The following is a 72,089-nucleotide window of genomic DNA, read 5'->3' as shown; positions in this document are numbered from 1 at the left end:
GAGAATATCAAGTTAGACTCTTTCTCGTAGGTTATCTTTGCTCTGAAAATAAAGATTACAATCAGAATGAGGGTTCAGTATCAGAATCCTGAAAATAAGAGAGGGAGTCTTCTATTTGTAGTAGAGGAATTGAAGGTAATGATTACTATAGAATATTTATTGTTGTCCAACTTATGAATTGTGTGTGCGCACACATAACGCTGCCAATCCTTTTATTTGGCTTGTCTTATCTGTTGTGTGTGTGCACATCAATTCTTAGTACACACAGTTTGCCAGAAATGTGTCTTGGCTTGTTTTGTCTCGAGTGTATGCACAACGGTCTATACTTACAGTCTCGCTTCAGATTTTTTGCAGCCCGACACGAGTTGCATGTCTGATAAAGAAAAAAGATTATGTTTATCTTTGTCTCTTGATATTTGGAACCTTTTTACATGTGTATATTTTCCTTAAGTGGTCCTAGGGAATAAAATTATCTTTCCCAACTTGTTTTGTGGTCCAAACCAAAAGAAGGAATACTTTCCTTATTTGGACAAACATGGGTCAGCTCCTTGTTGGCTGACGTGGCACTGTATTATTGTACAAGAAATCATTCATTATATAATGCTCTTTCTTGTGTAAATGAATCTAACCTTTTGATATCTTGTTTCATTTTACTATGATTTTCTTAGAGTATTCCTTCTCTTAAGGTTCAAGGTTCATTTTCCATTTTATGCCAAAACCTCACCATATCAAACATAGATTTGATGACTGCTGGAACGTGATTCCTTTGCTTATGCTAGTGCGTGGCGTCGGTGCTTGAAGCTTGGTGGTTTACAAGTTGTTTTTTGGTGTGTTCCCAATGAGAAGACTCTCTAAAAAGTTACTACACGTTAAGGATTCATAGTGTGGTGCTCAGTGTAAAGTTGAATAGGAAGTTCTTTTTACTGTAACTTAGATCAGCTTTGAACTATATCTTATAATGTGTTTTTAACTTAGTGGATTGCTTCGATCTGGACAATGTCCCATGGATGTAGGCTAAAAGTGGATTTAGCCGAACCATGTATATGGTTGTGTTCTTTACTTTCTGCACTTATGTTTGTTGTGGTTAAAAACTGGAAATCTCTTAATCAACTTGGTAATATTCCGCTGCACATTAAAATAGGTATCCAAAACCAAACTGGTCTTTACCCATCCCCAACAATTACAAATCTGCAAGTGGGTAGGTGTCGTGCAAGTCCTTCCTTGCCTCCCATTGGCTGATAACTTAGGAAATATCATCAAATTAACTAGGGCTTGGATAGGTGTAAAGTCTTTAGTCAGTCATAGACAAAACCTGAATATGCTAAGTTGATGACAACCGTATTCTTTCTATCTTAGGGCAACATGGCAGCATCTAGACGACACAAAACCTTCTTGAACTCTGATTGGTGCTCTCTGACGTAAGCTTACATCAGCCCTGGTTTTTTTGGCATAGCACAACCAAAGAGTTGAAAGAAAATATAATAAAGAATAGTTTTCGTGTAACACCTAGATTACAATTTGAAAAAGCAAAAGAAACGAAAACAAAGAAAGTAATTGTAGTTCATAATTTGACCAAAAAAAAAACTTACAAATTCTAATAGCACTTTCTAAATCATTCAAGTTGCCTATTGAAACTTGAATATACAACCATGGAATGCTGAGTCACAACTGTTGTGTCTAACTTGCCTTACCTGTTATATTTTCATGGTTAATCCTGTCACTCATCACTTAGTAATTCTAGTTTAAGTGTGGATTAATTAAATCTCAATTCAGTCCATCATCTATGACACCTAAACTAATCAAATTTGATTGCACAAACATTTTATCTATTCTAATTTAATTACAATACAAATCCTTATATTCTATTTTACTTCCACTATGTTTGATACGGTTTATACGAGTAGAGTTTATAGAGAAAAGCTTATTTCTTGGTTTATTATTATTTTTTGTTCTTGATGTATAATTGTGTATTTGTTAGTAGTTGGGTTGTAGTTAATTTACTTGGGTATAGTTAAGAGTTGAGTTTAGTTAGTTGAGTTAGTTACTATGGTTACTATCAACTATGGTTAATTAACCATGGTTACTGGAAATGTAATAAGTGTGTGATACAGTTTGTAACTTTATTTTTTAGCTGAGCTGAATAAACGAAAATGATGTTCTCTTACTCTTCTCTGAAATAAGATCGAATATGGTATTAGAGCAGTGATTAAAGCTACGAAATCAACAACTTCCACTGAAGAATCAAGCTCAAGTTCAAAGCTGTGTCTAGAATTTTCAAGATCGAATAGTAATCTGTCAAGATTGATTTTTCCTACTTCACTATTCTTTATCTAAATCAAGCTAATTTCATTCCAGATCAGTTAGATTTAATTAAAGGCAGATGTCAAATGTCAAATGTCACAGATTCAAGTTCCCCTCTTTACATTCACCCATCGAACACCCCTGGTTCAGTTATGATTTTGGAATAGCTTAACGGAACTGAGAACTATGGGATATGGAGCCGTGCCATGACAGTTTCGCTAACGGCAAAAAATATGTTAGGATTTGTCGACGGATCTTGCAAGAAATCGAAGTTCAATCAAGGATTGCATGCACAATGAGAACGTTGCAATTCTTTTGTTTTGGCATGGATTTTCAATACTATTCAAAAGATATTTTCAGCAGTATTGTGTATTCAAATAGTGTGTATCAAGTTTGGCAAGATCTCCAAGAACAGTACAATAAAGTGAATGGTACAAGAGTTTTGGGATTCATAGGAAAATAGCTAAGCTAGTATAAGGTACAAGTTCAGTTGTGGTTTATTATAACAGATTAAAAACTTTGTGGGATGAAATAAGCTCGTTCGTGAATCTACCACCTCTAGATAATGATTTGGCCAAGGCATATTTGGCTCATCTCAATCAGTAGAAGCTTTTATAGTTTCTAATGTGACTTAATGAATCTTACGCCTTAGTAAGGCGTCAAATCTTGTTGATTGTCCCTCTGCCTTCAGTTAAGCAAGTGTATTCCACAGTAAGTCAAGATGAAAGCCAGAAGGTCTTGATTGGTTCGAATCAAAACATTGAGGTTACTGCAGTGCTATATTCACAAGGGAATCAGAGGAATCAGAATCAAAGCTCAAAATACAAGGGTAAGAAACCCTACGTAGAGTATGACTACTATCATGCTCCAGGGCATAAAAGGGAAACTTGTTATAAACTACAAGGTTATCCAGCTAATTTTGGGTTCACCAAGGACAAGTCACTAATCAATTCTACTCGAGTCAGGATCAGTTAGTGAACTCTGAATCAGTAGGTAACAATACCAGAGGAGGAGCTAAGTTAGGATTTGTCGATGGATCTTGAGAGAAATCGAAGTTCAATAAAGGATTGCATGCACAATGAGAACGTTGCAATTCTTTTGTTTTGGCGTGGATTTTCAATACTATTCAAAAGATATTTTCAGCAGTATTGTGTATTCAAACAATGTGTATCAAGTTTGGCAAGATCTCCAAGAACAGTACAATAAAGTGAATGGTACAAGAGTTCTAGGATTCACAGGGAAATAGCTAATCTAGTATAAGGTACAAGTTCGTTTGTGGTTTATTATAATAGATTAAAAACTTTGTGGGATGAACTAAGTTCGTTAGTGAGTCTACCACCTCTAGACAGTGATTTGGCCAAGGCATATTTGGCTCATCTCAATCAGCAGAAGCTTTTGCAGTTTCTAATGGGACTTAATGAATCGTACGCCTTAGTAAGGCATCAAATCTTGTTGATGGTCCCTCTGCCTTCAGTTAAGCAAGTGTATTCCACAGTAAGTCAAGATGAAAGCCAGAAGGTCTTGATTGGTGCTAATTAAAACATTGAGGTTACTGCAGTGCTATATTCATAGGCAATCAGAGGAATTAGAATCAAAGCTCAAAATACAAGGGTAAGAAACCCTACGTAGAGTGTGACTACTGTCATGTTCCAGGGCATAAAAGGGAAACTTGTTATAAACTACAAAGTTATCCAGCTAATTTTGGGTTCACCAAGGACAAGTCACTAATCAATTCCATTCGAGTCAGGATCAGTTGGTGAACTCAAAATCAGTAGGTGACAATACCAGAGGAGGAGCTAATCTCGACAATGTGTTAACTCTAGAGCAGTATGCACAAGTGCTTCAGTTGCTGGGGAAAGAGAACATGGGTGCACCATCTACTAATCTAGCAGGTACAATCATGTCTCTATACTCAAATTTTAGTAATTCTAATTGGATTCTAGATTCTAGAGCCACTGACCATATGACACATAATTTCCAAAACCTTGAATCTTTTATAGCTAGTAGTCCACCCGTAACAAGTTATATAGGACTTCCTAATAGAACTAAAACACCAATTACTCATGTTGGTTCTGTAAAATTGCAAGAAAATTTTTCTCTTGAAAAGGTTTTACATTTACCAAATTTTAAGTATAATTTGATGTTGGTATCCTAATTAACTTCATCAAGTCATTGTTCCACACATTTTATCTGAATTTTTGTGTCACCCAGGATCTTTGGAGTGGCAAACTCAAGGGGATCGGTAAGCAATATCAAGGGCTATACCATTTTATACCTTTTTCACAAATAAAACACTGTAATCCAGTTTTAGGAATAAAGAATTCTGTTTGTAATTCTTGTGATGTAACCTCTTACTCATCAATAAAAGAGCCTTTAGTAATGTCCATAGAACTATGTAGTAAGGACATTGTACTTTGGCATAGGATTTTAGGACATGTACCCTTACCAGTTCTACAAAAATTACATCATGAATTCCCTGCACATTCTAATTTTCACTACGACATTTGCCCTTTAGCAAAGCAAACCAAACCAAGTTACCATTTGCCTTAAGTGAATCTCATACATCACATATTTTTGAGTTGTTATAGTGGGGACCTTATAAGATCCCAACCCAAGGAAATGCTGGGTTTTTTCTTGCCATAGTGGTTAACTTCTCTAGGACTATATGGCTTTTCCTTATGCAATACAAATATGATGTGTATCAAAACTTAAAAGATTTCCTTCACATGGTCAAAAGTCAGTATCATCAGACCCTCAAATGCATTAGAACTGACAGCGGTTTAGAATTTTTCAATCACCAATGTCACGACTTATTGGTTGGTTTGGGTGTCATTGATCAAAGCACATGTGTGTACACTCCTCAACAAAATGGAGTTATAGAGCATAAGCACAGGCATATACTTAACATAGCTAGAGCCCTTAAGTTTCAATCAAATATTCCAAACTATTTGTGGGGTTATGCAGTCAAAATTGCAATTTACATCATCAATCGATTGCCCACTAAAGTCCTAGACGGTCGCTCACCTTATGAGAAGTTCTTTCGTCATAAGCCTAAGTTGAATCACCTGAAATTTTTTGGATGCTTGGCATATGCTACCAATTTGGTTCCCCATGACAAGTTCACTCCTAGATCTACTTCTTGTGTGTTTCTTGGTTACTCTACTACAAAAAAGGGCTATATTTTGTATGATTTACATTCCAAATCTGTTCATATTAATCGTGATGTGGTTTTCCATGAATATATTTTTCCTTTTACTTGGCATAAATCTAGTCAACCACCTTTTCTCCTAGAAACATTTCTAGAACAGGACCTTAAGACTGCACCCTCCACTGTTTTTTATTTGCATGAAAACACAAATGATCTTCATGAAACATAACCAGCAGACCCTTTTTCTCCAGCTCCACATACTTCACCCAATCTGCCTAGTACCTATTTACAACAACCTGGCCCTCTTAGAAAATCTGGTATAGTAAGTGTTGGAAATGCAAATTTATTTGGTGATTTAGGGGTGAAACTGTAAGGAATTTAAGGTTTAATTATGATTTATGATGTGATTTCTTGCATGTTTCGTTATCTTCTAGAATCATGGGTGCTATGTGTGTTTTTAGGTATTCAGTTGCAAAAGAATTGATTATTTGTGCTTGTGCTGGTATTCGGAAGTCTTAGACCTATTCGAGTGTGGATAAATCAAGGCGAGAAGAAAAAGGTGAAATTTCGACTTTGTGCCGCAACACGATTTTCTGAGCTGCAGCACAATGTCAACGAACTGAGCCGCGGCTCAATTAAACTAAGCCATGACGAAATGTGCTAGGGCGCAGTTAAAGTGAGCTATGGCGCAAATCGTGCAATATGTAAAAATGTAGCATTTCCGACCCTAATTTCAGAGACCAGTATTTATAAGTTTTCCATTTTGTCTAAAAACTATATAAAGGCAGCTTTTAGTCCCTTTTTAGGGAGTTTTAAGGTTTAGGATACACATTTTAGAGAGAATACATTTGGGGCTTCTTGGAAAGGTGGAGCTTGGAGAGGAGAGGAGGTTCTCTTCTCTCCTCTTCCTTTGTTCTTCACGATTATGGTTCCAGGTGTTGTTGTTTCTTTTCCTTTATATTGTATTTTGTTTTCTAGGGACTTGATGTAATCTAATTGAAGGCTTGTGTTTTATTGTTAATCTATTTGTTTGATCTATTGTATTATGTTCTCGATTTATTCATTGCATTTAATTCAATCTTTAGTTGATATTAGGGTCCGATCAACCTTGATGTTAGTTAATTGATTGTATGAGACAAGATTGTGTGTGGAATGATTGATTTGTAGCCTTGCCTGGGTATAGATTGGTTATTGTCTTTAAGATTGTCTTGCACTTAATGAGTTTTCGTTACTAGACTAGCCTATATGCTACTAGCTATTTTAGTTGATGGAAACACTAGGTTATTTCGAATGGCCGCGGTAATACCTTAGAAACGAGAGACGTCATGCTTATCTTGATTAGCTCTGTGAATGGATGATTTGTGTCTATGCAAATTGGTTCCTTCGTTGTTTAGACTAGGCTATACGCCACTAGCTAGTTTGAATGATGAAAGCACTAGGTTGAACTCGATGATGTACAAACCCTAGAGTGGAATGGGGAGAACAATAGTTTGATGATGAACACGTAGCTTGATAATTATGATGGAGTTAGAGCCCTAGGATTCTTTGTATATAGTTAGATTTAGATTTTCTTTAATGTCGCTTATATGTTTTCTTTATTTCAATTCTTGTTATTTTCATCAATGCATAGTTACTAAGATCGCAAGAGTATCTCCAGTCTCTGTGGGATCAACCCTTACTCGTAAACTATGTTGCGATTGCGACTCGTGCACTTGTGATGGATTAAACTTTGTATGTCTGTCAAATAGATCGAATATTATTGAATACCATTCTTTGATAAAAATAAGTTTCTTTCAACGTCTCAATTCTCTTTATAACGGTGATCTAAAATCATTCTTTCGTAAATTCAACAGAAACCATCTCTATCCTCCTAAAGTTTTTATTTATTTTACAAAACCCCAGTAAAGAATCCAGTTTTTTACTGATGCTAGTCATCTCTCCAAGTTTTATGTGATATGTGTATGGTCTGCTCACACCTGTTAGGTTTTAATGGATTTTAGCTAACATCTGAGATTTGGATTGTCAATGGCCCATTTATTCCATTATGGACTTTGTCTTGGCTTACCCAACCCCTTTTTTATGGATTTTAATTGGGACTTTATTTAAATTGGGCTAAGTTTGATTTATTATTTAAATCAATGAGCCCAAATTAAATTAAATAATTTTATTTTTTGAGATGTTGTCAGAAACTCATGGATTCTATGCATGTGGGAAACTATGATAGCCGACCTAAGAGGAACCAATCATCACAACGATCGGTCAAAATCATGGTCAAGGCCCTCCCCTTATCCCACACACATGTACACCCACACGGTTTAACATCATCTAAAAGGGCTAGTGAATATTAAACAACAACATAAATAGAGAACATGAATATAAACGAAGAACATGTACAGAAATGAAGAATAATAACATAAAGAAAACATAAATATTAAACATATTAAAGAACATAAATTAAAAGCATATTGGGATCTTTTGCTATCTATAACATTATCAGAGTATTACAACACCCTTGAGGTTGAGGGAAAGTTAGAAATATGAAAGAAACATGGAAGAGTTATGGTAAAGATGTGTAGAGAAAGTATCAGAGCCAAATCGCTTATTGGTTCTAATCTCTGCGTGTGCGGAGGATTACCTCCCCTCGGATATTGGCTTCTTTAAGCTACTTATTGGTTCCAATCTCTGCGTGTGCAGAGGATTACCTCCCCTCGGATATTGGCTCCTTTAAGTTTTGGTTATGTTTCATTTCTCTGTTTAATGCGTTATGTTTTAATTTATGTTTAATATTTGGGTCTTGCGCTATCTTTATCATTTGAGGTGATATTACATATCCAAGAGGTTGAACTTACGCACATGGAATCCTCTTCAGCTTTATCTACTTGTACTGCTCCCATAAATACTAGCTTATCTAGATCTTCTTCTAAGGTAGACAGTTTGTATTAAATAACTTATATCCTAGAAAACCAAAAAATCCAAGACACTATCCCTCCCATTGTAAATCCTTATACAGCCTCTTCCAAGTCCTCGTCTTCTTTGTCTAAAACCTTTAAAACTTTTGTCAGACCTTCCAGAAAGCCAGTCAAAGAGTATGTCTAGACAAGTACTTTTGACAAGTGTCAAATTCCAGCCACAACCCAAGAACAATATGTTACTTTGGAAATCCCTCAAGACTCCATTACTCAATGGATCCGTGAAGGATACTCTCATGTGCACTTTGGCGCTATCCGGCTCGGTCTATCTTATCATGGCAGAAAATGACTCCCAGTCTCTGTTCGCATTGCTTTATTGGAAACCAGATTTGTCCAATATCAGCATGCTTGTATAGGGACAGCATAGACAACTTTGAATGCTGGGACAGTCATCCGGACATTGTTTCCTAATTTCAACATGTCTCTCTCTGATGTTCATTGCTCCAAGGCTCTTAAAGTTAAATTAAAGATCGTGGGTGCAGATTTAAATCCATGAAGTATTGTAGCTACTTTGCATTATCAGATGGTTTGGCGAATCCAAGTCCATGCTCTTGATCTTGCTATCCCCACAACTACTGATGCACTGCTCCTTACTGTTGACTCTCAGAATACTCCTCACTGCATCAATATTCCCAGGCAAATTTCCAGAGATGATTTGATTAAATTGTTACCCGACTCTCGGGTGACGAGTTACGAGTCTCTTAATAAAAAAGAAACTCTGGTGGTTTCTACAGAATCTACCATGCATGATAATAGTGACGGAACAACAACTATCAAATTTAAGTCTCCAGCAACTCCCAGTGCTCCACCTTTGAGTTTTCGACAAACTCAATTCATGATTACTCCGGTCATACCCCCTACAGTAGTACAGGAACCTGGACTTTCCATTCATTCATTTCAACAATCTGGTGCTCCTGTCTATCATCAATATGATCTAGTCACTGGTCATAATCCGTTTGCTCTTGACTGCCAATGCTTGGAATGCCGTGATGATCCTATTTGGGAAATAGATGAGCATTATCTTTCTAAACGAAATTATTTCAGACAAAAAAAACAGAAAGCTTGCTGCAGTCAAACAGATCTAGATTCCCGATTTGAAGACCATGATCCTGAAGTTGGTCTTCTTGGTCAACTGTCTAGTAAATTTGACTATTATGTCAAATATTCTCTACCAGCCAGGAAAGATTCACCATCCAGTAATCCCTCATGGGACATCCCTCCGAAACCTCAACCTAAATCACCTATAAAACTATCCAAACCTGTTACATCACCTTATTTCAAACAGCCTTTACCTTGTTATCAACAGTCTCTCAGATGGATTGCCAAAGAAAATAAACCAACCCATTCACCCCTTGCTCATACTCCACCTGTTCAGTCTGTTATGATGATCCAATCCCCTGAGCACATAAAGACAGGACAACATTTCAATTATGACACTTATTTTCCTTCCTTTCAAGAAACTGCCACTCAACAACCAAAAGTGGTTCCTTCCAAAGTTATACAGCCTGATGGATCCATATCCAAACTCTCCCAAGCTGAAGCAAACTGAAAATGCTTTAGCCCAAAACAAAACCATTACCAGAATTGAACAAAAACTGGATTTGGTAGCTCATTAGGTGGACTCTCAATCTCAGAACCAAACTATGCTGATTTCTCGACTACAAAAACAAATTGATCATCTCCAAAACTGGATTGATTAGCTCCATCAAAAATTAATGCACATTGTCAGCACCTCTCATGGCTACTCAACTCAGTTTCTCCAAAAGGAAGCAGAAATGAAGTCATTAAAAACCCAAATGGCATCGCTTCAACATGCATATCTTAAGCAAAAACTCAGACAACCACAAACTTTCCCTGAAATATCATTGGTACCAAACCCTTTTGACTCTACAACAGCATGGCCACAACCCTCTTTTTCCCTTTTTCCAAAAATTAGCCAACCTTTGGTCTCACCTCATATACCTTCTAGTGTTGTTCAAGCTTTTGGCAACACTGAACAATTATATACCAAGCTCTATAAAGAACGTGATGAAAAGATCAAGCCGGAAGGAGAACAAAAGAAGCGAGAAAAGCTTTCTGCTAGGCCGCAGACCCCATCCGCTAATATTCCAAACTCTTTCTCTTCCAGTCACTCAGATCCTCCATCTCCTAAGCCTCATCGTCCTTTATCTAAGGATAAGGCTCCAATGCACATAATGATGATGGAAGACCGCCAACCTTCTGCTAATCTTGACTCTTCAGAAAATCCCGTCTCTTCCAATTTTATGAGCTCTTTTTTTAGCCGCTTCAGGTATTTCTCAGGATTCTCTATCTACCTTCCACACAAAATCAGAATTCGATATACCTTCGACTGATGAATCATTTGAAAATGGCTTTGACTTTGACAGTAATACTTCTGATCAACATCCCAATGTTTATCCCCAGTTGATGACCCATCAACCTGAATCGTCAAGACCACCTGTTGTTTCTGAGGTCGATGATGAGATGCCTGAAGGTGATGATTCCATTCCAGACTCGCTGCCTATGTATAGACAATCTCGTCATACTACGGCTGAACGTGACTCTTATACGGCTTCAGCAAGGCTCCATACTTTTACCGTCGATGATCTTCCTCTACACAAATGGAGAGCTCGGATGTATGAATTTTAGGCCTGGTTACAAGCTGAGATGCTGAAACCAAATGCCCAAGTCTCTACTGTACTTACGCAGTTTACAGCTAGATTTGGTGGCATTCTCCATGATTGGTGGATAAGTCTTCAGGAGTATAGACAAAATTTGTTCATCCAAAAGCTAGACATTAACCAAGCTCTATATCTTCTGTATGATGAATTCTGTGGATTACCTCACCTTTATGAGAACGATGTCAGAGAAGAATATTTTAAGATGCGATGCTGTTCTCTAAAAAGGAAAGATCTTGACAAGCATTACAAAGAAATGGTAAAACGATATCATATACTTAGGGGTATGGATGATCCTAACATGAAGCAAGCCTTTTTGGCGTCAATTCCTGAATCCCTAAGTCATGAAGCAACCAAGCTTATGCAGTCCCAGAACAAACAACTTGGATCCACTTCTCTTGGTGAAATTTATTTTTTTTTATTCTTGCTCTGGAAAAGCTCTGTTCTGAAAAACAATTTTTTGAAGATTATCTGAAGCGTTCTAAACAACTGACAAAGTTTTGTCAATGCCCAGACTTGCAGATTAAATGCAAATCAGATCGCTTATGTTCTTGTCCTACCAAGAAGAAGTTTCATTCTAGATGCATCAAGTTTTTTCCACCTAATGCTCCGGCTAAACGTAAATTTCGACGTTTCAAGCACCGCAAGTTTCTTCGGAAAAGGAAACGCAAAGGCAAACGGTCTAATCGGTGTTATTCGTGCAATCGCCCGGGTCATTTTGCCAAAAATTGTCCAAACAAGCCCAAGCAGTCAATCAAAATGATGCAACAACTTTCTCAACTCACCGATATAGACTTTTCTGATGATGATGTTGAAAGTTGGTTTTCCATAGATGAAGAACCCACTTCAGACACTATTTTCTAGTTTGCAGCCACTGATACTAAGTCATCTGATTCATATGATTGCCACTATTTCTACCATATCTAACAAGCATCACAATCACTTCCATCATTAGCCTTCTCATGTCACATACCTACAGCAAAAGTTTAGATCTTCCCCACTAAATACTCCAATCCCGTTTCTGTCATAGCATTTTTTGATACTAGTGCTACTCGTACTATTATCAACCCTAAGATCCTTCTAGCCTCTCAGTGGAAACCTCACCAGGAGATTTTCTACACTGCTAATAGTGAGACTTTCACAATTCATTTGATCAACAAACCCATTAAAATCCAAATTTTCCTAGGATGTTTTACTTTTCATAAAGTTCTTGGTTCTGATCTACCTGGCAAAGATATGGTTCTAGGTTTTGATGTTTACTCTAAACTCAATAAACTTAGAATCCTCCCTGATGGTGTACGGTATAAGATGTATTTCCAATCCTGGACCACCCAGCCTAATTTATTCTAGATTGAAGGCAATCTTATTGAACAAATTAAGTCTCAGCTTATTGCCCTCTCTTGTGCAGATTCTCATGCTGATTTTCTCACTAAATGTGCTCATCCATTATGGAAGAATTCAGATTTCTTTATCCGTCTTCCATTCATCAAGAGCGAAGATATCAATCCCACTAAAGCTAGTCATTCCGTCATGTCACCAGAACATCTCAATCTAGCTTAACAAGAATGTACTCAGCTTTTATCTCAATGATTGATTGAACCCACAGACTCTCAATGGGCATGTGAAGCTTTTTATGTCAATAAACGGGCATAACAGGCCAGAGGATAACTCAGACTTGTTATCAATTATCAGCCCTTGAATTTCTTTCTCCGTGATGATAAATTTCCTCTGCCTTCTAGACAAGTTCTTTTTGCAAATCTCCATAATGCAAAGATGTTTTCTAAATTTGATCTCAAAGCTGGATTTTGGCAACTTGGAATTCATCCTGATGATCGTCATAAGACTGCTTTCTGCATTCCCAATCAATACTACCAGTGGACAGTCATGCCTTTTGGACTTAAAGTCACTCCTTCCCTGTTTCAAAAAGCAATGACGAAGATTTTTGCTCCCCTTCTGTATACATGTCTCATTTCTATCGATGATATCCTTCTCTTTTCAAAAGATGAAGAATCTCATATACGTCTTCTTCGTGACTTTGCCAATATCATCCACACTTATGGTATCATGCTCTCTGAGAAGAAAATGCAGTTAGGACAAACAAAGATTGATTTTCTTGGTATGGTGATTGCAGATGGCAAGTATGATCTTCACCCTCATATTGCTAATGAATTGCAAAAATTCCCAGATGTTCTCACAACCAAGAAAGAAATTCAACAATTCTTGGGAATTGCCAATTACATGCGCAGTTTCATTCCCAACATTTCTCGTTTCACTACTCCACTTTCTCAAATGCTTAAGAAAAATCCTCCAGAGTGGTCTGAAAAGCAGACCCATGCAGTCAAGAGTCTCAAACGCGCATTCTTCCATACACAACCGTTGAAGATTCCTTCTTCGGGGAAACACATTCTTCAGATAGATGCTAGTGACACTCATTGGGGTGCAGTGTTTTTTGAACAAGACGAGGCCAAGGTATGACATCTGTGCAGATACTAGAGTGGACAATTCAAACCACACCAGCAACATTATCATTCTACTTTCAAGGAAGTATTAGCAGTAAAAAATGCCATTGAAAGGTTTGAATTCCACATTGTTGGACATCATTTCTTTATTGAAACAGATATGAAGTCTTTTGATCAAATGCTTCATTTCCACAAGAAAAAGGTTCCGCATCAACAGTTACTTCGCTGGGCAGAAGGGTTCAGTAAATATTCCTTCACCGTTCAGCATATCAAAAGTCAGATCAACACCATTGCAGATTATTTATCCAGGCCTAAAACTAAACAAGTTAGTTTCATGAACCCTAGATCCAAACCTTTTCCATGTTTCATGTTCCAACCATTAATCCAGTCTAGTTCCTGTTCATCATCCACTTCACCAAACCATACTCCAGACATACCTCCTGAATTCGATGACCTTGTTCGAACGCGTACCATTGATGAAAATGCTCCCACCCTCATGTTTTCTTACCAACTTCAATGCATTGAAAAATGTGGTCAATCCATGTATGATATGTTAGGGGTCCATCTAGATTACCCCTTTTCAAAAATCTTTTGTTTACCTCCAAGTCTTGATATCATATTTCCAGAAGAATTATTATGGTTCTTTTGGTATATGTTACACCAATACCACATTGTCAATCAATTCCTGATCCATCATATGTTGTTGAAAATTTCCCAATACCAATCAACCTCAACCCCTGAATTACGCTCTTTGATGACTTTTCTGCGATGGTTCAAAACCCTAGACAAATGGAAATCTGTGTTTGCTCACCAACTTGCCCGGTACAAAGGTCCTATGTCTACCAAAATGGCATGGTCTATAATGTTTTTTTCACAGACATCACTCCATCAAATCTGATGGCCTATATTTTTCACATCATCAAGTCACATTTCATCGGTCCTATCTATATGATCTCGTCCATAATATGTTTGATCATCCTGTTGAGACTAGATCAATTCAAAAAATCCTTTTTGAAAAAAATCAGATCATTCTAGATGCACTATGGCCATCCTTTCATGATGATGCTCCATGGGAACTCTTTCCTCGATACTACATTGAGAAATTACTCCAAGCCAAACAGACATGCATACTTTCCATCAATGCTCAATTCGATACAGCTTCAGCCTATCTAGAATGGTGGTACCCAGACTCACAGCCAGATACTGTGCAGGAAGAAGAGCTTCAGTAGTCTCATGATTACTATCTCCATAAATCAGACGACAACAATACGTGCATGCACCAAGAACCTCTACAACGCCAACATATCAGATTCCAGACATTTCTTCGGATACTCATCCAGATACATCTCCTCGACAAATCCCTGCTGACTGGATTCAATCAATGGGTTGTCTCGACTTTTAGGATGAAGACTCGTGGCACGTTACCAATTTGTCAGACTATTAACGACCTGCGTGTGCTAAAATAAATAATGGTGTCCTTTATGTAAAATAGGGATGGACTAAATGGTAATTTGCCATCTCAATGTAATATCTCCCGTATCCTTTGTAAAAAGTCAAGAATTGTAGGCTACTTAATGTAAAAAAAAAAAAAAACCAAAGTAAAAAAGGTTAGTCTTGTATTTAATGACTCATTTATGAGTCCTTGTATCCCTTGTATCTATAAATAAGACATTTTACCTTCTCGGGGAGGAGGAGGAACTTTGTAAAACTTTGGTTTATTTCTCTCACTTTTCTCTCCTATTTTTTCTCTACACTTTCATACTTTCTCTACACATCTTTACCATAATTCTTCTATATTTCTTTCATATTTCTAACTTTCCCTCAACCTCAAGGGTGTTGTAATACTCTGATAATGTTATAGATAGCAAAAGATCCCAATATGCTTTTAATTTATGTTCTTTAATATGTTTAATATTTATGTTTTCTTTATGTTATTGTTCTTCATTTCTGTATATGTTCTTCGTTTATATTCATGTTTTCTATTTATGTTGTTGTTTAATATTCACTAGTCCTTTTAGATTATGTTAGAAACCGTGTGGGTGTACATGTGTGTAGGATAAAAGGAGGGTCTTGACCATGATTTCGACCGATCGTTGTGATGATTGGTTTTGCTTAGGTCGGCTATCATAGTTTCCCATATTCATAGACTCCATGAGTTTCTGATAACATCTCTAAGGTCTAGTAACCCGTGTGATATCTATTTAGGTGTTTCTGAATCCGAAGACTAGCTGCCTATAAAGGTCCGTCACTGTACTTTCCATATGACTGTCTCCTTCCAATCAAAGATGTTCAGACCATAGAGCGGCAGGCTGACAAATTCCTAGTCTTGACGGAGTTAAGCTGCCTGCGGGGAATTTAATACCACTTTCTAAATCATTCAAGTTGTCCCTTGAAACTTGAATATACAACCGTAGAAAATAATTTGAATGTTAATCCAATTAATCCTGTCAGTCATCACTTTTTGTAAAGAATTAAAAGGAGTCGGCTGGTTTGGTTCCAAATTCCAAGAACCGGTCCATTTTGATTTCAAATTCAAGGAATTGGGCGGTTCTGATCCGGTTCCCTCTAATTTTGGTATCACACAAACATGTAATTACGTACCATGAGCTCAATTAAACCCATTCAACTTTAAAAAAAAAAGTCTTTTTATTTTATAGAATTTATAATTTTGACCGTACTTAAATTCATGTTGACTCTACAAAAATGAATTATTAATTAATATTTGTAACTTTTTTCTCTTCTTCATTTCCTCTGATTTTCTCTTATATTATCTTTTTCTTTTGGTTGAATATTTAAAAAAATGCTACTCTTTTGGATTACAAGGTAAGATGATGCTCAATTTTTTTTTTTTTTTTACTTAAAATTCTTTTCTTTTAGCTTTCTTAATTGATGAAACATCATGAGCTATAAGTTGTTGTTGAATTTAATAAATGGGTTTGAAATTGGAAGATTAACTTACTAAATTTTGATGTGAGTTTTGATTTAATCTTGTTTATGTTGAAGTATGGGTTAATTAGTTGTTATTTGAAGTCAGGTTTGATAAATTTTAGTTAATTATTTGATTTAAAGAATTGATGAAACCATAAATTGTAAAGATTTAGGGATTGAGTTTAATTTTGATATATTGATAAATTGTTTGATATTTAGAGTTGAATTTGATAAGTTTTTATATGTTTATAAGTTAAATTTTATTGGGTTAATATAAATTGTTTGAAAAATCTAAATTATAAGATTTGAAGCTTCAGTTTATAGTTGATACTTTGACCCCTTGATTAAAAATTCTGGCTATGTCCCTAATACCCAACCCGCTCACCCCTAGTTGTGGTTAGCAAAGACGTGACTTAGACCATCTCCAACCCATTGCACCAATTTGGTGCAAAATTGCACCAAATTGGTGCAAAATTTGGTGCAAAACACTATTCCATCTCCAACCCACAACACCAAATATTGCACTAAAAAGAATATTCCTTAAAATATTCTTTAAAATATTCTTTTTTTTCTTTTATTGTAATAATCAACCATTAATCTATTTCACTCATTATTTTTGTATATATTAATTAAATATTGGGAATGATATTTTTATTAAATAATTATTATTTTGAAAATTATACTAATTTAATAGAATTAAGCATTTATTTNTATTTAGTTAATTTTGAATGATTTAAAGATTTGATGAAACCATAAATGATAAAGATTTGGAGATTTGGTTTAATTTTAATATATTGATGAATTGCTTGATATTTAGAGTTGAATTTGATAAGTTTTTGTGGGTTTATAAGTTGAATTTTATTGGGTTAGTATAAATTGTTTGAAAAATCTAAATTATAAGATTTGAAGCTTCGGTTTATAGTTGATACTTTGACTCTATTGATTAAAAATTCTAGCTACGTCTCTAATACCCGACCCGTTCACCCCTAGTCGTTGTTAGCAAAGACGTGACTTATGCGTGCACAAAGCAAAACTGTATGCAAACTAAAAGCTATGTTCCAACCAGAGAGTCGAAAGCAACTATAATAGAGAATAATTTACATGTTGTATTTGCCTTAAATGATATGTTACTACTAATTAAACTTGTTGATTAAGAAAAAAAAGGTGATATAAATGCAATTTTACGGATATTTTCCTAAATTGAAATTGAAATTAATTTTGTTTTTCTTTTTGATAATACTGTAATAAACTAACTCATTTTTCATTTCTATATATATATATTAAATACCGAACTCATTGCACAAGTTTCTGACATTAGCAAAATCTATATATATATTTCTTATAAATATTTCATATCATTTCTTTGTTTATTTTGTTTAACGTTTTTAATATAATTTCTATATATATTTCTTATAAATATATATTCTGGGCTGTGTTCTGGGCAGGAGACTTTACTATTTTAGGCTGCTACAATCATTGTTTTGGGATTTGGGTTCCATTGTTTCTGGGCTATAGTTTCATTGTTTTGGGCAGGTGTTTGAGGCAAAAATCTTCACTTCTTCGGAGTTTTTGGGCTACTGTTTCTCTATTTTTAAGGCTGCTTTAACCAGTCTTTGGGGGTTGATGTTTTACTGTTTCTTGGTCGCTTGGCCATTATTTCATGTTTTTGGGGCTGTTTAGCAAAAAATTTGGGCTTCTTTCTATTTTGGGCTGTGATCACTAGTGTTTTTAGGCTGCTGTTTTACTGTTTCTGGGCTACTGTTTCATTGTTTTGGGCGAAAATCTTCACTACTTCACTAATTTTCGGCTGCTTTCACTACTCATTTATGGCTTCTTCGGCTCTTTGGGGATATGCTGTTTTACTGTTTTTGGGCTCTTGGAGCATTGATTCTTAAACATGTCAAAAAAAAATTCGATCACTGGTTTTCAACAACCGACCACCCATTCTGGCCACAATACTAGTTAAAACATCTAAGAGTGCGTTTGTTTTAGTATTTTTGAAAAAGTAAGAGTTGAAGGGTAGTAACGAGGTAGGATTTAAAAATGAACAAAATCGCTCCCCTAGTTTTGTTAATTTACTAAATACCCCTGTAATAAAAACATTAAAAATTATAAAAACACCCCCATCCACCTATTAAAAGCCGGCAGCTGGCCACCATCTTCAGAGGATGGCCGGAGTCACCGTATCAGAACATGACCAATTGGATCTAGCCGGTTATGCACCGAGATAGCCTTTTCTAGCCAGATCCAGTCGTGCACCGAGATGGCCTTTTCTAGCCAGATTCATCATGGATCTAGCCAAAAAAGGCCAGATCTAACCATTAACGACCTGATCTGGCCGCACTTGGTCGTCAACGATGACCAAAGATATGGTCGTCGTTGACGACTAGCTACGAACAAAGATCTGGCCATCAACGGCTAGATCTGTGGTCATAGATTTGACATTTTCCAACCAGATCCATGATGGATTTGGTCGAAAAAAGCTATATCGACGCACTACCGGCCATATCTAACCAGTAGTGCGCCATTATATCAAATTCTGGCCCCCTTTCGATGGTGGTGATCAGAATCTGGAAAATGTGGGTGGGTGGACGTGTTTTTGTTAATTTCTAAACTTTTTTGGGGGGTATTTAGTTAAATTAACAAACTTATGGAGTTTAAAATAATTGAATATAATATAATAGTATTTTCAGAATAGGGATACAAATGTGTATTTTGGAAATGATAGAAATATAATAGGGCAAAAATAGGGAAAAAAAATGCACCCTAATTTTTTTTTTAATTTATTAAACGATAATATTTAATAAAAGGCCTTAAAAATGAAGGATCACCAATATATGGTTTGATTTTAGTTAATAGAAGAGAGAATTTCTCAAACAAATCTTCTTTGTGGGTTTATCCTTTAGTTATCTTATTAACGATAAAATTATATTAAAAACATTAAACAAAATAAAAGAACTGCATCTTTCGATTTACTAATAGCCACCTCCATCGCCCTTCTCATGACCACAAGTTCCCCATTCAAACAAGATGAGTCATCGATATTAATATTTGATATTTAATTGGACTTATATTGATTTTTTATTCCCAACATGTTATATAGTCATATTGTACTATAATGTATGAAAAATTGATAACGAACCTGTCAATTACAATTTAACCTCCACTACCTGCAACAATAATTACTTAAAAGGAAAAAAATTATTGAACCGAAAAACTTAATAAATATAAACAGGTTTCGATGATACAATACAATAGACTTTCAAGGTCAAACAAATCTGAACATGGGTTTACTTGGTTTAAACAAAAACCTAGAATGATATGTTGAACAAAATATATCTCCTAGAAGAGGATACTGCAATAGAACATATAGAGTGGCTGGTACAGACGTAACTACGGTGGTAAGCATCGTGACACAATTTAATCTATCATGATAAGCTAATAAAAGAGTTGTGCTAAAAGCTACCATCATGGTGATTATGGATACAAATAGTGTAGAGAGTCCAACCATCAATTTAAATGGTAAAGACTCCAAAAAATCATCTTCTGTATATCGCGATGTAAGGATCGACAAAAACATCAGGATAGAGATAGAAGACGAGGATAATGCGATTGCATCTGATATGACAAAAACCTGAAACCATGTCTCTTTCAGATGAATAGGTAATCCTTTACTACTATCGTTACCGCCTGGTACACTAAAAACTGCTGCAAAAATTATAGTGGTAATGATTGTTGCAACAAGCATACATGAGTTAGCGGTATGCTTCATCCATTGTTCTCCGCTTTTCAACAAAACCAAAACAGTTCCCTTACATTTTTCATTGACCCATTTACTTTATTATGGACTATTCTTACCTTCCCCCAGGCCCGTTTATTATGTATTTTACTTGTGTTTCATTTAAATGGGCAAACGATGTTTTTCCTTAATGTTGCTATACAAAAAGTACAATTGATGTGGCTAAATACTAGGGGTGTTCAAAAGAACCGGTTGGAACCAGAACCAGCGGGTACCCTGGGTTTGGTTCCGGTTCCTACCTAGAACCAGTCGTCAATGGGTAGGTTCCGGTTCCAAATTTTTGGAACCGTTACTGTGCGGTTCTGGTTCCGGTTCCTATAATTAGGAACCGGAACCGGAACCTGAACCAGGAACCAGGAACCGAGACTAATATAAAATAAAATTAAAGATTAGGGGGGTTAATAAAAACTTTTGTACAAAAAGTAATGTGAATACATTTATATTTATATTTCATAACATTTAAAGTAAGCTAGTTTGACTTTTGAGAATCTACCTTTACAAAGTAATGGAGTTTATAATTTTGAATTTATAATTTATAATTTAATTTTTGTTAATAAATGCCAGGTGGGGGGGTATTTGTAAGTTTTTAAGGGTTTTTTTGCCAAACTTTTGGGGGGTCATGTAATTTTACAGGGTACCCAGAACCGGAACTAGAACCGTTGTTACAGGTTCTGGTTCTGGGTATCTCGGAACTGGAACCGTCGGTTCCGGTTCTGGTTCCAAATTTCAAGGAACCGTCGGTTCCGGTTCCGGTTTCGGTTCCTTCAAAAAGTGTAGGGTACCCGGAACCGAACACTCCTACTAAATACCCAATATCTCTCTGCCATGCGTATGTCACTGATTCTTTTTAGGCAAGTGTAGTCCTCATCAAGAATATCTCTGCGGCGCACACGTGCATACATGTACATGTTGATAGATATTTTTTTGTGTGTGTTAGTTGATGTGCATGACTTTTTCTTTACTACTCTCCAACCGGGAAGCGTTGAATGTGGGTTTTAATGAGATACATGAGAGATATAATTGACAATGGGTCGGCAGTGCTGAAAAACAATGTTTTACTATCCATTTGGATTTCAATAAGTGTTAATGTTGGTTTATTATATAATGATTAAGGGGTTTTGAGAATATCATACATGAATGTTGAAACACATATTTATAGCATGTCCTTAGCATGGCTAGGAAGTATGCTTAGACTTGTAGTCGAGAAAATAATTATTGTCATGTGTTTGTAAGGATAATGAATCAAATTCAATCTAAATGTTATGCTCATAGTACAATGTAATTTATGCATTGCAAATGGGTGGCATGTTGTTTTTTGATGAAGCTGATGCGTCATGTTGATCTTCTATTATGTGTTTTAATCATATACGTTCTATAGCTGTATATATACTGAATTTATCTACTTTTAATCTTTTATAGTTCATGGGGAAAAAAATATACAAAGATGCAGGTCGATGAAGTTAGAGGAGAATGGGCGATGTATGTATTAAACTTTTTCAATTATTGATGTTTTAGTGATGTTAAAGTGTCAATGAGGCAAAAAATATAAATCAAACTTTTAATAACTGTGCACTAATGCCATGGGTCTTTTATTCCTCCTGTATATATACTATTGTTCAATTTCGTTTACTAAATTAATTGAAAGATTGTTGGATGTCTAAATTTATTGTTGAATTGTGATAATTGTTGATTGAAGAATATTATGAATAATTTCATTGCACTATTCCATAATTTAATTAGTAATAATCAGGAAAATAAACTAATTACAAAATAAAAATATTCAAAAAAAGTTCTTGACAATTTTAAGACCGTCAAGGATGAAAAATTATTACTAATAAAATTTGATTATTATTATTATTTTTTGTTAAAAACTCTTGACAGTAGATTTGGTTAAAATTAAGTCAAATCTTTGACGGGTTTATAACTGTCGAGATTCTTGACAGTTCGAAAACTGTTAAGACTCTTTCTTGATAGGGCTTCAATGATAGTTCAAAAATTGTTGAGGAATCCCTTTGTAATAGTGAATTTTGGATAAAATGAAATATAAATAGAAATCAAACAGTTTTTAAGGGTTTAATGATTAATAATTGTTTGCGCCAATATGTGATTGCTCAAAATTAAGATGATTTTATTCCCTTTGATCACAAAAAGGTACTATGAATAAGACTTTGATAAGTTTTTTACAAAATGGGAGCATAAAAATGAGATAACGATGATAGTTTGTAGTCTGGGTGCAGCAGGTTTAGGCTTCTCCCCTTCAATTTGGTATCCCTTTTATAATGGTTTGTGGTTATTGGTTTCTAGTGGACCAGTACAATGTTAATTCCTCACGTGATAGCTTAAGTTTTTTTTTGGTGGGATGGCAAACGGTAGATTCAAACATTCAATTAGATAAATGAAAAATGAAAAATGAAAATAAAATCTAACTTTCATGTCGGGGCCCATTGGACTAATACCCATTTGGACCATCTTATATTCTCTTATGGGCTACTGTTTTATGAAAAATTATATTTTTGAAATTACAAATATAAAACTTTGAAGTAAAAGTATGGAAGAAAAAAATAATAATTTTTTTACTACAATTATATCCCTACTTAAAATTGAAGATGGGGCAACAAATCAGTTCCCTTACATTTTTCATTGACCCATTTACTTTATTATGGACTATTTCTTACCTTCCCCCAGGCCCGTTTATTATGTATTCTTACTTGTGTTTCATTTAAATGGGCAAATCGATTTTTATTCCTAACATGTTATATAATCATATTGTACTATTATGTATCGAAAAAACCTCTCAGTTACAATTTCACCACCACTGCCTGCAATACTTTAAGGAAAAAAATACTGCATAAAAAAACTTAATTAATATAAATAGGTTCTAATGATACAATACAATAAACTTTCAAGTTCAAGCAAATCAGAGCATGGGATCACTTGGTTTAAACAAAAACCTAGAATGGTATGTTGAACAAAATATATCTCCAAAAATAGGATATTGCAACAGAACATATAGAGTGGTTGGTACAAATGCAACTACACTAGTAAGCATGGTGACACAATTTATGCTATCATGATAAGCTAATAAAAGGGTTGCGCTAAAAGCTACCATCATGCTGATTATGGATACAAAGAGTGTAGAGAATCCAACCATCAATTTAAATGGTAATGACTTGAGAAAATCGTCTTCCGTATACCGCGATGTAAGGATTGACAAAAATATCAAGATTGAGATAGAAGAAAAGGACAAAGCGATTGCATCTGATATGACAAAAACCTGAAACCATGTCTCTTTCAGATGAATAGGTAATCCTTTACTATTATCGTTTCCACCTGGTACACTAAAAACCGCTTCGAAAATTACAGTGGTAATGATTGTTGCAACAAGCATACATGATTTAGCAGTATCCTTCATCCATTTTTCTCCTTTTTTCAATAACTCTTTGTGCTCCTCAGTAAATAACTCTTTAGGTGTTTGACCATTCGAGTTTTTCTTTCCTCGGAAGGAAGGTTTCACTATTTTTTCTATCTCCTATAGATATCAAACATGTTATATTTCGAAATATGGCAATTGAAATTAGGACGATAACTGAATTCAGAAAATTTAATTACCTTAAACCATAATAATTCTCGCTGCATTTGTAGAGCTGCTCCTGATACGACACCAATTCGACTTGGATGTGGTAATTTTGCAGCCAAATGCAACATATTGTTCTGTTGATCCTTATCTTCACAAGTCATGAACAAATCCTTAGTTAAACCTATCTCATATATTAGATTGAACACATCGGCATGACGGTGTAAAACTGCTATGTGAAATATACTGTAATCATTTTCATCAAAATGATATATCACATCAGGATAACGGTAAATGAGCTCAGCCAAAAATTGGGAATTTCCAAATTTAGCTGCCTCAAACACAATTCTTGAAGGCGTTTGGGTTAGGTTCGCTAGCTCCAAGTCATCTTGTTTTAATGTTTCTTCCCACAGGCATTTGACTAATTCAAGAGCTTGAGTTGATTGGAAATCCTTGTTGTGATTCAACTTCATTAATCCTAGGACTAAGAATCAGAGCAGTAAATTTAGTACTATCTAATTAAATGGTTGAGTAAAATCACATATACGATAAAATTAAGTTAAGTGTTGGAGAAACTAACATGAGTTGATAAGCCTCCTGAATGAACCTTGATTTTTGTTGGGAAATATTGAAGGTTTTCGAGCCAAATCATGTAAGGCAGTCTCACAATTTCGATCACGAGCCAAAGCTAAATCTGGACCATCCTTTAGCATTTTTAATGCCAGATCTGAGCAATTCAATAAGTTAATTGTAAGCAAAAATTTTGAAAGTATGTTAATATTTAGCCAGCTTCCTTAAATTTTTCTAAAATTTCTTTACTATTTTAATTTTTTTTTATAACTTTTCTATGATTTTGAGAGTTTTTTTGAAGTTTCATACAGCTTTTATATTTGTTTAAATGTTTTTGAAATTTCTTTAAACTTTCCTATACTCTATGTACTATTTTAATTTTTTTGAATTTTTTATTAATTGATTTTCAATTATGTATTTTTTTTTTAGTTTGAAATTCTATGTTTGCAGAAAATTTGTTTTTGAAAATTATATAGATAAAGGTCTAATTTACTGTAATGGGTATTAAAGTTATAAGTAAAACTACCAAGGGGGCATAAATGTAATGTTTGAAAAAAGTGGTATCAGTTGGTAAATTTCAAGTCATAGGGGTGTACATGGTACTAATTCTGCTGAAAAGTTATATATTATTATTTTAAAAAATTCCTAAAGTGGTAGGGGAGTTGGCTTTTTGACTTTTTGAGATAAGAAAACATGTCAAGAAATATGACTACATTAGTATAAGTTATTATTTGGAATCATAAAAGAGTGGATGTGTTTGTTTCTTTATTTCTACCCTAATTTATCCAAAATATATATTTATTTTCCTATTCTAAAAATCCAATTCTATTTTATCCAACTATTTTTAAACCTCTTAGGTTTGTTGATTCAACTAAACAAAAAAAAAAAGTTTAGAAATTGACAAAACACCCCCATCCACCCACATTTGTCAGATTTCGGCCACCATCATTGGAATGTGGCTGGAATCTGGTGTAATAACGCACTACCTGTTGGATCTGGCGGCCGATAGTGCATCAATCTAGCATTTTCTAGCCAGATCCACCTTGGATCTAACCGGAAAATGCTAGATCTATGGCTGAAGATATGGTCATCGGTGGCCAAATCTTTGGCCGTAGCTGGTCGTCAATGACGACCATATCTTTGGCCGTCGTTGACCACCATATCTTTGGCTGTTGTTGACTACCAAACATAGTTAGATCTGGCCGTTAATGGTCAGATCTGGCATTTTCCGGCTAGATCCACTATGGATCTAGCCGAAAAATGCCATATCAACACATGACCAGTCAGATCCAACCGGTTGTGCGCTATTACAGTGACTGTCGGCCAGCCTCCAGTGGTGGTGGTCGGTTGCTGGCATTTAATAAGTGGTTGTGGGTGTTTTTGTTAATTTTCAATGTTTTATTGTAAGGGTGTTTTATAATTTTCAAATCCTACCCCGTAATAACCAACCAACTCAACTTTTTCAAAAATCATATCCAAAATAATAAAACAAACACACCAATATTATCATATGTTGCACTACCATGGAAATAAAGTGATATTACAAGAGATGACACATTATTTAAAATATGAATATAGGATAAGTTTTAGGATGAATACCATAATATGTCTTAAACTTATTATACATTACAATTTAATCCAAAATTTGTTATTTCCATTTCCATATATATATATTAAGAGTTGATATGTATAATATTAATTTTTTAAGGGTTGTTTTTAACATGTGCACTAAAGACACATTAGACAACATTTGTCTTTTTTTAAAAAAAAAAAAAAAAAGTTAATGTAATGAATTGGAAGTAGTCTTACCATATAAGCCATTGGTGAGACAAGTGAAAAATAGAGCAACTTTGTCGTCCCAATTGAAAACATGTTGCGCTTGAGATAATTCATCATATAAAAAAGATGACATCTCCCCTTGTGCTAACAGAGCAGCCAAAAACACAGGCATCATATTTTCACTACCTCGGATTGTCAAAAGACTGGGATTCTTCTTCAACATAATCCTAGCAATTTCAGTAGCTCCAGCTGCAGCGGCACAACAGAAGGCCGTGCTTCCATTTTGGTCTGACAGAGTCAGGTCTTCCGGTTGCATCGACTTTATCAGCTCCTCTACAAAGCGAGTTTGTTTGGCTCCTGCCGCAATATGAAGAACAGTTTCTTGTCCCTTTGTGATACTGGCACGTAACATCGTTGGATCTTTGTCTAACAATTTTTTGGCAGTTGTCCAGTCACCTTTTAATGCAGCCTTATAAAGAGGCACACAGTTGTTGAGATAAAGGTTTGAATTTTCTCCTGCATGTGTAAATTCAATAGAAGAAAACAATTTATACAGTGTTTGACATATAAACATGCATGCAAACTTAAAGAGTGGAGATTTGTGCTTAGGTTTAAATAAAACATTCTTCGTAGAAAGAGGAAGAGAAATATTTATTATTTTAATGGACTCATGTATTCCTTTCAGCAAACCTCGAGGACGAGTATACTATTATCCCTCAAAGAATATGCGAAAGAGCAAGTGAAAGAGAGTGAGCTCACTGGAAAGGAGATGAACGGAAGGCTGCCTCTGTTCATGAGTTGATTCAGTTGAAGTCGCGTTTGGTGTTAGACGACCAATAACTATTTGATGATCTCCCATTTCTCTTTAGAAAGAATATCTTTGAAGAGTTGGTTAATCAAGTCCAGAAGACTAGGGTGGTTAATAAATAGCAAGCTAAGTCTTCGTCAAATAAAAATAGATTATCTTTTTTGGAAATTAATGATTCGTTATTTGACTCATCACCCAACAGAATTTAGTGCCATCTGAAGCAGTGGCCAAGTGTAGTAATTGCCTACAGCTCAACTTTAGAATAAGGCCTCATCACTATTCGTGACCAATGGCCTCATAGATATTACCATCATCACTTAGTGAAAATACTATTATTATTATTGTATTGCCATTATTATATAGCTGCCAACTTTGAAGTGGAGCATACTTAAGGTTTAACCACTCATTATGATGAGAACATAAGGAAACCGAATCTTTAACTGATTTACAAGAGTTTTTATTTATTGCAGAAGATCTCACGCAATTTTTATTTTTATTTTTTTTTTTTTTTTTTTTGGGATTTTAGGAATCATAAATAAAGAAAATAAGTAAATCTGTATTGCTACGAATAAATATAAGGAATCAAAGAAAATATATAAATAATAGAATATCAAAAAGTTTGTAATGATGATTATATATATATAATATATATATATATATATATATATATATAATATATATTATATATAACGCCATCACCTTGGTCACCATAAGAACTCGGGAGTATCAGGTTGAATCATAATATCAGAATAATTATCTAAAAAATAGCCCTTGTAACGCATTGTGCGATGTGGAATATTATATGTGGAATTAGCCTAGTGGTATCAATAAGATATTTTAATTTTGTTTTTTACTTCATATGTTGGATAATGGTCCAAAAGTTATAAATTTTTTTTTTTTTTTTTTAATTTCTTCGGGATGTTGATACCATCTTTATTGTTCTAGGCTACTATTTTGGGCCACTCTGTCTACTTTACTTGCATACATATTGGGAAGTGATTTTAGCCCTTACTATTTTCCTTTTTAACCCTCTTCTTCTACTTTAGGTAGAGTATAACTATAATAAAAAGTTTTATTCTTCTTCTTCCATACTTTAATTCCAAGCTTTATAGTTTCGGTTACTGCAAATTAAATAAAATTAGGTTATAGAATTCATCATTTCACTAGTAATAATGAAGCTCAGGGTAATTATCAAAATTACTTAATATATAATAATATATATATATATATATATATTGGGTTCTTTTCTATGTTTTATATTTGGGAAAGCTATTGAGAATTGTATTGTTTAAATAAAAAAAAATTGATCGTATAACCAAGAAATTGCTAGATTTGGATCAAACAAGACATTTATGTTAATTTTTGGAGTGTTTTTTAATTAATTGCGTGTACTGGGGACCTGTAACTGTTCCTCTTTTAAAGTACGTAAATTTTTTTTGATCAAAGACAACTACTGGGGATAACTTCTTAACTGTTGAGAAACTGCTTGGCAGTTAATATATAGTGGGTTCTTTTGTAGGTTTTATATTTGGGAAAGCTATTGAGAATTATATTGTTTAAATAAAAAAAAAATTGATCGTGTAACCAAGAAATTGCTAGATTTGGATCAAACAAGGTCTTTATGTTAATTTTTGGAGTGTTTTTTAATTAATTGCGTGTACTGGGGACTTGTAACTATTCCTCTTTTAAAGTACGTAAATATTTTTTGATCAAAGACAACTATTGGGGATAACTGCTTAACTATTGAGAAGTTAAATATTATATAAAGCAAAGGACCAAATAGTGATTAATGAATTTTAATTAATTAAAATTCTAATATTCTCCCACTTTGTCCAAACTTTTATTACCAAATCCACAACATACTAGTTTTATATCTTTTATGTTTAATTAGAAAAATAGAATTGCATGAATCATAGCAGTAAGTCCATTTTAAACAAGTTTTATCTTTCATGTATCACTATGCAATTTTTCTCTTTCTAAACAAATTTTTAAATGTGAAATATTACTTTATGAACAAACCTCAAATGTTTGTTTCAAACCTCCAGAATGTTTGTTTTTCTCCAACCAAAATGTATACAACTTAAAAGAAAAAAACAAACTAAATTACAAAGTTTCAGTTAATGAAAGTATTACCTCTCGTGGTAATAAAGCTTCAGAATGTTGTGGAGAGGACCTTTGGTGTTTTGAAAAAAAGGTTCCGCATTCTTGATGGCATGAATAATGACCTGTTGAAGAAGTAAGCTAAAATTGCTATGACATGTTGTGTAATTTATAATTTTATCAAAAAGTTAGATATGAATGACCCTATCTTCCAAGAGTTTAATGCCGATGGAGTTTATGAGGAAGGGAATGGGGCAGGTTCGAATCAAGCGACTCAACATAATACAGACGACATGGGAACTCTAAGGGATAGCATAACTACTGCTATGTGGGCAAAACGTGAATCCATCTCGTAATTGTTAACTGAATATAGGTGTACGAAGGATAATAAGGGATGATTATTAGTAGCTTCGTATTATTAATTTAGATATGTATTAATGTCGTGTTTTTAAATGATATATTAGTAGTTGAAATTATTATAGAGAATTTGTTTTTAAATCAATGATAAAAAAATTACCAAACAACTAATTAATATTATTTAAATGTAAATTGAAAAGTTCAATAAATCAAATAATAAAAAGTTTTAATAAAATGAATCAAAAATATTCTATCTTAAAATCATTTTTGAAAAAATATACCAAATAATTATTTAGCAATTTATTTAACTCTAATATAATATTCAAATAATATACCAAATACATATTCAAATTCAAATCCTATTCTATTAAATACGACTCAACTCAATTTTTTTTTTAAAAATTATTCTCAAAAGTGCCAAAATAGTAAATCAAAAGAACTGAAATTATCCGTGAAAGAATATGCAAAAGAGCAAGTGAAAGAGAGTGAGTCAGTGAGCTCACTATAAAGGAGATCAAGGGAAGGCTGCCTCTGTTCATGAGTTGATTCAGTTGAAGTCACGTTTGGTGTTAAACGATCAATAACTATTTGATGATCTCCCATTTTACTCTTTTGAAAGATTACCTTTGAAGAGTTGGTTAATCAAGTCCAGAAGACTATAAATAGTAAGCTAAGTCTTTCGTCAAATAAAAATAGAATATCTTTTTGGAAATTAATGATACCTTATTTGACTCATCGCTCAACAGAATTTAGTGCCAGCTGGAGCAGTAGCCAAGTGTAATAATTGCCCACAGCTCAACTTTAGAATAAGGCCCACCAGTCATCACTATCTGAGAGACTGTGACCAATGGCCTCGTCCATATTACCATCATCACTCATACCATTTATTATTATACTAATGTTACGATTATCGGATGTGTATTAAATTTATATAATAAATTAACGGTTAAAATTTTATCACGTCATTTAATATATAAAGTCGGTATAAACTTTTCGATAACTCTATCATTTTTTTTATTGTTATTATATTGCTGCTAACTTTGAAGTGGAGCATACTTAGGGTTTAACTACTCATTATGATGAGAACAAAAGGGAACCAAATCTTTAACTTCTGGCTTACACAATTTTTTTTTTTTTTTTAAAAAATGAAACAAATAAAGAAAATAAGTAAATCTGTATTACATACGAATAAATATAAGGAATCAAAGAAAAATATATAAATAAATAGAATATTCAAAAGGTTTGTAATGATGAACATATATATATATATATAAAGTTTTAATACTTACCAGAGTTCTTAAAACTTAAGCGGAATGCATTGTTAAGTTAATTTTAGTGTTCATTCTTTATTATTAAAAAATAACCAACCATGAAACAAAATAAAGAACATCAGGAGTTTTTATATGGTTTGACAAAATGCCCATATTCATGAGACCAAGTTCAGATGAAGCCAATCTATTACAGTAAACATTTATAGTTTAATTACGAAACCAAAGTTAAACATCAATTACAAGAACACTTCCTGTTTTGCAATGCTTCAAACTCTATCATTTGGTCGAACTTCAAACTATTACAGTAAGCTCTATGTTCACGAAACTACTTGGTTAGCCTTGAGCTCCTCTTAAGGTATAGCACTGAAGATGCACTTCAACTCTAAAAACTTGAAATCACATCAAGTATCACCAATGGAAACTCACGTTCTAGCCATGAACAAATAAACAAAGTTTATTCAAGGTATTTATAAACCTATCTAAGACATATGAAACCTGATTCAAAACACAAAAAACATAAAGGAATTTTTAGAGTAATATTAGAGGTCTATTCAGGCTTGAGAAGAATTGCATTGGAGAAGACTAATATATAGAAAACTTGGGCTCCAATGTAAGGGGACAGATAACCAAAAAGATATTTTATGCTTTTAACTTTATGAAAAAATTTATTCTAGTTTTCTTGGGACCACCTATCAAAGAGAATAAACTTTTCAGCTCATTGTGTAACAATTTGACGTGTGTTTTGAACCACAATAATATCTGATAAGAGAATAATGACAACTCATTAGAATTTAGAAATATAATACGTGTTAATTAAAATATCTGCTAGATGTATTGTGATCATTCTGACTCAAAGGTGCTCACACGATATAATAGATAAACAACTCAATTGAAGGTGGTCACACTAGAAATTTAAACAAAATGATTGTGCTAAAGACAAAGTGAAATGTTCCTACCATGACTAGTATTACCACTCTAGATTCATATATATATATATATATATATATATATATATATATATAATATATATATATTATATAATATTATTATATATACGCCACCACCTTGGTCACCATAACAATTTGGGCGTAATCAATGTTAAATCTAAATATCAAAATAATTATCTAAGAAAATAGATTAAAATTTGTTAATAAAATAATTGCTTTAATAGTAATCATGTCCCCAATCTTTTAATTTTAAATAATTGCATACTATCTTGGATTTGTCTTATTTGTGGAATTTAGCTTGTAACTCATTGGACGATATGGAATATTATCTGTGGAATTAGCTAGTGGTATCAATAACAATTTAAGTATCAATAAGATATTTTAATTTGTTTTTTACTTTCATATGTGGATAAAGATGGTCCAAAAGTTATAATTTTTTTTTTTTTAAATTCTTTGGGGATTTGACACCATCTTTTATTGTTCTAGGCTACTATTTTGGGCAATCTGTCTACTTTATTTGCGTACATATTGGGAAGTGATATTTAGCCTTTCTATTTTCCTTTCGACCCCCTTCTTCTACTTTAGGTAAAAACTATAACTATAATAAAAGTTTTATTCTTCTTCTTCCATACTTTAATTCCAAAGCTTTATAGTTTCGGTTACTGCAAAATTAAATAAAATTTAGGTTAATAAGAATTCATCATTTCACTGTAATATGAAGCTCATGGTAATTACAAAATTACAATATATATATTTTGGGTTTTTTCCATGTTTATTTTTGGGAAAGCTATTGAGAATTATATTGTTAAATAAAAAAAATTAACGTGTAAACAAGAAATTGCTAGATTTGGATCAAACAAGGTATTTATGTTAATTTTTGAGTGTTTTTTAAAGTTGACAACTTTAGAAATAGAAGATCTATCTAGAGCAAAATATGAGCATATTTATAAATTTTTCTAAATTTTTTTTTATGTATATAAAAACTTTGTTAATATTTTATTCTAAATACTTTATACCCTAGCAGAAGATGGTGTTAATCAGTAGTTCAAAAAGCTCAGCCTGGATGGTTTCAGGGGAAATGTTTATCAATAGTTCAGAAAGCTCACTCAAAACTCTTACTGAACTACTGATCAACAAGATGGGAGCTGAAGTAAAAAAATATGGGTTCTAAAATCACTTCTGCACATATTTTACTGTTTTGGATTTCTGTTTTCAATGTTTTAAGCCTACTTTTTCACTGTTTTTTGAGCTTAAACATGGGCTATTGTTTCATTTGTTTATTGGGCTGATGTTCTATTGTTTCTGAGCTCATCGTTTTGGGCAAAAATCTCACATTTGAGGCTGCTTTGTTTCACTATGTTTTGGCTGCTTTAACCTCTTTGGTGCTGGTGTTTTACTGTTTCTTGCGCTCTTAGCTATTGATTTACATGCCGAAATTTTCCAGTCACTGGTTTTCGACAGCTGGTTGCATTCGTTTGGATATGTAAAATTATAATTAAAAAAAAATATAGTCAAAATCAGAACTAACTAGTTTGATTATCATCCAAGCCGCTGACTGGTTAATCAGTGGTGGGATACCGGGGTGCACTTGTGTTGGTGGTGTTGATGAAATTGCTTCCAGGCAGAAGAACGTTAAGAATTTGAGACACTCCTCCTTGACCACCACCACCAGATTGATGATTTCCATAATCACGCAACATGGCGCTAATTGCTATTGTGTTGTGTTTAAATATGAGGAAATGGTTGTTCATTGCTAGGGTGTATTCAAACATGAAAGTAGCCATAGGTGTTACCACGGATGTAGCCAGAAACTCATTCTAAGGGGGGGTCAAGAGTTAATTAAACTTACCAATACAATTATGATTAAATTATAATTAATAAATATTAGGTAAAGTTATACAAAAATGTGAGTGTTTATTTATAATGCTGTATTAATTAATATATTTATGATTGCTTTTTATGTATTATAAATTATAATACCTTTCACAAGTGTAAAATAAAACTAAAAAAATTTACTAATGAACAAGTTATTAAGTTAACACAAACAGCAACTCCTCCAAATTAACTACATAAAAATTTCTACTAATAGCATATTAAAGATTTTATGCTTTTATAATAAAAATATGATAACTTTTGTTATAATTTCACTTTTATGTTTCGACCCCTTAAAATAATGAGTCAAATATAGTTTTTTGATATCTTATTTTTTTCCTCACTTCAATATTTGATATGACCACATTGTGGGGAGTTTAGATGGTTAGAATAAATGGGAATAACGTGGATAGACATACGGTCTCAGGTTTGATTCTCTATTTAAGCATCCGTAATTAATAGGGGGCCGTGGCGGTGCTTGTAAGTTAGCCCTTATTATTATATATATTATATAATATTATATATATATATATATATATATATATATATATATATATATATATATATATATATATATAAGATATATATTATATATATTAATTCTACTAATACATATTCAAAGTATCTAGCTTTATAGTAAATATGATAACTTTTGTTGTAATTTTCACTTTTATGTTTGGACCCCTTAAAATAATGTGTCAAAATATAGTTTTTTGATATTTATCTTATTTTTTTTCCTTACTTCAATATTTTGATATGACCCATTTGTGGGTAGTCTAGATGGTTGGAACAAATTGGGAATAACGTGGATATTTCTTCTCATGAATTATCTTTTCTTTGTTTTATATTATTCTGCATTTTAATTACCCAACTTTCACACGTCCTCGACGCACAACTATAGGACTGCTGTATACATATATACACCATGTGAATTCTGCAAGTTAGACAATTTCCATCTTATATATATAAATTTAACTTACTCATTATGTTTAAAAAAATTAATTTTAATTTATAACTCAATTTTGTCAGAAGTTTTTATTCCTTTTAATTTCATTATCTCCTACTGCTTCGAAATTAATTGACATATATGTTGATGTTGGATTTTGACACCAATGACTTCGCACGTGCAAAGTGCTAAAAGAGATCCTACAAATTACATGTGTTGAGAGTTGATTATGGAATACTGTTATCACAGTTGCATGCAAAAACTTAAAAGTAAATGAGACGATGAGAGTTTTATAGTGGTTCGGATTCTTAAAGTGATTCCTACATCCACTGTTTTCTTTTATATGAGTAAGTTCTTGGTTATTAGCCAAGTTTACAAGAGGTCACAAACTGCAATCTGGGTTACAGGGGCTTGATGTTTTGAGAGAATATCAAGCTAGTCTCGTTCTCGTGGGGTGTCTTTGCTATTTGCTTTCTTAAATTCAGATTGTCTAACCCTAATTTTGTGAGAGGGAGCTGCCTATTTATACCCGTTGAGCTCAAGGTAATGATTACAAATCTGCAAATGGGTTGCTGCCATGCAAGTCCTTCTTAGCGTCCCATTGGTTGACAACTTAGAAAATATCCTTAAATTAAATGGGGCCTAGACAGGTGTGCAAACCAAATTCATTCATAGACAAAACTTGAGTTGGTTGGGTTGCTAATAGCTATATTCTTTTTGTTTTAGGCGACGTGACAGACTCTAGATGGTGTAAAGCTTTTTTGAACTCTGATTGGTGCTTGCTGACATAAGCTTATGTCAGTCCTAATTTTTTTAGGCATAACAGAAGCTCCCCAATTCTTGAGATTCAAGGAATTGGATCTTGAGGACTTGCGAATTAGCTGTAGGTCGTGAATGATGACTTGAGAGTAAGGCATGTGACCTAATATGATTGTTTACTAAGATCTACTGACATGAGCTTGATCTTGCCTCGAGACATCGGAGGATGTTTTGAACCCTGACTGTCACTCAACCTGAAAAACTTAGATTTTCCCATGGCTGAAATTTCTGAACCATCTTGTTTGGTGTTTGTGTTTGGAATTGTGAATAACTGTCTTTCTTGAATGACCTCTTCAAATGTTTTCTGTTGCATTTAACAGTTGGCGTAGTCAATAAAGTAATTTTTATCTGATAGACATGTCACTGTGTGCATTAAGTGTCAGCCATGAACATTAAATGCAAGTCATACTAAAACGACATTCTCTTTTTGAGCATTAAATGCGAATGAAGGCACATTAAATGCGGTAGAGATAATTACGCCAGTGATTGATATTCTTGATACATGCTAACATCGGTTGGTTTCTGTGAGGTGTGGAAGTTACTCTTCCTATGGATCAATAACACGTGGTTGCGATCTACGACCAAGAATGAACTCCCACCCAAAATTTGGTTATAAAGGAGCTGTACAGTCACCTTCTTCGTATAAAAACCTAACTTTTCCCTAATTTTTCAGAGAACTCAATTTTTTTCAAAGAGAAAACACCATTTTCTTGCTCTCAAAAAACTGTTTCTCCCTTCACTAGTTCATGTGAATCTAATGCTACTTCAGAACGCTTATTTCCAGTGACTGTGAGGTAAAAAAATTTCTTTCGTTTACTCTTTTTCACATTTCTGTAACTTTTTACAGTCATGGTGGTTATGGATATCTGGTAGGTTAGGAAAGAAGCACTTCTAGGCAGTGTTTAAGAAAAACACTTGAAGGTTTAAGGACCATTTTTAGGGTTAGAAATCAGATGGCCATGGAAGAAACCATAGAGCTTTTCTCTACTTCTTCTAAGTCGTTGTATGAAGTAGATTTTTATAGGTTTGAGTCTCCCTTGAATTTCGTACCTTTATAGACACTAGAGCCAGTGGAGATCCTTGAAATGAGAAGAACTGGCGGTGAAAGCTCACACCCACCAGGTACCTTTGTCGGACCCGGAAAGTTGATAAGGTTAACTACCAAGTTGGAGGAAATACATAAGGTGTTGGACCAATATGCGATTTCGGAAGAGGTATTTCGAAAGAGGCAAAACACGCTCAAGATCCTCTCGAGGGAATGGCTACGATTTTCAAAGCAATTTTTAAATGCAGAGTGAGAATTCCTTTCCACCCCTATATCAGGTCGATTATCGACCACTTCCAGGTCACACCATTCTAGCTGATGCCGAACACATATATGATGGCAGCTATTATGTATATATCGTTTTGCGAGCACGACCTTGGATAGTTGATGACGTTGGAGCTCCGATTTGCCTATGCTTTGAAGAAGAGCAAAGATAAGGATTCATACTACCTCTCCAAGTGATTAATGATTGAGGGAGGAATATTTGGTTATCTCAGTAATAGGGGACCATACAAAACCATATATTATTTCTTTATGTACAACGGAGTCTGTAAATTTCAGGAACCAAATATGTTTTTCCCTTCAATTTTAGGTCCATTGCTCTTTTACTTTTTCTTTTTTCAAAATATAGACTAACGAACTCTTCTCTTATGTAGAAAACAGAACGACAAATTGCAGCTATTGACAGATTGCAGCCACATTCAAGCTTTTGGTCAACTTCCAGATAGAGGTCGTGATGCGAAGCTACTCGTGATGACAAAGAATCTCCAGAAATACGAATTCTCCCTCTTGACACATATTTGGACGGTTCAGCTTGTAAGTTTTTCTTTTATTGAAAAACCCAAGTCTTTTATATGTTAGAATCTGTTCGTTGACCCTTTTTGAATGCCATGCAACGGAAGAGAACAAAACGATCTACGGGGATCACATTCCTAAGATTGTTCCAAGACTCCCAAGCTGGAGTAGCTCTAGCTAATGTCCCTGTAGTGGGGACCCAAACTAGTGCCAAAAGGTGCCCAGCTGTGGAGCGACATCAAGAAGCTCCCCAACTTGTTGCAGCATATCTAATGAAGAAGAAGACCATGGGCACGAAGAAGAGGAAGGTGATAACAGCAGAAGGGTCTAAGTCTAAATTAGACTTTGGCGTGCTGCCCGCTAGATTATGGCCTACCCAACTCACTCCTACTTCGAAGACCCCTCCGAAGGATATGTAAGAGGTAACTCAAGGGAAGGAAGGCGAGGCCACTTGAGGGAAAGAATGAGAAGTCAGCCAAGAACAAACCAAGGAAATTCCTGACATGAGAGGTCAGGGCGAGTCTATCTTAGACCTCATCGGGACGTTTCCCGATCACTTGAGACTGGTGATTTTCACCATGCTTGAGTGCCAACTGGAGTCAACCTTTGATAGGTACATGGCATCCAAGCCTTCCGACCTGCTGGTCACTACACTCCAACTAAAGAACTAGGTAAAGCAAATCTCTCTGAACAATCACTTTGAATTCTGATCGAGTTCCTTAGTTTTTATTAAAAAAAAAAAAAAAAAAAAAACTAACTCTTATTCATTTTCTTTGCAGCTCGTGCTTGCCCTGAATATTGCACATAACAAGATGGAGATCAGCTCTAGAGCAAAACTCCGCGAAATGAAGGAGGAGATCGTCAAATTGAGGCAAGCCCTTACGGATTCCAACGAAGTTGCAAGGGAAGCACAACTTTAGGCGGACATGATTCTAGTAGAAAAAAGATTCTGCTCTGCAAGCAATAGAGTTTTAAAAGCAAGAGCTTCAAAAAAAGGACAACTAGGCTAAATAGATTCAAATGATAGTGGCGAGGCTCACTAAAGATTTGAGCTCACGACAGCAAGAGAGAGAGAGAGAGAGAAAGAGAGAGAGAGAGAGCCACAAGAAAGAGATGGAGGAATCTCGAGCTATACTGTGGATGGACATAGAGAAGAAGATCAGAGAAAAAGACAATAAACTCAAGGTGTCTCGTCGGTAGGTCATTTCACTGACCGAGTAGATACGACAGCTTAATGTCAAGGTGGAAAAGAAGGCTGGGTAGTGGTTGCTGCAAGTTATTCATATCTTGCGAGAGAAAAACCCAAACATGGACCTTTCCAACCTTTCTAAGGAATATTAGGTAGCCCTCGCATCGATGCAATCTGCTAAAGAACAAGAAGACCTAGAGACTGTCCAAGAGGGGATCACCAAGAAACAGAGAATTCCCAAGACCAAGCTATCGAACCTAAGGTCGGAGCAATTGAAGTCAAGGATCCTGAAGTTCAAGAGAAGTGATCGTCCTCCCTTCTGCTCATTCTCAAATGATCTCTTTTTCCTTTTTTCTTTTGATGTAGCTCTCTGGTTGTCCATGTACATACTTTTTTAATATATACAGGACTTTTTGCCATTTGTGATAGCACTTTTAGAATTTAAGCACTTCATTAAATGAATATAATTTTTCTGATTGCACAACTTGTAAAGCATTGTAAAAACAAGATTATAAAAACTTGAGATTACGACACAAGTAATTCTTGGGGAAGAATTAGAATAATCTTATTGATGAAATTTACAAGTAAAAGAGATTGTAAAAACTATACAAGAGCTTGGAATTCACTAATAATAAGCTCGCAAATGTTCAACATTCCAAGCTCACAGTACTTCAGAACCATTAAGTCTTTTGAGATGATACGTCCTAGGTTGTATCACCTTAGCGACTCAATAGGGACCTTCCCAGTTAGGCCCCAATACCTCTGTGCTTGGTTCTCTTATACTGAGAATGACTTCTTTGAGGACCAAGTCACCAACCTAGAAGTCTCTTCTCTTGACTTTGGAGTCGAAGAACCTCTTAGCTCATTGCTGGTAGGAAGCTATCTTTAACCGAGCTTTGTTGCGATGTTTTTCGACCAAGTCCAGACTTGCACGCATAAATGGTTCATTGTCTGTCTCATTTTAAAATTCTCTCCGAAGGGAACTAGTCCCTACTTCAACTGGGACCATTGTCTCACAACCATATGCTAGCGGGAATGGTGTTTCTGAAGTAGAAGTTCTCGGAGTTGTTCTAAATGTCTATAGAACCTCTGGGAGATCGTTGGCCCAATTTCTCTTTGCTGCGCCAAGCTTGGCCTTCAAAGAGTGCTTAATGGTTTTGTTGTTAGCTTCAACTTGTCCATTAGCTTGTGGCCTTGCTATCGAGGCAAATTTCTTATGAATCCCCAGTTCTTTGCAAAACTGTTTGAACTCCCTATTGTCAAACTGTTTCCCGTTATTTGAGATAAGTGTATGAGGAATTCCACCTATATTCTTGAAGATGAAGTCTTTGAGGTTCTTTGTGGTGATCGCGACTAACGGTATGCCTCGGCCCATTTAGTGAAATAATCCATTACGACCACAACATATTTGACATCACCCTTACTGGTTAGCATGAGACCGATGAGATCAATTCCCCACATAATGGCCAAGGACTAGTCATCGTTGTCAATTTGTGGGAAGGAGCTCGTGGGGTGATCACAAATCTCTAGCATTTGTTACACTTCTTCACAAAGTTGTAGGTATCGTCACGAAGCAAGGGCTAATAATATCCCTAGCGGATAATTTTATTGGCGAGAGATCGTGTAGCAGTGTGATTACCACAGATCCCTTTATGTATCTCTCTCATGATGCACTCTGCATCTTCATTTGTCACACATTGGAGAAGAGGGGTGCTAAATCCTTGTTTATACAATTGATCTCCGATTAGGGTGTAACGAGCAGCTCTACTTTGTAGGAGTTTTGCCTCAGTCTTGCTATTAAGAAGAACCCCTTCTTTGAGATACTGAATGATTAGAGTCATCCAAGACACAAATTTAGTTGTAACCACTGTCTGGTCGAGTGAGTTGATGTTGGAAACTTCGATGTACTTGACCGGGATGCTATCTAGCACATTAGCGTCCAGTGATGAAGCTTTCTTTGCTAAAGTATCCGTGATAGAGTTATTATCTTTTAGGATTTGCCTAATCGTATAGTGCTTGAAGGGCTCGAGTGTAGCCTTGGCTTTCTTCAAGTAACTGATTATATTTTTTTCCTTGGCTTGATATTCTCTTAATATCTGGTTGACTATCAACTGGGAGTCGCTATTGATGTCGATAATTTCTGACGCCATCTCTCTTGCTAGTCATAGACCAACAAATAACGTTTCATACTTGACCTCATTATTGGTGGCTTTGAATCCAAACCTAAGGGCTCCATGGATGTAAGTACCCTCAAGGCTGATGAGTAGAAGATTGGCTCCAGCTCTTTTTCTGTTAGAAGATCCATCAACGTAGAGGCTCCATGTTACATATTTTGAACAGTTTCTTAGACGACTTTAGTGGCTAGCTGGTTAGGTTCCTGATTTGGTTGATACGAGAACTCTAAGTTAGCCACAACTTTCCCTTTGATTGCTGCTTTTGGTCTGTAATGTAGATTGAACTAACTTAATTCCATGGCCCATTTAAGCAATTTACCCAAGGCGCCTGGTTTCTGAAGGACCTGTCTGGGCAGATAATTGGTTAAAACATTATAGTATAGGCATGGAAATAAGGTTGCAGCTTCTTGGAGGCGATCAGCAAGGCAAAGGCTAATCGTTTCATCTTTGGATACCTTGACTTGGCGTCCAGTAACCATTTGCTAGTATAATATACAAGCCACTGAATTCTGCCTTCTTCCCGAATAAGAGCTACGCTGACCACATACTGAGAAACGGACAAGTAAAGAAACAAAATTTCCTTAGGAAGTGGCTTGGACAGAAGATGTGGCTTTTCAAGATGCTCTTTTATGCTCTGAAAAGCTTGCTCACACTCTAGAGTCCATTCAAATTTCTTGTTAGCCTTGAGTATATTGAAGAACAGCAAACAACGATCTGTTGCTCTTGATATGAAGTGACTGAAAGCTGCTATTCTCCTATTCAAGCTTTGAACTTGTTTACGATTTGTGGGACTTTTCATATCTAGGAGAGCTTGGATCTTTTCATGGTTGACTTCAATTCCTCGATGGTTAACCATGTACCCTAGGAATTTACTTGAGGCTACTCCAAATGAACACTTAAGATGATTAAGTTTCATTTTGTATTTTTTTGAGTATATTGAACATTTCTACGAGGTGGGCTATGTGATCTGAAGCAGCATGCGACTTGACCAACATGTCATCAACATAAACCTCCATTGTTTTCTCGATCTGCTCAGAGAACATCTGGTTAACCAAGCACTGGTAAGTTGCCCTAATGTTTTTCAAACTGATGGGCATGACTTTGTAGCAATACAACCCTCGATCTGTGATGAATGAGGTATGCTTCTTGTCAGACGTGAGCATCGGGATCTGATTATACCCCGAATAGGCATCCATAAAGCTCAGCAGCTCGTGCCCGGAAGTAGCATTAACGAGCTGATCAATTCTAGACAGAGGGAAACTATCATTTGGGCAGACTTTGTTGAAATCCGTGAAATCAATGCATGTTTGCCATTTACCATTGGGTTTTTTCACCAAAACAGGATTGACGACCCAATTGGGGTAATGAGTTTCCCGAATGAACCCAATTGAGAGGAGCTTGTCCACTTCACTTTTAAGATCCGCATAGCACTCTAGATCCATATCTCTTATTTTCTAGCAAACTAGCTTGGACTCACTGTCAATGTTAAATGCATGACATATGACCTCGGGGCTGATCCCGACCACGTCTGCATGTTTCCATGCAAAAACATCAATATTTGATCTGAGAAAGCTTGCTAAATTGGTTACAAGCTGAGAGTTGAGGTTACTTTCGATTCTCAGCACATGAGTTGGCTCATGCTCATCTATAGGTACGTCAGACAAAGTCTCAACTGGCCCACTGTGGGTATACTCCTCTTGTACACGAGGATCAATATTGTCTTCCATTAGACCAACATGTGGCTCGATCCTACTGATTGCCATTACTTGTTTAGGAACGCCCTTGAGTTTGCCTTTCCCTTTACATGCCATCTAGACTACCTTATTATAGCAGTCACGAGATTAACGATGTGATCCCCTAACTTCCCCACATCTTGCTAGAGTGGGAAACTTCATCTTTTGATGGTAGATAGAGGTGACAACCTTGAAGTTTCATAATAGAGGTCGTCCGAGGATGCCATTGAATGCTGAAGGACAATCCACAACTAGAAATTTTGTCATCTTGGTCACTTCATGGGGATCTCCCAAAGTGACTGGAAGAGAAATCATTCCACGAGGAGTTAGGTGGTCCCTGGTAAAACCATAAAGAGAAGTGGAAATAGGCTTTAAGTCTGTCTCTTCCAGCTTCATCTCCTCAAAGGCTCACTAAAATAGGATATTCACGACACTCCCATTGTCCACTAGCATCCTGTGGACTTCACACCTTCTTATTTTAGCTACGACAACCAGTGCATCCTCATAAGGGTGGTGCACTCGTTTCCCATCTTTCTTAGAGAAGGTAATCTGTTATTCTCTATGCAACTTGCTAGGTCACGATTCCAGATTAAGCACATTGAAGGACTCATGCCGGGCTTCTCGGGCATACTTTTCTTGTGCATTCCGAGAGGTCCCTCCTATATGTGTTGTTGTGTTTCATGCGTTTTGGACATGGAAATGGAGAGAAAATGATGATTGAGATGATGAACATAAGGTAGAAAACAAACCATTAAAACATTAACTTATTAATGTAAGAAAATGACAAAAAATTACTAACTCCTTTGCTATTCAACACTTGAATCTTCTTTCTTGGAATCTTAGTTCTTCAAGTGAACTTGAAGAACCTCAAAATGTGATCCACACAAGTCAAGGAAGAGAGAGCTGAGAGAGTGATTTTTGTTTCAATTGAATGAAAATGGTATAACACTTTGTTTATATACCTTGGGCACAAAGTGTAATTTTAAATTGTCTTGGGAAGTCCTCAAACAATTTAAAATTAATCTTGAAAAAGAGCATTTATGTCAAGTCCTTGGTTTTATGGTTATTTCATAATTAGCCTAATTTTAATCCTATTAATTATTCTAACTCTTTAGAATAAAACCAATGCACTTTTGTCCCCATCATCGAATCCAATTCAATAATAATATTTAATAAATCCTTATTACCCTTGGTTAGTGCTAGCTATCCATGGATAATCATTTCTCACCAATACACTATTTCAGATTCAACTGTTTACGTCCAAACATCATTAATCCGATCAATGATATGTATTATCTCCTTCTTGAGCTTGGATTTATGTGTGACCATTTTGGTTCACTATGATCTAGCTGTGGGCCCAATATCAGATTCTGATATGTTTCATTATAGCTATTCATAATCGAAACTCCCACTGATTATGGTAGACGTCTAGCAATGTTCCATAACCCCTAAACCACAATGAAGTGTAAACTCTAATAAACCTATTCTGATCGTACACGCCGTGTAGTAAAATCCCTTCGTTATCTAATCCCGATTAAGAATGGTTCATGGTATGTCAAATCTCTTAACTTAATCTTTAATCGAATTGTCAATCGATATAATGGAACTCGTTAACATGAAACTATGTTTCATCTGACATTCATTATACTCTGGCCAGAGATTCTTTTTTCCAATGTTTATTGACATTCGTCTGGGAACTCGAGATTGGACTATTTTGAGTTAACGAATCCCATCTTGACATCACTTGTCCTTGCACATAAATTACATATGACCAAATTGGCTTATTACACATGACATGACTAGTCTCGTGCTTATACACCATATGAACCATATACATCCTATGTTGATTCCAACCGTGATGTCTCAAGTCTAAGGATTAGTGGTACACTAGCACGATCCTATGATGCATCATTGACCACGTCTATGTGATTCATCGTAATCAATTATTTTCGAAAACAGTTCACTAACCGTTATCCATGCTAATATCTTAATGACATACCTCTTATTATCACCCACACTAATACCATCACATGATATTCAATGGAGACATTCAACATGCCTACTATGCAATGTTATTGCCCAATTAACATTACTTGCGTATGGAATTCTTCGATGATTTGATCTTCTGAAGATCTGTGTCATCCGAGAACACTTTCTTTTATTCATAATACATTTACAAGATATAATGTCCAGAAACCGACAACACGATTGGTTCCTAGGGCATATACTAACATATGTGGTCCCCCAAAGATGGTCCCTATGAGGTAGAGAACTTTGCGACCTCTGCGCCTTTCCCCATCATCTTCTTGATCCTTCTCCCTCGTGGGAGTTGTTTAAGACACAGGATTTTTATGGGTTCTGGTTCTCTAAGCAAATTAGCTTCTACTGATTTACCCAGAGTAGTTGGAACCGATGCATTTAGTAGAGTGAAGCTATCGCAGTCGCAATGAGGAACTGGAGCATAAGATTGCTTGGTCTCAAACTGTTGTCTCTTTCCTTTTCTCTGATTGTCATTAGACCATTTACGATCAGTTTTTCTATTACTCTCTCCCCGGAACTCATACCTTCAATTAGGAACACTAGTAGAAGGCCCGGGGTTATAGCAATTTAAAATTGCCACAAAGTTTTTTATCTGTAGATTTTTCTCTGTCAAGCTGTAGAAGCAAGTGAGGGAAATATCATCCTCCGATTGTAGTTTCTTCGCCAGGTCGGTTTACGGGTGAACTCCAACAATAATCAGAGTTCGAACTAAATCCTTAGGTTTATTAGCCACTTTATTCAGTTCCCTGTGGAACCTGTCAATGTAGGACTACAGAGACTCATTGTTCTCTTGCCGTATGTCATTGAGATAGCTAAGCGGCATCAAGGCCTGGAAGTATCTTAAGAACAATGAGTTCATTTGCTGCCACGAGTTGATAGACCCTGGTGAAAGCAATTTGAACCAACTCTTAACGTGGGCAATCAGAGTCACTGCTAAACAATGAATCTTCGCCAAGTTTGAAACTTGGTGAAGCTCCAAGAGGTCGTTAAACTCATAAAGGTGATCTAAGGATAAAAATTCCCATCAAATGCTCTCATATCGAGCATCTTAAATCTTTAAGGGAGATGAGCAGTTAGAACTGCTGGAGAAAAAGAAGACGCCTTAGCGACCTGCCCCTGCTCATTCTGCTAAGCTCGAAGCTAATATAGAGCTTACCATAACTCTTTTATTTGAGGAAGTAGAGCCTTTTTGGGATCACTTTTCGCAACGTAGGTACACTCTATACGATTTTGATTGATGAAAGATCGTAGGCCGATATTTTCTCTACCTTGGCCGGAGCCTTCGACATGCCTTGACATTTGCGGTCTTGAGCCTTGTGAAGGCGCTAAGTGGCTGAGGGAGTTTTTCCTACCTCTACAGTTGTCTGAACCGACCCGCTGACAGTAGGTACTTCCTTCACGGTGATAGTCGGAACCATCATACCAGTGATAGTAGGAATCTCCATATCGGGCACTCTTATTGGTGTGCCCCTATGATGTGTCATGGATCTTCTCTTGGTGTGACATACTGCCAAGCCGTTAAGGCACAAGTTTTTTCCCTTGCTTGTGACAAGTATTCGCTTGCCCCTTTGAGCCATTCTACCCATACCCTTATTCTTTTGCACTGTAGTGCACATGGTATGAGCTTTTGCTTGTTTCCACGCTTTAGAGTGACCTATATGAATTTTCGAAGGTGGTACCACCTTGTCAAAATTTGGTGGTACGACCTGATCCAAACGATCCAACCTCTGGTTCATCATTTGAAGGGTGTTGTTAAACTTCTCCAGGTAGCCAATCAAAGCAGGATCTACCTGGGAAGTTGAAAGGATGTCCCCTGTAGTATTCTAGGGAGGTGGAACTACTTCAAGAGGAGTAGTTTCCTGACTGTGGGGAATCTCCTCGTTATTGGTGCCAACGTGCTCGGTTTCAAAGCCACAAGCCATGATTTTTGTGGTTGATGTTGGAAGGTAAAGTTGTGATAAGTTGAGAATACCAGATAGAGAGCTAATGTGAATTTGGCCCCTCTGCTAGCGCCAAACTATTGATGCTGGATTTTGACACTAAAGACTTCGCACGTGCAAAGTGCTAAGAGAGATCCTAGAAATTACACGTGTTGAGAGTTGATTATGGAATACTATTATCACAATTGCATGCGAAAACTTAAAAAGTAAATGAGATGGTGAGAGTTTTATAGTGGTTTGGATGCTTAAAGCGATTCCTACATCCACTGTTTTCCTTTATATGATTAAATTCTTGGTTATTAGCAAAGTTTACAAGAGGTAGCTGTTAGAGTAGATGCCCCAGAGCCAATCAATTATTGTAGAATTAACTCTTTGTATTAATGTTCATTAATCAATAAAAGGCATTTTATTCTATATCGCGTAAATCATTATTATTGCAATATGTATCGATATATGTCCTTAGAATGGTAGAACCGTGACGATGGTATCAAGTGTTTCAAATCTTGATAGTGAGAACCCTATGAACACATATGGTGGCCATTCTAGAAACGTCTATAGCTCTAGTATTATTCTGAAGTAAGGGCACAGATAATACGGTAAGGCTATCATAGTGTTGAACGACCCTATCGAAAGGCAGTGACTGATCTCACTTGTCAAGGTTGTTTGGTGACAACCTGGTGCAACACATGGGTGCTTGCTGTAGGCGATTCACTAGACTGAACCACCAGAGGATTCTGTCCAACCATAGAGAAGATTGAATCCATCAATGCAAGAAGTGGTTAAGAAGGAGGTCTTGAAGCTTTTAGACACAGGAATAATATATCCAATTTTGGATAGTGCGTGGGTAAGTCCAGTCCAAGTGGTGCCAAAGAAGGGAGGAATGACAGTGGTCCGGAATGACAACAACAAGCTGATTCCAACACGAACGGTCACGGGATGGAGAGTATGTATTGACTACCGCAAATTGAATTCCGTGACTCGTAAGGATTATTTTCCATTGCCATTCATCGATCAAATGTTGGAGAGGTTAGCAGCCCATGAGTTCTACTATTTCCTTGATGGATATTCAGGCTACAACCAAATTGCCATAGCGCCAAAAGATCAAGAGAAGACTACTTTCACGTGCCCATAAGGAACATTCGCCTATCGAAGAATGCCTTTTGGCTTATGCAATGCTCCTGCAACTTTTCAACATTGCATGATCTCAATTTTTTTCGATATGGTTAAGAAGTCCATTGAAGTTTTCATGGACGATTTTTCTGTTTTTGGAAATTCTTTTGACGAGTGTTTAACTAACTTGTCTAATGTTTTGCAGAGATGTGTTGACACTAACTTGGTGCTCAATTGGGAAAAATGCCACTTCATGGTACGAGATGGGATCGTGTTAGGTCATTGGATATCAGCAAATGGCATTGAGGTGGATCGAGCGAAGATTGAAGTCATTGAGAAACTACCACCTCCAAATTCAGTGAAGGCTGTCAGAAGTTTCCTTGGGCACGCGGGCTTTTATAGGAGATTCATACAGGATTTTTCTAAAATCTCTAAACCTCTTTGTGATTTATTAGCTAAGGATGTTCCTTTTAATTTTAGTTAAGAGTGTTTAGATGCATTTAAGTGTTTAAGAGAAAAATTAATTTCTGCTGCTATTATTGTTGCACCCGATTAGGAATTGCCTTTTAAACTCATGTGTGATGCCAATGATTATGCTTCAGGGGCTGTTTTAGGACAGTGAAAAGGTAAGGTCTTGCATGTGATTTATTATGCCAGTAAGACTTTAACGGGACCTCAGCTGAATTATGCCACTATTGAGAAAGAATTTTTAGCAGTAGTGTTTTCTATTGATAAGTTTCATTTTTATTTACTAGGTACCAAGGTCATCGTGTACACGGACCATGCTGCACTGAAGTACCTCTTAGCAAAATGGGACTCCAAGCCACGATTATTGCGATGGGTATTGCTCCTACAGGAATTTGACTTGGAGATCAAGGACAAGAAAGGAACAAAAAATCACGTGGTTGACCATTTATCCCGATTGGAATCCAATGAAGAAGTTCGAGAGGAAGAAAAGCCAATCAACGAATACTTCTCTGATGAGCAGTTGTTTTCTATTCAGGAAGGACCATGGTTTGCAGACATTGCTAACTACTTGGAACGAAAGTTTATGCCCCCTAGAATGAACTCCCAAAGACAAAAGAAATTTTTTGCAGATTTAAAGTACTACTTCTGGGAGGATCCATTTTTGTACAAGCATTGTGCCAATCAGATGATAAGACAATGTGTGCCAGAGGAAGAGATGACGAATATACTTCATCACTATCATTCAATGGAAGTTGGTGGTCATTTCAGTTCGACAAAGACCGCTGCAAAACTTCTTCAATCAGGATTTTTCTGGCCTTCTCTTTTTAAAGATGCTTTTCGTTTTGTGATGAGTTGTGATGAGTGTCAACGGGTTGGGAATAGGAGGAATGCCATGCCTTTAAACAATATCTTGGAAGTAGAGTTGTTTGATGTTTGGGGGATAGATTTTATGGGACCTTTTCCTTCTTCATTTTCTAACCATTTCATTTTGGTTGCTATAGATTATGTGTCGAAGTGGGTGGAAGCTGCTGCGTTGCCAACAAACGATGCTCATGTCGTTATCAAGTTCGTAAAGAAGAATATCTTTTCAAGGTTTGGCACACCAAGAGCCATTATCAGTGATGGTGGTTCTCACTTTTGCAATCGTCAATTCATAGCATTGTTAAGCAAGTATGGAATTACACATCGAGTTGCAACCCCATATCATCCGCAAACCAGTGACCAAGTCAAAGTTTCAAATAGGGAGCTGAAACGAATCCTGGAGAAGACAGTGAACACCTCTCGAAAGGATTGGGCAACTAAGCTTGATGATGCACTATGGGCGTATAGGAAAACATTCAAAACACCAATAGGAATGTCGCCCTATAGGATGATTTACGGAAGAGCTTGTCACTTGCCAGTGGGGTTAGAGCATAGGTCGTATTAGGCAGTAAAGTTTCTGAATTTTGATTTACAAGCTGCTGGAGCAAAACATTTACTATAACTCAATGAGATGGAAGAGTTTCGCAATGATGCATACGAGAATGCCCGGATTTACAAAGAAAAGACTAAGCAATGGCATGACAAACACATTGTGAACAAGGAATTCAAGGAGGGCAACAAAGTGCTATTGTTCAACTCGAAACTGTGACTTTTTCTAGGAAAATTGCGCTCAAGATGGTCTGGCCCATTCATCATTCATCGCGTGTTTCCACATAGGGCGATAGAGCTTCACTACCCGACGAAGGGAACATTCAAAGTCAACAGGCAAAGATTGAAACCTTATATTGAGAATGGCAATGCCGACGAGAGGGTTTCAATTCTTCTTCAGAATCCTAATTGACGACAGAAAAAGAGTCAAGCTTAAGACTTTAAACAAGCGCTTTTCAGGAGGCAACCCAAATTTTCGATTCCGTTTGAGTCTTATTTTATGTTATCTTATTTAGTGCATTTTTAGTTAGTAATTTTTATTTTGTTTTTTGTTTTTGTGTTATCATGTTGCATTTTTAGTTTGTTAATTCAGGATTTCGAACTGATTTTCAGGTGATTGAGAAAACACATTCAAGGATCAAGCAGAAGACTAATCACGCTCGCTGCGGCGGTGAATTTAATAGCTATAGCGAGCGTGACTTACATGCATGACGGAAGACATATGAAATTAATCACGCTTGCCGTAGCAACGAGTCTCATCGCTGCAGCGAGCGTGAATCCAGTGACGCCGCGATGATGACAGCGATCGCCGCAGTGATCGCTACAGGCCACGCAATTTTTGCGTATAAATCAGCCTGTTCTTCTGCCATTTAAAACATTCTCCATTACTGATCTTCTCTCGCCCTTCACCATATTCTTTTTATTGCTTCGCATAAACTTCAACCCATTTTCAATTTTCCACTCCATTGCTTACTAACACATTGAAACCCCCATCACATATTGTAGATTTAGAAGGCAAGAGGGACTTTTGTGAAAACAAATCAAGGTTAGGGTTTCAAAAGCAAAATTGGGGGTTTTCAAAAATTCATCAAATCAATATCAATTCCAGACATATTTGGATAGATCAAGGCTCAAATAAGTGTTTCTCACCCAATTTGCAAAGTAATTTTGATTGTTGAAGTTGGGAACCCATTGAATTAAATTTTGTGAAAGTGTGGGGTGAGTTTGTGTTGGTTGTGACTATTGATAGAGATTGGGTGATTTTCGTGGGAGTATGTATTGTTGTAATTATGTTTGATTGAAGAAGGGCAGTTAATTTTTGTGGGAGTGAGGTGATTTTCGTTGAGATTGAGGGTGATTTCATTGAGCGTTTGGATTGAGTTCGAAATAGTGATAAATGGCACCCAAAAGAAAGCCCAGAATTGATAGGAGAGAAAAAGGTAAAGGGCAGGCTTCCAGTGATTCCCGATTTGTTAGCCAGGCTGCCCAGCAACGGTATGAAAATTTTGCAAAACAACCGGGGCGATTTATTGAAGAACGAGGGCTGGTGTTTACAGAAGCTTTTGAGGGAATAACTAATGTGATTCAAGCTCTGGGTTGGGAGAAATTCTGCAAAGAGCCCCTGGCGCCTGTTGTTACCTCTGTGGTAAAAGAGTTTTATGCCAACGCTCCTGATAGCATTGACGGGAGAACCATAGTCAGAGGTAAAGAGATAGTGTTTACTGCAGCAGCAATTAATGAATTTTATGGGCTGCGCAAGTTGAGTTCAATGACGATGCCTATGCCGCATTCAAGCAACAAGTGGATTTTGACGCAGTAATAAACACTTTGACTGATGGGAGAGCTACATGGTTTATTGCTGCTGGGGAACACATCCGTTTTGAAAGTAAGTTCTTGGACTCAATTTCGCGCATGTGGTTATATTTTGTATGCTCTTGATTGATTGCATCCAAGCACATGATTATTGTGAGTAAAGCTAGGGCAATCTTAATGTATGCTATCCACCAGAAGATGAGGATGAATGTGGGTGAAATTATCTTTCAAGAGATTACTCATTTGGCAAAGCGTACCAAGACGGGCTTTTATTTTCCCCACCTGATTACTGCATTGTGTACACAAGCGGAAGTGCCATTGAATGCTGAAGAAGTTTTTATTCCGCAAGGAGTGAGCCTTACCATGCAGTTTTTGCAAAATTTAACCAATGGGGGCAGAGTAGAGGTACCCAAGACCAAATCATCTTCATCGTCGAAGCTTTCCCAAAAGATCAATTGCTGAAGCTGAATGAAGACATCAAAAAAGTGAAATAGAATTGTCAAGAGGCCTGGATGACATGGATGAGTGGGTAAATGAGGATGCAACATGAGATGCAAAGATTGCAACTTGCACATGCTGGGATAGCAGCACCAGGGTGTGAATGGACTGATTTTGTGTACCCGACGGATGAGGATCACGGTGATGTTCCTAATGAGGATTCTGAGGAGAGTATGGAGGAGTAGAATTTAGTTAATGTTGTTAGTGCAGTTTATGTTGGTCGCTTTTTATTTTTTTGTTTTGATGTACTTTCATTTTGTCTACTGTGTGTCCTTTGACTCTTTGTGAACTGTTAGTCTGTTTGTTTTATTGTTTTGTTCTTCTTCGTTCATGCTCTTTTTATCCATTCTTTTATTTTGCATAACTCTAATGGTCGACAAAGTCTATTTAGCGGTTTCTCTGGGTTGATAGAACGACTGGTGTATACGACTGGACGGCTTTATTTTGTCGAGGAATGCGATAACGTTTTCTTTCTTTTACTCTTGCGCTTAAAATTGGGGACAATGTTGATTTTATTGGTTGGGGGTAGGAATTTAAGAAACTTAAATTGAGCAGAATTTGTTTTGTATGGATTTAGAGAGCATTTGTATTTATTCTTTCATTTTAGGTTGTGAGTTTTATTTTTGTCTCTTGGATGAAGTTATATGTCTATGATAGGAATGTGATTGCAATAACATAGAACTAATGGAGAACATTAATTTTTACCATTGCTTACGGATGTGTGTGAATATTAATGACATGAAGTTGAGACCCTAGTGAACTGTGGATTGAAAGTGGTTCAGTCACCTACTTAGAGACGTGTTATGTATGAAGTTTACATGAACTTTATTGTGATTTCAACAAACTCTAGAACTCACTTGATAATCACTTAAGGCGAAATCCTAGAATTCACATCACTAAGGAAATGATTTAGGCTATTTTTGGACCGATTCAGCCTTTCAAGCCAACCCTTGTTGTTGTCATTGCTAGTTCACCCTTTGAGCCTTTTAAACACAATTTAGCCTTGTTTTTTTTTTTTTTTTTTTTAGTTCTTGGAACTTAATGTTGTACCATATCCTGTTTGAGCCAAAACACAATCCTACCCGCTTTATTATTAAGAGACTTTATTGTTCTTCAAGCTTATTACGAGTTTTGGTAAGAAAGTATGGTTGTCACAACCACATGTGCGAAGAAACAGGTTGTGAAGGGTGTGGAGTGTTTGTAAAATCAGTGGGGATATGCATGTGTTGTTAAAAAAAAAAAAACACTATAAAATTCCTGCTAGTTAAAGGTATATCGGTGGAAACCAGAACCCGCCTTAAAAACTGTCTAGCAGTAATGGTGACCTCTGGATAACAATGCCACGTAACCTTAGACGCATCTCCCTCGCCGTATTACTGTGCAAAAAAAAAAAAAAAAAAAAAAAAAAAAAAAAATTAGTTTGAGGTAGTAAATTAATGGACATATTGGTTGGTGGTTGAGAAGAAGTGGAGTTCAATTTGATTTTAGAGTTTGCTTGAGGAAAACAGAGTTCTCTTACTTTGTTATTCCTATCAATTTTTTTTTTTGGAACCCATACTGGCTGAAGTTAACCTTTACAAAGACCTATTGATCTAAGGTAATGTGAAATTCTACATTAGCGGAGAGTGATGTGAAAAGTGAGCCTATGGAGTTTGATTCCATGATTCACATCTAAGTCATAACCCGAATACTGAGATCAAAATTTTGTTCATGAATGTTGTGCATAACACCATCCGAGTTTGTAGACTAATGGTTTGTGGTTGTATAGATGTTCTAGGGTCGACAACGAAAATGAAATTGATGTTTGCATTGTCTGTGAGTTTTAGGTGATTTTTAATTAATCTATTTATTTTGTGTATATGCAATTTTTGAGACATCTTTATGAATTGATCCAAGACTTTTTGTTTGTGGGTAGCATCATTGGAAACCCTCACGAGACTACAACTCATCCAACTAGGGCCACCTAGGGGTTTAAAGGCTTGTTGCATACGCTAAATGCAATCGTGTCAATCTACGAAAGTGATTTAGGATAGTTTAGATTTAGGTTCTTAATTAGTTGTTTTCTTTTCAAGCTTAGAGACTTATTTTATCGCTTATTTTGCTAGGGACTAGCAAAAAGCTGGTTGGGGGTTGTGATAAGAGCTTGAATGTTTATATTTTGTTAGTGATTTAATTGGTTTATTTATGGAAAAATGTGTTTAAAGTGTGGAATTTGGATTGTTTCTTTCATAAATACCATTTATGGGATCACAGGTGCATATTGAGTGTTTTCAGGCTCAAATAGGTTGTTGAAGGGAAAAGAATGATGTCGATAGGATTCACGATGCGTAGGAACAAACGGCACAAGAATCAGGGTCGAAATGAGGGAGTTGTGGTACGTCAAAGATGTTACGGAAAATCTGGAAATTCTTCATTATGAGTATGCCTCGATATTTCTATCATAACTTGAGCTGTAGAAGTCAGAATTTGACGATTTGGTGGTGTTGGAAAGCTTATTTAGAGAGCTACAATGTTCATGTTGATGACTTCATCTAATTCTAAAGTTTACAGATGCGTTGGACAGAAGGAACGATCGCCGCGGTGACCATTCCTACCGCCGCGGCGGTGGGTCACGGGTTTGTGTTAATTCATTACCCTAATCCGAATCTGAATGGGTTAAGTTTTCTAATATTTTTCCTAAGCATGACCAAGAACCCCAGGGATATAAAAGAGAGTTTTTAAGAAATTAAAGGGGACTTTTTGGAAGAAGAAGACGGCTATCAAGTTGGAGATCGGGATCCGGAGAGCTCTTGTTCACCGATTAGAGAAGTTTTTATCTTTTTCTTTCTTGAACTGATGTCATTGAATAGAATGGTGGATTTGTTTATTTTCATTATGAACTAATTCTCTTTTCTAGGGCTAAGATGTAGCCCGATTTATGAATATGTGTTGACTTGAATTGTTGTTAATTTTTATTGAGTTTATAATTCTAAGTTTTATTACTGTGCATAATGCTTTCAATTCTCAAGGGCCCGAGGGTTGAATGATATCAAGGGTTAGGTTGAGATCGAGAGATGAAACCTGATTTATGTTAGGTAATAAAACCATAGATTGAGCGAATGCTAGAGATAGGTTACTGCGATCTGTGAGGCTCCGGTAAATTCCATAGAGCTTAATGATCTCTTAGCTCCTAAATCCAATTTAAAGATATCTTGGGTTGTTGTTTAAGGGTTAATTTGCTAATTGCTCGGGAGAGAGTTAGTGGAATAATAGGGGATTTGGCTTTTAGAATACACTTGATTAGGTTAACAACAGGGGTCTTACATAGGATTAAATCGGTGTGAAATCTATGCCCTAGGTTTAGTCATATTGATTTTTACTTCAAAGTGTTTACAAATTCTGCCTTTATTTAGTACTTAGTTTTTAGTTTATTTACTTTTTCATTAAATTCATCCTTAAACTTTAGTTTAATCAAATAGCAATAGAATATAATAGTTTGGTACTTGGTAGGTAGTTCCCTTGGGATTCGACACTCGTTTACTCGAGTTTTACTACTTGCATGATTTCATACACTTGCGAATAGCCTGTCACTTATACTGTATTATCTGTGCCCTAGGTCAGGATAATACTGGGGCTATGGACATTTCTAAAATGACCACCATATGTTCTCATAAGGCTCACTATCGAGATTTCAAACACTCAATACCCTCGTCATGGTTTTACCATCTTAAGGACATATATCATTTTCTTATACAAATATAATTAGATCACATGATATAGTAGAAAATGTCTTTTATTGATTAATAGACATTATTACAAAAAGTATTCTACAATAGTTGATTGGCTCTAAGGCACCTCTAACACGCTGAGCTCAAGGTAATGATTACAAATCTGCAAGTGGGTTGGTGTCGTGCAAGTCCTTCCTGGCGTTCCATTGGTTGATAACTTAGGGAATATTCTCAAATTGAATGGGGCCTGGACATGTGTGAGAACCAAATTCATTCACAGACAAAACTTGAGTTTTGGCTGGGTTGTTGACAACTATATTCTTTTTGTCTTGGGCGACATAGCATACTTTGGATGGCGTAAAGCCTTCTTGAACTCTGATTGGTGCTTGCTAACATCAACTTATGTCAACCTTGATTTTTTTAGGCATAACAATATATAATAACTATTGTAGTAATAAAAGGATTATCAGAATGGGGATGTTCACGTAGCTTTAGTTTGCATGAAAGTTGGTTTCTTTATGCATGATCCTTACATAATCTTGCTAACGATGATGACCACAAGTGTGGTAAATAGGTCACATAATCTAGCCCAAATTAAATAAAGTCCCATATAAAGTCCATAAAAAAGGGGCTGGGAAAGCTAAGACAATGTCCATAATGGAGTAAATTGGTCATTGACAATCCAAATCCCAGATGTTTGCTAAAAGGGAGGAAGGCCAGCCTAAAGGCTTCCAAATTGTGCATACACTTATTTGAATAACAACGATTTTCCTCAAACAAATATTCTTCTTGGGCTTATCTTTACTTTCCTTTTGATGTTTAGCCAAACTTTTATTTTTCAGTTTCACTAAATTTGTTTAAGAAAAGTGTTATTTGGACGTTATTAATGTGTTTATTAACCCTTAATTAAAGGATATAATAAAAATATTGTATACACAAAATAAAAAGAATTCGGCAATATGTATGAATGTAGAAATTAATCACTTTAAATATTTTTGGCATATGAGAGAGAAATACAACAGACATTTGAATTCAATGAATCTAACCTAGCAGTTTAATTAAACTTCCCCAACTAACTTAATCAATAAGTTTAATAGTTCTCCTCAGTCAAGACAAATTAACCCCAAATTAGGTAAAATGAAGAGTGTGTTTGATTGGGCTTATCTATTGACAAAAGAGCTAATTTAAAATCATAAGCACTTTTGAAGTTTTTTTTGCTTGTTTAGTAACATTTCAAAATCGCTTGTAAGATTTAAAATAAACTACTTTCGTGTTTATGAGAGAAGCTCAAATTTTGACATTCCCTATAAACTCTTTCTGAACTTATTAAAAATATTGAAATTCCTATAAGCCATTACTTGACATACAATATAACCTGTCTTTTCACCAAACACCTTGTGCTACGAAGTGATTAACTACCACAAAGCACTTAATCTAATACATTGTGCAATAATAACTATTGAGATTGTGGAGCCAAATTCAATCCAAATTAGTTTTGAATTAGGACATGGGTTTTCCTAATATATTTCTATGTAGAATTTTTTTTCCTTCAGGAATAGAATTAGGACTAGAAATATATAATTGTATTAGGAATTAAAATAAAATTCCTATTAGGATATGATATTTGAGTCCTATTAGGAATAGTATCTCATGTATTACCTATAAAAAAAGGGGTTAAGTCCTAGAGTTAGCCATGAAAAAAGGAATAGATGGTAAAGCCACAATTAGAGAGCGAGAGCCATCAAAGAGAGTTTGGTGAGTGAGCCAATTTGTGAGGTTTGTGAGATATTCTTGTAATTTTTTTCTTCTTCATAGTGAAATTTCACAGTAGCAGAGTGGACTTAGCTCTCATATGGAGAGTGAACCACTATAAATCTTGTGTTTTTGTGTGTGGTTATTTATTTGTCATTTTTTTGCATTATTGTTTCACTTTCATAGGGATTTAGGATTTGCTAGCATCTAACTAAATTCCCACAAAAACTAGTATCAGAGCAAGGATTGAGGAAGAAAGCGATGGCTAGAGAAGAAGGAGGATATGCACCTGGGATCAACGAGTTTGATGGAATAGATTAGCATTCTAGAAGATGCAGATTAAAGATCATTTGTATGAAAAAAATTTATATCTATCTCCCTTAGGAGAAAAACCCGAAAAGATGTCAGATGAAGATTGAGTACCCCTTGATAACAAGTATTATGAGTTATTTGATTGACATTGACCAATAAGGTGGCAAGTAACATGGCAAAGGAGACAACCACAACTAGGTTGATAAGGATCTAGTCTGATATGCATGAGAAGCCTTCTATAAATAACAATGTACATCTTATGAAAAAATTATTTAATCTAAAGATAAGAGAAGGTGCTTTAGTGACAGAGCATATGAATAATTTTAATACAACTATTAATCAACTGTCGTCTGTAAAAATTGATTTTCATGAGGAAGATCGTGCCCTAATTCTTATGGTCTCCCTATCATATAGTTTGGAGCCTATGAGAGCAACAATTAGTAATTCAATAGGTAGTGCAAAATTAAAACTCACCAATGTCAAGTGAGATAACATCGAATGCTTTGAACGTTTAAACAACAGGCAGGGGCTACGATAGAAATTCCAACAAAGGTAGAGGAAGATCAAAATCAAGGAGTGAAAGAAGCAAGTCCAGGTTCATAATCACTCATTTCATAAAACCAAAACTGCTTCAGCAATCCCATTCTGTGATGCATGTAAATTTGGTAAATTGCACACAAATCATTTTCCTGCTCATCTTCTAGAGTCACTGAACCCCTTGAACTTGTTCATAGTGATGTATGGGGACCTGCTCCTATTGCTTCAATTAAAGGTTTTAAGTACTATCTTCAATTCATAAATGATTTTAGTCGCTTTATATGGTTGTTTCCCTTGCATACAAAAGCCGAAGTTCAATTTGTTTTTATTAAATTTCATCATTCAGCATAGAGACAGTTTGGTCTTAAGCTTAAATGTCTTCAATTTGACCAAAGAGGTGAGTACAGATGGTTAATTCCTTATCTTGACAAAGCTAGTATTCAGTATAGACACTCATGTGCATATTTGCATCAACAAAATGGGAGGAGTGAAAGAAAACATAGGCATGTAGTTGAAACTGGACTCATTTTACTTGCTCATGCATCAATGCCTTTGAAATATTGGTGGACTGCTTTTGATACAATTGTATATATGATTAACATAATGCCTTTAGCAGTTTTAGACTTTGTTTCTCCTTACCAAATGTTATTCTATTCTACACCTTTATACTCTTCTCTTAAAGTGTTTGGTTGTGCATGTTTCCCTTTTCTTAGAGATTACAACAAACACAAATTCAACTTTCATTCTTCCAAATGTGTTTTCATACGGTACAGTATTGTTCACAAATGATATAAGTGTCTTAGGTCTGATGGATAGGTTTTTATTACTCCTAATGTTCAGTTTAATGAAACTGAATTTTCTTTTTCTCTTGGTTTTTGTCCTTCATCTAGCTTTCCTAAAAATGTGTCTTCTGATAACTTAGTTAATTCAAACAAGTCCTCTACAAATTCTTTTTCCTTTGTCTCTATTCAGTTTCCTCTTTCATTAGCTAATACAAGTCCTCCAGCTACTGATGCAAGTTCTCCAGCAGTGCCCTGTCCTAAAACCATTCCCATCACAACTATTGGTAAGGAGACCTCTATATCAACATCTGTTCATTCTCCAACACTACTGCACATTTACAAACACAACCTTCCTCTTCTATGTCCTTACATACCATAGACTCTTTGTAAACCCCTCCCTAGCTAGGTATTTCCTAAGTATCCCTTGGCCATCGAGAACCTAGAAAACGCACGCCTAGGAAAGAAGTTTATTTTTTAAATCCTATTTAAAGAATAAACTTGTAGTTTATATATATATATATATATATATATATATATATATATATATATAATATATATATTTTAATTTAATTTCTAAACTATAATAAGTTCATTGTACAAGTCAAAAATATAGTTTCCTTTCTTGGAGTACATTATGAAACCATAGTAATACTTACGAGAAACATACACTCTTTTACAAAATTTACTAGCAATTTGATTTGCTCTATTAATCAAACATATATACTCCATAAACACATGGACATATTTACTACATTATGAATATAAAAATATTACTACACTAATACTAACAAAACAATTCAATAGTCATAATTAAAACATCCCTCATGCTCATAGCATCCCTCGGAATCCTCTCCCAGCTTTATGCTTATCCTTACCTGTAAAACATTTCAAAACATTCGTGGGGTGAGCGCTAATCGTTCAGTAAGGAATATGACCATTTAAAAACTATTAGGTTCATTATACAATATATTACTTAGGAGCTTACCTACCTACAAAGCATAACCCTCATTCTTTGACATAACAAGTTCATAAACATATCATACACTTTGACTTTTTCTCATAAACATAAGTCATAACATACCATACATAATATACATAGAACATATATGACTTGAAATATTCATGTACTGGCATGCTTATTTCTTTTGTCTTTATACTTGATGGTTTCATTAGTCTTTGGTATCCGATCGGATTCATTTGAACCATTACCTTGTTCTTGGTCGTCACCTTAAAGGACTCATAGTTTCCATAAGAATTCCATTCCTCTGATCTTGGTTTATACCTCAAGAGACTCATGGAATTCATTCTTTAACATTTCATAAATTTTTCATATGACAACTAAATAAGCTATTGCATTACCATTATGAATGCAAACATATGGACTAACATCTCCCATGCTCAATCATACTATATTCTCCTACTAAACTTCTTAACTTAATTCATTCAATTTCTCATACAATCAAGGAATTTCAGTAGTAGATTATTCAGGGGTTTATAGAATTAGAAACAATTGGAATTCCATGAAGAAGGTGATGCCATATAGCTGTCACGTTTCAAGAATTTTTCCCTTATCTTCCAATTCGAATTATTTTTTGCTAAAACATAAAAGTTTTAGGTATATTTCTCCAATTTTTAACACTTCAAGAATCAACTCAATCGGACTTCTATACTTCTTATGACCGATTCAATAAACATTACAGTATAAGTCCAAAAAGCCAAATCCGAATTCTATTCATTTTAACCATGTCACCTTCATTTTTCACAGTCACATCTTTGCCATGTCCTCTACATATAAAAGGCCATAAAACCTCCCTTTTTACAGAACCAAAAAGTGCCAAAGTTCGTCCAACTACAAATCTCTTAATTGGCATAATCATCCTCCATATGCACACTACACCAATCAACACACCCATTTAAACAATCCACCAAACATAGAACAGCATCACACTCATATTAACATAAATAAATGTAAGTTCCATAAACCCTAGGTGTTATCAATTGTAGTCATAAGGGAGATTTTTTCCTTACTTTAGTATTCAAAGCACAAAGACACTCCTCCTTAGCTCCAAAGGTTCCCCTTTCTACCTTATACACATAACCATTATGAATTTCTCTTTTAACTAAAAGATTAAAACAACTAGGGTTTTGAAGCTCACCTTAAACTCTGAAATTGAAGTTCTTTAAGTGTGGATGGTGATCTCCTTTGAAAATCAACTTGAAATCCTATGAAAATTTGAGAATAAATGCTTGGATTAGTGGCTTTTATGGTGGATTTGAGAGATGAAGAGAAGATGATATATTGGGGTGTACAAGGCTGACTATCTCTTAAAACCTTATATATTTATTCCATTGTTACTCTAATGTGATTGGTCAATAAAAGTAAGATTAAGGGTCATTTGGCATAATTTTTCAATAAGGGCTTTTTGGTCATTTCTACCACAACTAAATTAGCACTCATTTAATGCCATTTGACTTCTTTAAAACACTTAAATTAAGCAATCCCATTAGTTCAATGACTAATTTACCCTTGGTGCACTTTTATGGATGCTTAAATCATTGGATTGTATGAAAAACCATTAACCCTTGGTTACCGTTTCCGCATTTAACCATATCAATCAACTTTATGACCATTCTACCCTCGTTTCTCTTCAATGACATCACCCTTACACTTTATATGGCCAATCTCGAATACATGTAAATTGACCATTTTACCCTTCTATTAAAAAAAAAAGAAATTACTTGAAAAGGTAATTTCATACCTTAGGGCATCGGAATAATAACGCGAGGTTTACACCTTTCATCACCTTCTATTCAAACCTAATACCAACACCTGTACCTTCATCTCCAATCTACTTTCATCACCTATCTAGTATTTCCCGTGATTCTAACAATCAATTCCTACTTGTTCACTTGAAGTAGATTTGACTGCTTCCCAATTTCCAGACTCACATACTTCTCTCACCAGTGACTCTTTACCCATTTGCTTGCTTGAGATTGACTTGATCCATAACAGTTCTCTACTATAAATTGATTCTCAAGTCCCTGGTAACACTCACCCCATGGTGACTAGAGCCAAATTTGTTATGGCTCAAAACAAAATTGTCTTTCTTATATCAAGAAATCTAATTGTGCAAACTGAACCACTTTAGTTAAAAAGCCTTCACTATCAGAGTGTAAATACTATGCAGTGTGAGTTTGATGCATTGGTTAACAACCATATTGGGTCCCTTGTTCCCATGGCTCCTGATATGAATGTGGTTGCTAATAATGGGTGTTTTGGACAAAATTTCATGTTGATGGTTCTCTTCAGAAGTATAAGGTGTTAGTGTATGCCTTAGGAACCAATCGTCTTTCGGTTTCAGGACTTATATCTAGTAAATGTACCATGAATAAAAGAAAGTGTTCTTTTTCACATGTTGATTTACTGCTTCATTTATATTATATTAATATTGCTGTGAAATGTTTAGATGACACGGATCTTCAGAAGATCAATTCATCGAAGAATTCCCTATGCAAGTAACGTTAATTGTGCAATAACATTGCATAGTAGGCATGTTGAATGTCTCCATTGAATATCATTGATGGTATTAGTTTGGTGATTATAAGAGGTATGTCACTAAGGCATTAGTATGGATAATGGTTAGTGAACTATTTATCGAATAGACCAATATGATGAATCACTTGGACATGGTCAATGATGCATCATAAGATCGTGCTAGTGTACCATTGATCCTTAGACCTGAGCATCATAGTTGGAATCAACATAGGATGCATTGGTCATATGGTGTATAAGGCGAGACTAGTCATGTCTTGTGTAATAAGCCGGTTTGGTCACATGTTTCATGTGCGAGACACAGTGATGTCACGATGGGATTCGTTAACTCAAAATAATCCAATCCTGAGTTCCCAGACGAATGTCAATAAACATTAAAAAAGGGAAATCCTAGCCAGAGCATAATGAATGTCAGATGAAAAGTAGTTTCATGTTGATGGGTTCCATAGTATCGATTGACAATTCAATTAAAGATTAAGTTAAGGGATTTGACATACCTGAACCATCTTAATCGGGATTAGATAATGGAGGGATTTTACTACACAGTACGTTCGATCAAAATAGGTTCATTGAAGTTTACACTTCATTGTGGTTTAGAGGTTATGGAACATTGCTAGACTTCTATCATAATTAGTAGGATTTCCATATAAGAGTTATAACGAAACATATCAAATTCGATATTGGGCCCACGGTTAGATCACAATGAACCAAATGATCACACATAAACAATACATATCCTTAATCAGATTAATGATGTTCGAACGTAAGCAGTTGCATCCTGAATTATGTAATGGTGAGAATTTATCCTGATTAGCACTAACCAAGTGTAACAAGGATTAATTAATATTATTATGAATCATATCAATAATGGGGACAAAAGTGCATTGGTTTTATTCTAAAGAGTTAGAATATTAATGGGATTAAAATTGGGCTAATTATGAATTAACCATAAAACCAAGGAGTTGACATAAATGCTCTTTTCCAAGATTAATTTTAAATTGTTTGAGGACTTCCCATGACAATTTAAAATTACACTTTGTGCCCATAGTTATAAACCAAGTGTTATACCTTTTTCATTGAATTGAAAGAATTGAAACAAAATCACTCTCTCATTTTCTCTCTCACTGGCCTCTCTTCCTTGACTTGTGTGGATCACATTTTGAGGTTCTTCAAGTTCACTTGAAGGACTAAGACTCCAAGAAAGAATTCAGTGTATAGCAAAGGAATAGGTATATTCCATTCTTACCTTGAAATTTTTTTGGGCTTATGTTGTTTGTTTGTGTTCTACCTTGCATCCATCATCTTGTTCTTCATTTTACACCTTTTCCATGTCCAAAATGCATGAATCCTAACATAAGGCTAGGTTAGTAGCCAAAGAATTCCAACAACTCTTAGGTTGACTACTTCGAAACCTTTATCCCTATTATAAAGCCTTCCACCATCAGATTATTTTAACTCTTGTTGTCACATATGGTTGGGACATCCAATAGGTTGATGTCATAATGCCTTTTTAAATGGTGATTTGAATGAGATTGTTTACATGAAATAGCCTAAGGGTTTGAGAGTTTTCATCACCCATCTTATGTATGCAAATTTCATGAGGCTCTTTATGGCCTTAAGCAGGCACCAAGCTGGTTTGACAAATTTAAACAAGCACTTCTGTCTCAAGGCTTCAGCCTCATCTTCATTCTTAGCAGGATAATCAAGTAACCTACATATTTGTCTATGTCGATGATATCCTCATCACTAGTTTAGATGCTTCCTTTACACTTCAACTTGTGAAGGATTTAAATGACAAATTTGCCTTGAAGTTCTTGGAATAGTAAGTACTTTCTTAGTCTTAAAGCCACTTGAACATTCCAAGGACTTCATCTTAAACCAACAAAATACATCAACGATCTTCTCGTCAAAACCAGATGGTGGATGTTATGCTTGTTCATTCTTATGGCATTAGAGTAAAGTTTTTTTCAAATGACAGTGCACCTTTTAATCATCCCAGTCTTTACAGAGTACTATTGGAGCCTTGCAATACTTGGCCTTAACTAGGCCTGACACAAGCTTACTGTCAACAAACTTAGTCAATTCTTGCAAGCACCAATAGAGCTTCAGTAGCAAGCTTGTAAGAAAGTGTTGAAGTATATTAAGGGCACTTAATATCATGGTTTTCAATTTAAACTTACATGCATTACCTGTTGAGTGTTATGTTGATGTTGATTGGGGTGGCAACCTAGATGATAGGAGGTCTACAAGTGGCTATTGTGTTGTCTTAGGTCCCAACCTAATACAATAGAGCTCCAAAAAATAGAAGGTGGTTGCCTTATCCTCTACAGAGGCTGAATACAGAGCTCTTGCTCACAGGCTCTGAAATTGCTCGGTTGAAAAGTATTTTTTCAGAATTGGGGTTAAGTTCGCCTTCTCTCCAATTATTTGGTGTGACAATGTAAGTGCTAAAGCACTTGCTGCTAATCTAGCCTTTCATGCTAGAACCAAGCATATTGAGATTGATGCACCTACATTAGGGATCAAGTTCTTGCAAAGTACATTGTTGTGCAATATGTGCCTTCCACTGCAAAATGTAGATGTTTTAACCAAGGCCTTTTCTATTTCCCAGTTTCATATTTGAAGGGAAGTTAGTGTAGTTGCTGTAACAACAATGGAAATGAAGCTGATACAAGAGTTGGTGTTGGTAGTAGCACTATCGCACGAGAATGGTCATCCGGAACTGAAGTTTTACATTGTGTGTTGATAGTCATTGTTTGTTATTGAAGTTGAAGATAACATTTGGAGCAGTTTTTTTTAAGATTAATCATTCTGCTGATTTAAGACTTAATCAGTTCTTTGAAATTGAAGTTGAACAATTTTTTATTGTTTGACATTGAACTGTAGTGTTGCGTGAGAGTTTGAAGTTGAAGTTAAAATAACATACTAGAGTATTGTTTTTAAGACTTAATCATACTGATTATTGAAGCTCATTCAAATTTTTTTTTTTTTCGAAGATGATTTCTGCTTTTGTAGATGAATTTTTTAAGGAACAGCTTGTTTTTAGACTTATCATTCTGATATGAAGTTTATTCAGTTCTTTTGAAGATAAAGTTAGTGCATTTTGCAGACGAAGTTTTGAAGGAGTAGTTTGTTTTTAGACTTCATCATTCTAGTGATTGAAGTTTATTCAGTTTTTTGAAGATAAGTTTAGTGCATTTTGCAGATGAGGTTTTGAAGCTGACAAAATTTGAATTTATTCAGCATTTTTTAAGATGACAATTTCGGCATTTTGAAGTTAATTGTTGCAGTTAAAGAAGCTTGTTGAAAATAATGAATTTTAGCTCTTTTAAGCCAAAAATTGAAATGCAGGTTTTTAAAGACTAGCTAATGAGTATCTAGACCAAATTGGCTATTTCAAAGGAAATGCCATATGTCTGTTTTGAGGGGGAATGTTAGTGTATGCTGATGGAAATGAGATGGAGAGTGTAAAAGTTACAGCATTGTAACGAATTTGAGAAGAAAATAGAAAGCTTTATTGACTTGTTAAAAGATAATTATAGCAAATGACCCTTCATCTTTTATATGACGTGAAGGTAGTAGAAATTGGTAAAGTGAAGAGAAGCAGCAGCTTAACATTTCTGCTTTTTAACGACTAAACCAAAACAACAACACTTTGGTTAATTACATGCCCCCTCATTCTTTAACATTTACAAATTGACACTGACATTCTTAAACCAAGCTCTCTCAAGTGTCTCACAACTACTTTTGACTACACAACTTCTGAACCATTATTTCAACACTTCCCTTTAATCAAGTTCTTTCAAGAGACTCAGTCAACTTCTCATTTGAATGAAAAAAAAAAAAGAAAAAAAGAAAAAAAAAACTACTACTTACTTCACTGATAGCAACAGACAGCCTGATTTGACTGAAGTATAACTATGTATTCTCAGTACAAAGCTTGCAAATATCTGTAACTAATGTAGAGTGTCACTGTCATACACACTACAATAATGCGCTTTGAAATTCAAATCACTTTGTCTCTAATGCAGTGTACTACACTAATAATGACCAACAACCAATATCAGACATTAACAATGTGCAGAAGAGGAATTCTGATGTGGTAGCAAAGCTTAGTAAATGATCAAATAAAATTAGTTATTGTAAAACTCATATTGAGCTTCATTAGAACCATTACTAAATAACAGTTATTTTTGTTTGAGCTCATGAAACTGAGCAACCGACAAAGCTTTGGTCAGAATATCAGCTATTTGTAGCTTTGAAAGACATATTGACCCACACTTTCTTGGCAAGAACCTGATCTCAAATGTAGTGAGCATCAATTTCGATATGCTTGGTTCTAGCATGAAAAATAGGATTTGATGCTAATGCCCCAACCTCACATTGTCACACCATATGGCAGGGGAGAAGAAAAACTCAAGCCTAATTCAGTGAACATGGATTGCAAGCCAGGCTACTCAATTGCTGTATGTACTAAGGCTCTATACTCAGCTTCAATAGAAATGAGCAACTACTCTTTGTTTTCAAAAGCTCCACTGGACTAAGTTAGGCCTCAAGAAAACACATAACCACTGGTTGACCTTCAGTCACTTGGTTACTTCCCTATTGCATCAGCATAGCACTCGATATTAAGAGGGGTTTTTGGTCTAAATAGCAACCATGAAACTGAGTTCCTTTAATGTACCTCAAAATCTTTTTGCAAGCCTACTATTAGAACTTAGTAGGGGCTGAAAAAAACTGGCTAAGCTTATTTACAACATAGCTTATTTTTGGCTTGCTGAGAGTCAAGTATTGGAGTGCTCCTATAGTGTTTCTGTAAAGACTTGAGTCCTTAAAACTTCATTGTCAGTAGAGAAAAGCTTAGTTCCAACTGCCATAGGAGTTGAACGCATTGGCTTCTAGCTTGTTGGTTTTCGTGAGCAAGCCCCAATGTATTTGATTTGTGTTAGTGAAGACCTTAACATGTTCTGAAGCCTCTAGACCAAGAAAATACTACACTGATCCAGTGTTCTTTAGGGCAAACTGATTATTAATTCTTCAACCAATTGCTGATATAAGATGGACTTGAGCTAGTGATGAGTATATCCTAATATATTAGTACATAAGTCACTGTAATGTTGTTTGAGAATGAACAACTTGAATCAGACACTGAATTATGAAACCCCATTTCAATAAGGCTTGCTTACTTGTCATACCAAGCCCCTGGTGCTTGTTTAAGGCCATAAAGGGCTTTATTAAGCTTGTAGACATGAGAGGGATAGGGAGGATTCTCAAAGCCCTCAGGTTATTCAAAAACACAGTTTCATGTAAGATGCCATTTAAGAAGGCATTGTTGGCATCTACCTGCTGAATGTCCCAACCTTTGTGACTGTAAGAGTAAGATGATTTTAAAGGGTGTGTTTGGTTAGGGCTCTAGAAAGATAACTCTGATCATCTATCTTTAATTCTGGACATTCCCTTGTTGGTTGTCAAGTAATAAAGATTTCGATAATCTTTTAATACCAATAGTGATTAGTGTGGTTAAATAGGGGTAATCAGATTATCTCCTCAGGGGGTGGTATTTAAAGATTATAGGGGTATCTTAATTTTATACCCATTTTGCCCTTCATTAAATACCATTCTGGACACAATTTCCCTCCAATGTTACCAATAATAATCAGCCCAAACCCCCTACATTTTAGAATTTAGCTAAACACCCTCACCAAAAAGTTTAATAAAAGTTACAAAATACCCCCGCCACCCAAGACCACCACCGTTGCCAGCCACTGATAATAGTCACTAATTGACACACGACTGCGAGATCTAGTAGTCATGTCCGATCTGGCTATTTCGGCTAGATCGAAGGCTGAAAATAGTCAAATTGTCATGGATCTGGCTAGAAACGACCAGAATAGATGGGCCATTTGTGGTCGTTTCCGACTAGATCCACGATATCTAGCTATTTTTGGCATTCGATCTGGCCGAAAACAACCAAAATGGTGTATGACTAGCTTGATCTCACCGGTCAGCACCGTTTTAGTACTAACGCTGGTGGCTGCCAATGATGGCCGGCAGTTGGTGGTAGTCTCAAGTGGCTGGGGGTTATATTATTAAAATTTAAACTTTGTTATTAGAGGTGTTTTAGCTAAATTCTCAAATATAGGGGGTTAAAAGAATTTATTTAAATAATATATATATAATAATAATAATAAATATATAATATAATAATAATAATATAATAATATAATGATATTAAAAGGAAGGCAATTCAGTAAAAGCCTCTGTGATAATATTTCATTCTCCACCAAACATCTTAATTATTTTACCTACTAATCTACCAAACATATTGATATAACATTCCCCTATAACTTCAAGTAATCTATCTCGTGTATTCCTACCTTTCAACAAGAACATTCCCCAACCAAACGCACCTTGATTGTAGAAGGTTTACAACTAGGCTAAAGGTCCCAAAATAGTCTAGCCAAGATTGTTGAAAGCCCTTAGCAATAAGCTTGGCTTTGTACTTCTGCAAATGAACCCATCAGCATGATATTTGTCCTAAAAACCCATTTGTTTCCCACTATATGCATGTCGGAAGAGAAAGGAACCAGGATCCATGGATCGTTCTTTTCAAGGGCATCATACTCAAGTTGTATTGCCTCTTTCCAATGGCACTAGCAAGAGCTTCTCTGTTTGAAGAGGGTTCAGAGTGGACAAGAATTTCCAGTGATGAGAGAGTAGTGGTTTTAGGAGCAACGTTTTAGTGAAGTAATTGTTTGTAGGCACCTGCTTTAGTTCTGTTTGCATAGATGTGTATTTATGGCAGGTTTGGAAGTAGTGGGATGTCCAAAAATTGTGATAGTGAGATCAACTACAAGAGACAAGCTGGCAATGTAAGACTACGAATTTGAGGCATGGTGTGTTAATTTGGATGACTTAGATCTATTTATGGTAAGCAACTAGGAAGGGAAACAGAGGTATTGGAGGGTAAATGTGTTTGTGAGAGGATAGTGTTGTTGGAGCTATAGAAGAAGTAGTATCTATGTAATTTATGAGAAGAAGGTGAGTATGTAATAAAGTTAAACTGAGGAGTAGGAGATAAGTTGATGGACTTTGGGAAATTTGAGGCTTTGTATGGGAAATAATTGTGACTAAGAAGGTTTTTGGAAGTGGTCCGAAGTTCAGTGTTTGGGGCTACTACAAACTAAGAATAATTTTTACTAATGGTCCAGTTCAATGTTTAGGGTTGCGTGGTCTGAGAATAATTTTTGGAGTGATATGAGTTCAGTGTTTGAGGTTGCTGGGTTTCTAAATGATGATCTTAGTTGAAGTAGAAGTTTGCTTACAAATTGCTAAGCTAGGACTTGCTTTGGAACAGGTTACTACGGGAGGAGAATATCACTAAATTTAGAAGAAATAGGAAAATTGACTAAAGAAAAATGTAAATTGAAGGAATTGGAAATAGGCTCAACATCTGGTGGTTCTGAGGAAGGAGAACAAGAAGACTGAAAATTAGAATGAAGGGAAATTCAGACTCATTAAATTTGACATTGGGAGTTATGAAGATTTTGCCTTTAGAACTAAGGCATTTGTACCCTTGTGAACTAAGTTGTAGCCTACAAAGACACACTTTGAGCTATGAAATAAACTTGTGCTTATTGAAGTCTCTCAAATAAGGAAAGCAAGCACAACCAAATTTTTTAAAGAAGTTACAGAGAAGGTTCGCAGAAAAGTGTTTGATAAGGAGAATTAAAGTCCAAAACTGATGTAGGCATTCTGTTAATTAAAAACACAATAGTCTCAAACGCAAGCTACCAATAATGAAAGGCATGGATGCTTATGCTATTAGAGTATGTGTCGTAAAGCCAATCAATTATTGTAAAATTGACTTGTAATAAAAGTTTATTTATCAATAAAAGCATATTCTTCTATATCGTGTATGTAATGATATATGTCTTTAGGATGGTAGAACTACGACAGGGTATGAAGTGTTTCAAATCTTAATAGTGAGAACCCTATGATCATATATTGTGGCCATTCTAGAAACGTCTATAGCCTTAGTATTTCTGACCAAGGACATAGATAATACGGTAAGCCTATCATAGTGTTGAACAACCCTGTCGAAAGGCAGTGACTGATCTCACTTGTCAAGGTTGTTTGCCGACAACCTGGTGCAACGCATGGGTGCTTGCTAGAGGCAAGTTCACTGGACAATGGATTCCATGGATGGTAACCCTAGTGTCTATGGAATAAATCCTCTAACGATGGTGGTGCATGTGATCTTTAGACTTAAGATCACCGGAGTGCCTTGTGCACCAATTGGTGTAGTTGACACTAGCCCAATGTAGTTTGATTCAGAGCTATCAATACATAGTGATTGGCTACATTGAGAAGTGTATCAAGACTATGGTGGATCAACAAAGGATTCATCACTCCTGGTACGGAGCAGTTATCTCACTGGTAATCATAATGGCATGACCACTAAATCTGTGGCTACAGTGGGATTGAGTTATGCTCAATCCAATTTAATATTCCTGTCATTGGTCTAGTCACTGAATACAAACATGTCGAGGATATATGAGGTTGACACTATTTATGTACCTCAGTCTTGATGAAATAACAGTTGATGAAATGATTTGATTGCACGGTAACCATATCATTGACAAGCTATGGTTTTGTTGAATCCAATCTATCGGGTGGCCTGATGCCTTGCTAGGGGCCAATCTTGGTCTGTGTGTAATGAGACGATTAATTAGTATTAATCGTGATACTACACATTACCGATATGATGAGGAGCCTATAGGTCACACACTTAGAAGATAATTTAAGAATCAATTTGTGAGAAGGGTCTTTTCGTCTTTTAGGATAAAATGGTATTTTGGTAATCTCACATTGTAGTTAAATTTGCTGAGGTTGTTGCCTGTATTTAATTTTAATATTAAAATTAAATTAGTGAGATTATATTTAAATATATCTCTATATATATTTAAGTGAATTATTATTATTAATTAAATATTATTATATTATTATATATTAATTGAATTTAATTATAATAATATTTAATTAATTAAATACCATAAAGGGTGTGTTTGGTTGCAAGGATAAACTAGGGTTGGAGCCCATAGCTATTCCTAAGTGGAATAGGGTTTTACTTGTTACACTATATAAGTACAACTTAAAATTAAAACATAGGAGAATTATTCATTCAATTAAAACCCTAGCCACCCTATCTCTCTCTCTCTCAAGAAGAAAACTTTTCTTGTTCGTCTTTCTTGATTCTTGAAGCCCTTGATTGTTCTAGCAAAATAATCAAGGGTTACTGTGGATTATCTTTTTGTGGACTTTTGTGAGTGCAATCCTACTATGAATTGATTGGCGAAAAATCACATGAATGATAGACAATGAAGTGTAACTGTGAACAGTAGATAGTGAACAGTAACCGTGAACAATAACCATGAACAGTAGATAGTGAATAGTGTTCCTATCCGAAGTCAGAGATATTCGGAGGAGCCTCCAAACGTACGTAAGTATTCTAATCCTTGAATGGATTTACTTTATATAGATTTTGTTTATAAACATGTAAATGGTATAATCCATACTCGGATCTTGGCAAAAAAAGGTAATTGATTTACCGATTGAATTTTTTGTTTTTCCACTGCATATGGTACATCAATTACTAACAGTGGTATCAGAGCCTCAGGTATTAGATTATATTGTTCAATTGATGTTTGATAACATGTTATTGCATGATTTGAAGTGTTTTTTTTTTTTAAATCTGGAAAAAATTTGTGTGTTGAATGTCTTGATTAATTAGTTGATTAAATAATGTGTTAGTTGAATGTGTATTGGTTGGTTGGTGTCCTGGTCGAATGTTTAAGCATTCAATTTGATTTGGATCCATGTCATTATGTGAAAAATTGCAAAAGAC

At 35.4% G+C, this 72,089-nt stretch overlaps 1 protein-coding gene across 1 annotated transcript; it reads right to left on the bottom strand.

The window, feature by feature from the left end:
* Positions 1–19,721: 19,721 nt before the first annotated feature.
* Positions 19,722–42,339, bottom strand: LOC116108460. Its single transcript, XM_031394709.1, has 6 exons — positions 42,006–42,339; positions 26,236–26,721; positions 24,437–24,583; positions 23,892–24,340; positions 23,290–23,811; positions 19,722–20,294 (listed from the first exon to the last, which is right to left on the bottom strand). The coding sequence occupies exons 1-6, from the start codon at positions 42,337–42,339 to the stop codon at positions 19,752–19,754; spliced, it is 2,481 nt and encodes an 826-aa protein (XP_031250569.1). The 3' UTR covers positions 19,722–19,751.
* Between the last annotated feature and the right edge of the window lie 29,750 nt (positions 42,340–72,089).

The sequence above is a fragment of the Pistacia vera genome, unplaced genomic scaffold (genome assembly GCF_008641045.1).
Source record: "Pistacia vera cultivar Batoury unplaced genomic scaffold, PisVer_v2 Contig565, whole genome shotgun sequence".
Taxonomy (NCBI): Eukaryota; Viridiplantae; Streptophyta; class Magnoliopsida; order Sapindales; family Anacardiaceae; genus Pistacia; species Pistacia vera.
This window is presented reverse-complemented; position numbering and strand designations above follow the sequence as displayed.

Excerpts from the sequence above, each read along its gene's own strand:
- LOC116108460 (XM_031394709.1), bottom strand. The coding sequence starts at position 42,339 with ATGGCATGTAAAGGGAAAGGCAAACTCAAGGGCGTTCCTAAACAAGTA. Across the intron at positions 24,341-24,436 it reads CAGGAGGCTTATCAACTCAT|TCCTAGGATTAATGAAGTTG; the intron begins GTTAGTTTCTCC and ends TCTGATTCTTAG. Across the intron at positions 23,812-23,891 it reads GAGAATTATTATGGTTTAAG|GAGATAGAAAAAATAGTGAA; the intron begins GTAATTAAATTT and ends TGATATCTATAG.